This window comes from Phacochoerus africanus, chromosome 13 (assembly GCF_016906955.1).
Source record: "Phacochoerus africanus isolate WHEZ1 chromosome 13, ROS_Pafr_v1, whole genome shotgun sequence".
Classification (NCBI taxonomy): domain Eukaryota; kingdom Metazoa; phylum Chordata; class Mammalia; order Artiodactyla; family Suidae; genus Phacochoerus; species Phacochoerus africanus.
This window is the reverse complement of record NC_062556.1, coordinates 7,658,245-7,724,669: the sequence shown is the minus strand read 5'-3', so window position 1 is coordinate 7,724,669 and position 66,425 is coordinate 7,658,245. Positions and strand designations below refer to the sequence as shown.

The window sequence follows — 66,425 nt, the reverse complement described above, 5'->3', positions numbered from 1 at the left end:
AGCCACAGCCACAGCCACGCCAGATCTGAGCCACGTCTGTGACCTACACCACAGCTCACAGCAACACCAGATCTTTAACTTGGGTGAGGCCAGGAATGGAACCCAAATCCTCATAGATGTTAGTCGCTCATATCCTGCTGAGCTATAACAACTCCTCAGAGGCTTTGCTTTTTTTTTTTTTTTTTTTTTAAAGGCTGCCCCTGGAGCATGTGATGGTTCCCAGGCTAGGGGTCCAATTGGAGCTATAGATAGCTACTGGCCTACACCACAGCCACAGCAGCAAGCCGTGTCTTCGACCTACACCAGAGCTCACAGCAACACCAGATCCTTAACCCACTGAGCAAGGCCAGAGATCAAACCTGCAACCTCATGGTTCCTAGTCGGGTTTATTTCCACTGCGCCAGGACGGGAACTCCGAGGCTTTACATTTTAATGTAATCTGTCTCTTACAGTTTTTATGATTTTTCCTATAGTGCACACAAATGTATATTCAGTGAGTATACAGTTACACATTGAGAGGTGAAGATAGGGTTCTGTGTATAATCAGGAAGTTCATAAAAACCAAAGATTTTTAAAACAATGGGAAAAAATTTTTTTCTCCCCCCCCAAACAGCACCTGATCATAATGAGGGAAGTATCAGTCTGGTCTAAATCAATTTGTTTTTATTCAAGGTTAAAATTTTTCTGAAAAGGAGAAGCAGTATTGCAAAAAAAAGGCTCACCAGGCTATAGTTTGCAGACCTCAGGACTGCATTTTTGGATGTGGGAAGAACACACTGTCACGTTGACTATTTTATAACACATGTTAATATACCTTGTAATCATCTAGATGTTTCAGGACATGGACCAGTTTGGATTAACGCTCCGTTTAACAAAGTACTTAACTTTATATTTAATTTTCCCTTAGAGTGTCACTTTATGAAAGTATTTTGAAAAACGTCCAGTCATTTTGGTAATCGAACTTTGAAAATTGAACCTTGAGTGCAGTTTATCATGAAGGTTGGTAAAGTGTGAGCAACAATTACTTAACCTTCTTGGTTAGTATCCCTGAAGAAGCTCGCTTGATTTCTACTGTCCTTGATTCCTCATCAGAAACAAGTGTGCAGTGTCCCTGTACAAAGTAGCCTACGGAGAGTTACTTTCTGAAAGTCCAAAAAATAAGCTTCACATTCAACTAATGTGATCAATGACCACTCATTTTTAACAGCAGAGGCTTTCAAGGTTGGTTTTTTTTTTCTTTTTTTTTTTTTTTTTTGCTTTTTAGGGCCAAACTTGTGGCATATGGAGGTTCCCAGGCTAGGGGTTGAATCGGAGCTATAGCTGCCAGTCTATACCACAGCCACAGCAACACCAGATCCAAGCCGAGTCTGCGAGCTACACCACAGCTCACGGCAACGCCAGATCCTTAACCCACTGAGCAAGGCCAAGGATCGAACCCGCAACCTCATGGTTCCTAGTGGGATTCATTTCCATGGTGCCACAACAGGAGCTCCTGTTTTGTGTTTGGTTGCAGCAAGTGGCACATGGAAACTACTGGGTCAGAGATAGAATCCAAGCTGCAGCTGTATCAACACCAGATATCTAACCTGCTGTGACACAGAGGGAACTCCCTCAGGGTTTTCTGTTTGTTTTTCCTATTACCATTTGTTGATTTATATCCAGACTTCTGTCTTGCCTGAGGTATTCGTTGTGGAGGAATGTCTCACTATACGTCATCATGGCACAGAACAATTATGTCATCCTTTTATGGGGAGGTTGAGTTTTAAATAATATTTGGAGAGAGATTCACTTCCTCAAAGTATTGAGTAGGCTTGGTGCAGGTAAGCCCTTGTGGGCAGGATGTTGAGCAAGGAACCCTGTGCTGCTGCGGCTGTGGCTCATGTGCCATGGTGTCGCCATAGTGGTTTAACTTTGCTACCCCTGCAACCTTCCTAAAAGACAACCGGTCAAAATTTGTTATTTTTGAGTTGGTATTTGCATGTAGTTTTTAAACAATGCAAGCTTGTGTAACATATTTGAAAACTCCAGGATAAATTAGATTTTTCAGTCACTAGTGGTTTTACTTCCCCAGAATTGTAGTATAGCATGGACCGACCCCTTAGCAGTTATTCTGCTAAGGGCCGGTGGCAGAACAGTGTAGTGGAAAGAGCACATTTGGGGGTAGGAAAAGATTTGGTTTGTATCCAAAGGTCCAAACTGTGTCGCCCTCAGCACTGTGGCTTTTAGGCAGATCATCTAATTTTTCCTCATCCAACTTTGACGTGTTCCTGATGGGGATTCCTTTAAGGCCAGGCTTTTCAACCTTAGCTCTGCTGACACTATGGGTTGGGTAATTTTTTTTTTTTTAATTTAAAACACTAACAGCTTGTTTTTATGTAAAATGTTGATATTTTGTTCATGGAATTTTTTTTTACCTTTTTTTTAAAAACTGAAGAATAATTCATTTACAATATATTACTTTCAGGTATCCAACATAGTGATTCAAAATTTTTATAGATTATACTCTATGTAAAGTTTTGTTTTGGGTTTTTTTTTTTTTTTTTTGGCTGTGCCAGAGGTCTATGAAAGTTCCTAGGCCAGGGATTGAACCCGTGCCACAGCAGCAACCCAAGCTGTCGGCTGCTGGATCCTTAACTGCACCACAAGAGAACTACCACTTCGTGTGAAGTTACAACATCTTGGCTGTAGTCCCTGTGCTGTATCGTGTATAGTCGTGGCTCATTTATTTTATACATAGTCGTATGTGTGAGCTGGGTAATTGCTGTGGGGGCCACCCTGTGCACTGAAGAATACACACTGAAGGCCCTTGTTTTGACAACCAAAAGTGACCTTGCCCCTTGAGGACCTCTGCCTGCACTAGGGAAAGTGACTTTGAACTTCAAATCATACCCAAAGAGAAGTAAACTGGCACTGAATGCCTTCTAGTGAGCTGGCGCTCTGTCCTCTGTGCTCTTAAGGTTCTCGATAATCCTCTCGCTGTTTAATAGGTGGGACGATGAGGCAAAAGACCATGTAACTACGTTAAAAGTTGAATCAGAACTTCTTTGGATCTGACTCCAGAGCCCATGTTCTCTTTGCTACCACAGAGAGACCAAAGCGTGCACTTATCCAGGCTTGGAAGCTGATTCACACCCTTATAGTTTCATCCTCGCTGAAGACTTTTAATGGGAGGACGCCGAACCTCTTCTCTGAAATGAGCCACAAAGTCAACCATGTTAGAATCGGCTGTGCTTTCACCAGGCTGTATCCAGTGTTCTAACCCCATGCTTATATGAAACACCAAGCTTTTCGCCAGACACAGATTCTTAATCCAATGTTTTCAAACCCGGTCAAGACTAGTAATTTTTTCTTTTTTTTTTTTTTAAAAAAAAAGTACAACAAAATACCAGTGCATCAGAAGGAGGCAAGGTATTATTTCTTGATGGTTTTGTTAGTTGCAGTTGTTCATCTGCCTGCCAAACAAAAAACAAGCTTGCTTTTCCTTTGAACATTGGATTAGAAAGTGGTTCACAACACTGGCTGCATTTCAGAATGTCTCAGGGGCTTAAAAATAAAAAACCCACCCTCAGAAATTCTGATTTAATTGGTCTGGATGGGACCTGAGCATCAGGATATTAGAAGCTTCCCAGATGAGTCTCATGTGCAAACTGAAGAACCACTGGACTACTGACTATGTGTGAGGGGTCTTTTGTGATAACTTTGCTATCTCAGCCCTAAGTTTCATTTTCTGAGTACCACTGCTGTGTTCTCTAGCTAAACTGAGACATGCTTACCTATTCACATTGTTCTGTACTTAGCCTTTCTCACCGGCTATAGATGTTCACCCCAGCAACCTCTGCATAAAGACATACTCCATCCCAGAGGTTTCCTATAAATGTGCTTTTGTCTTCTATTATTAAAAATAAAGTACAGAGACTTGGGAAATGACCCCTATATACTGAGTACTGGCTCCAGCTGAGTTGTGGGCAGTACCGGGTAGTAAACTGCTTGCCTGGCTTTTCAGTTAAACACACATGGTTTGACACTCTGGCTCCACTTTTTACAGTCGGCCTGGCCATGGCATTGACCTTCCTTGGCCAATTTCCTCTTTAAGATGGGATTCTCCCCCCACGAAGTGGTTGTGAGGATTAAAGGTTCCCGTGAAGTGTTGGGTGATCTTGGCACAGAGCAGACGCCCAGGGGTGGTTACCCTTACGATGACTGGAGGGCCCTGTCTTCTGTCTCCTCCACTGTCAGGGCATCCTGTTTACTCCTTACCTCCCACCACCGTACACACACACAAACACACCGGTTTTTAAAAAAATTTCTTCCCGGAGTTCCCATCGTGGCACAGTGGTTAACGAATCCGACTAGGAACCATGAGGTTGCGGGTTCGGTCCCTGCCCTTGCTCAGTGGGTTAACGATCCGGCATTGCCGTGAGCTGTGGTGTAGGTTGCAGACACGGCTCGGATCCCGCGTTGCTGTGGCTCTGGCGTAGGCTGGTGGCTACAGCTCCGATTCAACCCCTAGCCTGGGAACCTCCATATGCCGCAGGAGCGGCCCAAGAAATAGCAAAAAGACAAAAATAAATAAATTTCTTCCCTTTCATGTTTTCTGTGAAAAGTGTCGCTTCTTAAAGAGACACAGGCAGTCAGAGCATGTCTTTCTTCCTTCTCAGTGAACCCACCAGCCACTGTGGGTTTAGTGGAAGCTCAGTGTCTGTTGATCGCCCAGGCTTCCTCTCTGGTAACCACTTCCAGGCTGGGGAATCTTCTGAAAGCCAGATGGGGCCAGAAATGTCTCTGGAGAATCTCAACTTGACAGTCCATAAACAGAGGACACTATTTTCCCAGTTCCAAAGATGTGGTGATTGTCAGGATTTATGAATTGTTCCGGTTACTAACATAAAAAACCTCTCTGCAAGAGTCGCTTTAATGGTATCTTTTCCCTTCAAACAACAGCAATCCTAGAGTAGCCTTCTTTTTTTAATGCCCCACCTTTTAATTTAACAAAGTTGAAAGCATAGTGCAATCAACACAAGGCCAGTCACTGCAACACTCCCCCTACATCTTCAGCATGAAGCTGCTCGGCACAGAGACCTCCTCTTCCCAGCGGCAAGTCCATTATCACATCCATGAGCCCTCTCGTGGGCATGATAGTATTATCAGGTGCAATGTCCCCCAAATGTCCTTTACAGCTATTTTTTTTTGTCTTTTTTTGCTATTTCTTGGGCCGCTCCTGAGGCATATGGAGGTTCCCAGGCTAGGGGTCGAATCGGAGCTGCAGCCACCGGCCTACACCAGAGCCACAGCAACGTGGGATCCGAGCCGCGTCTGCAACCTACACCACAGCTCACGGCAACGCCGGATCGTTAACCCACTGAGCAAGGGCAGGGATCGAACCCGAAACCTCATGGTTCCTAGTCGGATTCGTTAACCACTGCGCTACGACGGGAACTCCTTTACAGCTATTTTTCAGATTCAAGACACAATCGGGGGTTATACGCTTCATTCAGTTTTCATAATCTGCCCAACAATTTTTAAATAATGTATATTTTTTGTTTGAGAATTTTGGACATTTGACAGCAATAAAGAAGCATTTTGCCTAAAGGTAGCTTTATTAGAGGAATTAGAAGATGGCTCCTTATCAGCTGAATAATTCTTGTTAGACAGTACTTGTATCTACTTTTTTTTTTTTTTTTTAAAAAGCAGCGTTAGATTTAGCTCATCAACTAAAAAGTTTGTATAAGTTTTGTAGAATGTACATGCTAGGAGTTCCCGTCGTGGCGCAGTGGTTAACGAATCCGACTAGGAACCATGAGGTTGCGGGTTCCATCCCTGGCCTCACTCAGTGGGTTAACGATCCGGCGTTGCCATGAGCTGTGGTGTAGGTTGCACACGCGGCTCGGATCCCGCGTTGCTGTGGCTCTGGTGTAGGCTGGTGGCTGCAACTCCGATTCGACCCCTAGCCTGGGAACCTCCATATGCCGCGGGAGCGGCCCAAGAAATAGCAACGACAACAACAACAACAACAACAAAAAAGACAAAAGACAAAAAAAAAAAAGAATGTACGTGCTAAATGACATCTTTATAAACGCTACTGGGGGGATCTAGTGAGAGTGTCAGCAACTTTCTTCCATTAGTATGCAATACATGTCCAGGAGTAAAGAGTCCCAGCAGCCACAAAAATGAAATCTAGACTAGCGGAGCTCTGCGACTGCTATGTTTTGAGGAACATAGGTGGGTAGGTGTCCTACGCATAACTGGTCTGCACTTTCCACAGAGCTGAAGTGTTTCAGTTTCACTCACCAGGAGCACCTGTCCATCTGGAATTCCAGCAGCCTGGGGTCCTCAGGAGGGAGCACTGCCTTCATCTCTCTGTTGATGGCATTTGGCTGAAGAGCACTGAATGACCCATCTGTGGGTGACTCGGGGTGACTGGGCTTGCAGAGCACAGAGCCCGGTGCCCCTCCCCACCGTCCTTGCTGAAGTCTGATCTCCCTGCTGCAAACTTGCTCCCTGGGCAGGGTGGGAAGACCCCAGCAGACACACACATTCCTGTGTCAAAGAGCTGGGGGAGGGGGGTACTTGTGACAGGTGGGACCATGATATGCCCAGTAGTGAGCTCTGTAAGAGCACGGCCACTTCCATTCAAGCCATGGGTACAGTGGAGTGGGGGCGCTTCTCAGAACAGGGGGTTCTGACTCCCAGAACTGTGTGTGTGAGTGTGTGCTCGAGCACACCCCCACGCCCCCACCCACCTGGCCACTACTGGCCCTGTCTGTCTTCCCCCTCCCCGGGCCTCCCTCTCCCCAAGAATCCCCGCCAAACTGCCCGACAACATCCACCAGCACCCCCCCACCCCAGGAGCCCCCTTTTGTCCCTCCTGGTGTATTTAAAGCATTTATTGTGATCTCTTCATGGTTCTTTCTTCCACTAGACTGGGTACTCCTTGAAGACAGGAGCCACTCCCGCGGCATATGGAGGTTCCCAGGCTAGGGGTCTAATCAGAGCTGTAGCCATCGGCCTACGCCAGAGCCACAGCAACGCGGGATTCGAGCCGCATCTGCAACCTACACTACAGCTCACAGCAACGCCAGATCGTTAACCCACGGAGCAAGGCCAGGGATCGAACCCGAAACCTCACAGTTCCTAGTCAGATTTGTTAACCTCTGCGCCACGATGGGAACGCCCAGGAACAGTTTCTGAATCCTTTCGTGTCCCCAGAGCTTAGCACAGAGCCTGAAACGTAGATGAAATGTTAGCTAAATGAATGAATGAAATAATGCATGGATAGGTGCTGGCCAGATCCCACATTCATGAGAAAGAAAGCCATGCCCCCATCCTAGAAATAGAGTGTATATTCATTTTTTCAAGGCTGCTATAACTAATAACCTCAACCTGGGTGGCTTAAAACAATAGAAATGGACTCTCTTACAGAGCTGGAGGCCAGAAGTCTGAAGTCAGGTGGTTGGCAGTCCCCCGGAGCTCTAGGGGAGAGTCCTCCCTGGCCTCTTCCAGCTCTGGTGGCTCCAGGCAATCCTGTCTTGTGGCTATGTCTCCCTCTGTTTTCCTCTCACCTTTTCCCTTATGTGTCCCTGTCATCTCCTCTTGCCTCTCCCAAGGACCCTTGCGACAGCACTTAGGACCCACCTGAAAAACCCACGGTTATCTCATCTCATGATCCTGAACTTAATCACACCTGCAAAGGGCCACTTCCCAATAAGGTCACAGGCACAGCTTCCGGGGACTAGGACTTGCTATCTGTGGGTGGCTGTTATTCAGCCCATACAGCGCTCCACAGTGAATGAAAAACCATTGCCTGCTTCTTCCTTGCAATGTCTTCCTGTTTCTGTTTCACCAGAGAGAAATCTCCCAGATAAAATGTGCTTGCTTTGTTGTCATCTAGGAAAATTAAACCAGTAATTAAAATTGTAGAGCCTTTGAAAAAACCTCTGCTGGTGATAAAGAGGCACACAGATGACATCATTGCTGGTGAGAGGCAGAAGGCCTGGGGAGGCTGGCTGGTGCGCTTCAGGGTGGGGGGTCGGGGAGGCGGGGGGTCGGGGAGGTGGGGGATGTAAACCACCCAGATTATTTCAGACAAGCACATAAACTACAAAATACCCTCCTGGGGACCTTGAAACCGAGCGGAGGGGAGGGAAAGGCAGGCCCAGGCGGCACCTGAGCTCAGCAGAGGCAGGGGGTGGTGTGAGGGACAGAGGGAAGGGATGGCCTCAGGGAGGGCCCTGGCATGAGGCAGGATTGAGGAAGCTCAGAGTGGCCTCCAGGGTCTAGAGGAATCCCAGGGGGACCTGACTCAGCTGTCGGGAGCTCTAGCCAGCAGCCCGAGCACCTGGAATGGAGAAAAGACCACAGGCCCTCCTGAATGCGCCCTGATTTTCTATCAGAGAGAGCATCCTGAAAAAAACAAATGATTTGGGTTCTGAGGCTTAGCCAAGCAGAGCTCCTTTGGGTTGTCCAGACGGGAGGGGAAAAGACAGTCCATCCTCTAATTTCACTGACTGGAGACTTCATTCCTGATGGCAGGTCCCAGGCCACCAAACCCTGGGGGTCAGAGCCAGGTAGGAGGAGGGAAGACCCCACTCAGGAGCTGAGTCAGAAAAAAGTCACATGTTCCGGTCCTGTAAGACTTTGCCCCATTTTCTTCCAATAAGGCCAGACCAACTGGTAGTTGCACCTGGAGGTATCTGGAACCCTGCTCGGCTTGATTTATAAGATGGGTTTTGTTCTGAACACTGCTGACTTCCTATAATGGCATTATTTCCTCAAAGGATTAGTTAATAGAGGGAACACTGCCCTCAGCAAAACAGCTTTAAGGTGGAGCTCTCAATTTAAAACAGTACCAAGCAGGCAGGCTGCAGTACCGAAGATTAAATGTTATGGTCTAAAAATCACGGATTGAAAATGAATACTTCATTAAAACAGAGAGAAATCCACTGTTTAAAGGTGTAGGGTGGGAAAAGAGGCCTGGAGAAGTTAGGCTGATAGCTCAAAATTCAGAAACAGAGGTAGAGAGACCTGTTTGGGGAGCAAAGTGCTCCCCACTCCCTTTTTAACAGCTGAGGAAATTAAGGCCCAGGAAATAAAGTAGTAATATGCTCTGGCCCATCAGCAAGTTGGTGGCAGAGCTGGGATGGGGACCTCTCTGTGCTTCTGGAGCCTGGATTCCATGGGAAGCAGAAGTCTCAGGATTCAAATCCAGGTCAGGAAGGAAGGACAAGTGGGGCAGGAAGGAGGCAGAGAGGAAAGGCGGGCGGGCAAGCAGAGTCTGAGAGTCTGCGGCAGAATCAACTGCAGACCTTAGGGACATGCCGAGGATTGTCTGAGCACCTGGTATCTGCTCTTTTCCTGGCAACAGGGATGGCAAAGCCGTTAAATATCCAGGGCTAGGGATCAGATCGGAGCCTCAGGTGTGACCTACAATGCAGCTGTGGCAATGCCAGAGCCTTTAACCCACTGTGCCAGGCCAGGGATCGAACCTGCATCTAGCACTGCAGAGACACTGCTGATCTCACTGTGGCACAGTGGAAACTCTGGAACAGCCATTTTCAAAAGAACCATCCCAAGACTTCACTTGGTTGGGCAGAGATAAGAACTGACCCAAGATCTGTTAGCAAGTCCCTTTGCCAAGGATTTGGGACTTGGGACCCAAGAGGACTCGAAGTCCATCTCTCTATGGAGCTAAAGCTGTGGATTAAACCTGGACACTGTCGTGGCCGTGATTCCTGCAACGTGGAAGGGACTGGTCTGCAGGGAGAGAACAGGCTGCATGATAGCAGCAAGAGCTGGAAGGAAAGTCCTGATGGGATTTTTAAGTTCCTGGTCATAGTTTTCCCCAAGGTTCTGGGAGCCAATACATTTCCTTTTTTAAGAAAACCTAAGCTTGTTTAGATTCCTCATGGGTAGTCCTTGTTCCTGTGGGACGATCATGTACCTTAACTGAAAAAGCCGAGCAGTACCTCCCATGGAGCTGCTGGCAATTCAGACACGTGTGGACTGTCAGTCAAGGTGGGGGCGGGGGGGGAGCTCCTAAAAAGTGCCCCGGGTGGGGTGCGGTCCAGCAGCCTTGGCCACAATGGTCTGTCGAAGGGGACTGAGGCCACCTGGGCCTTGAGCTGTGGGGTTAGAGGAGTCTGAGAAGTGAAAAGGAGGTCAGGACGGGCTCACCCGAAAGTCTGGGGGGTCCAGGCCAAGAGTACAAATGGAGGCCCAGTTTTTAAAAGTTAAACATCAAGGTAACAACTGTTAACAACACAGTATTTAACACACGGGGCGTGTTCTCTCCTTCCACCTTGGCCGGTCTGCAAGTAGACTTCTTGGAGTCCTCATAGTCCCGTGGCAAGTGTGGCACTGCGGGGAGAGCTGGCCGCTTGCTCCCAGCCCCTGGCCTCCCTCATTCTCTCTTTTCCTAAGCATCTTATGTGCACTGCCTGCACCCCCAGCCAGCATGGCCAATACATCTGCACCCCGGCAAACACATTCCCTTAGCCATCTCAAGGGGCTGGGGCCTGCGGTCCCTCCGTGGACGGACAGATCCGGGGAAGCTGCATGGGCTCTGAATATGGACTGGGGGCCACCCAGACATGGGGTCTCCAGGCCGCAGGACCTGCAGCGTAGTCTAGAAGCAGGAGCATCCTTTGTGTGGATGCTTCTTCTTGGTTCTGCAGAACCCTGGCCCAGTGGTGGGGCATGGCCAGGACAGAACCCTCTGGGCCCTCTGAGAAGGATACTGGTCATGGGCTGACCAAAGAGGGGGTAAATGGTCCTGGAAGGTGCTGGACTTGGAGGGTCAGGAGGCCTCCTGGCTTTGCAATTGTGGGCTCTCCTCTCTGTAGGGTCTTCTTTGTAAAATGATGGCTCTGAGGGCAAAACCCAGTGTTTGGGGCCAAACTAAGATTTGAATTTTAATTCTGCATGACTTTGGGCAAAACATCTAATTTCTGAGGACCAGTTTTCTGTCTATAAAGCAGGGATGTCCCCTCTCTAGGCTGCTTTGAGGATTAAATGATGTCCACGAAGAGGCGAGCATCGTAAGTGCTTTGTTATTCTTTTCCTGCCACTGTGGGACCTCTGGGGTGCTTACGGCTTTGGAAGGAGAGTGCTGGGACCATGAGTGGAAAGGAGAGGGCCACTGGCCTTCTCATCTTCTCCCCACTTCTCGAGTCGAGGCTGTTGGTAGTGGGGAGTGGGGGCTCTGGACTCCCTTGCCCACGGGCAAGTCACTTCGCTTCCTGGAGCCTCGGGGTCCTTGTTGGCAAAGCGGGGATAATAACAGCTTCCACCCCGGGGTGGCTATTAGGAAAAAGGCAGATACCCATCTAGGGCCTTAACCACGGCCGGCCTGGCATGAAGCAACCTTTCAAAACTGTCTGCTGGTGTTTACAACACCTCCCCTTTCTCCCCCCGATGCCCTCAGCCCGGCCGTGCTCTCTGAAATAATGGCCTCGGAGGAAGAAAAACCTCAGATCCGATTTGTTTGCTTAAACCCAGGTTCTAATTGCTTTGGGAAGAAGCCTGTGTTGGCTGAAATCATTCTTGTTTTGTTCTTCTTTGTCCCTATCGGGCAAAGCTTAATCTCAGTCAGACTTGACTAACCAGGGAGGAAGGATTTGCCAAGAAAAGACCCCAGCAGCCTGGTTTCTTCAGAACTCAGACAAGGAAACTGCTGTGTGATCAGTCCTCCTTCTGGGCAGCTTCACTTCCTTCTTTCTCCTGTGCAAGAAAGTCTACATTAAACAAATCTTCACCGAGGATGGACAAATCCAGCTTCTCCCCGAGAGCTGACACGCGGGCGACCTCGTGGCACTGCAGGGTCTGGTAAATGCTGGGCGCCCCCAGGGAAGGCTGGCTCTGCTCTAGCGGCAGCCTGGAGGAAAAGAAGCAGGTGAGAGCGGATGCCTCGGGCACCGGGTGGCTCTCTGCTGCCTCCTGTTCAAACGTCAGCCCCAGACAGAGCGCCCCTTGTCACACATGATCCCCATCAGCAAACATGCGCACGTGTCGATCCTTTCTGCGTGACCCTCGAGCGCGACTTGTTCCTGCTGTTCGTTTCCTTGGAAAGCCATCGACTGCCACGCCCAAGGCCTTCCTTTCCTGGCCCAGCCCTGGCCGCTGTCACCTCCCCTCAGTTTGTGCTCATGCCAGGGAACTACTCATCATTCCCAGACTCTGCCCTCTCTACTGGGGCCTTGCCTCATGCTCCTTCTTTATTTCTTTCACTCTTATATACATATATACACATATATATACATATATATATACATATATATACACATATATATATATACATATATATATACACATATATATATATATTTTATTTTATTTATTTTTTGTCTTTTTAGGGCCACACCCACGGCATTTGGAGGTTTCCAGGCTGGGGGTCGAATCAGAGCTGTGGCTCCCGGCCTATACCACAGCCACAGCAACACGGGATTCTTAACCCACTGAGCGAGGCTTGGGATCAAACCCACAACCTCATGGATGCTAGTGAGATTCATTTCTGCTGCGCTGCAATGGGAACTCCTCTTTTTGATTCTTTTTTTTTTTTTGTCTTTTTGCTATTTCTTGGGCCGCTCCCGGGGCATATGGAGGTTCCCAGGCTAGGGGTCCAATCGGAGCTGAAGCCACCGGTCTATGCCAGAGCCACACCAACGCGGGATCCGAGCCGCGTCTGTGACCTACACCACAGCTCACGGCAATGCCGGATCGTTAACCCACTGAGCAAGGGCAGGGACGGAACCCGCCACCTCATGGTTCCTAGTCGGATTCGTTAACCACTGCGCCACGACGGGAACTCCCTCTTTTTGATTCTTAATTCAGGTAAAATACACACCACGTTTACCCTCTTGCCACTTAAGCGAACAGCTCTGTGGCAGCAGGTCCATGCACACTGTCCTGCAACCATCAGCCAGCACCATCCACCCCTGGAACTCTCGTCATCTTGCAAAACTGAAACTCTGTACTTGATAAAAAAGAATTCCCCCTTCTTCTCTGCCCCAGCCTCTGGCAGCCACCATTCTACCTTCGGTCTGCAGTGTTAGACTACTCTGAGGCGCCTCATATAAGTGGAATCACACAGTGTTTGTCCGTCCATAATCGGTTTATTGCATGGAGCACAATGACCTCAAGTTTCACTTATGCTGTAGCAGCTCTTCCTTAAAGCTCCTTTGAAATGGCTACTTTCTATCTATCTCTCAGGTCTGCTATGAATTCCTTCCTCCAGGAAGCCCCCTCTGACGCTGGTGCAAGTGCTCCCACAGTGTTTAAGGGACCAGCCCAGAGACCCCTTTGCCCTCATGGACCATAGCTCCCTCGGGGCACAGACTCCCCTGCCCCCAGTGTAGCCAGCATCCGTCACAGCCCTGTGCCCGGCAGAGCGGAGCTCAACACTGAGCAGAGTGAAGGTGGAGCAAACTGCCCCGACATATTCGCTGGCGATTTCCAGCACAAACCTTGAGACCCAATTTTCGTGTTCTTGATCCATCAAGGCTACGACAAAGAATCTTCACCAGTTTCTGCTGGAGCATCTCGTTTGTCTCTAAAGCACGCTCTCTATCCATCACTGGTCCTCTGGCTTCTCCCACAGCCCTGCTCAGTCAGCACCCGCAGTCTCTTGGCAAACCCACCGGTGTCTATGGCACCTGTGCTCCACTCATCCCCTCGCCTTCCTGGCACTGAGTCTCTGGAGATGGTTTCCCAGTCTGCCTCTCTGGCCTCTCTTCACCTGTCCATTCTGGGAAGCTCCCGCTCCGGGCTACCTCGCTACCCCTTTCCATTTAAGGAACCCTGGCCCTCGTGTGTCTCAGCAAGTACCACTGGTGCCATGGCTTGGGCCTGCGAGGGAGGGTTCCTGATTCCACAATAACCTGCCCATTGCCAGTAACCTCTACTTATTGCCTTTTTACGCTCACATAAAAGCCCTTCTCCAGTGCAAATCAACACTGCAACAAGGCACCACCTCATACCAGGCAGCATGGCCATCACCCAAACGTCTACAAATAACAAATCCTGGAGAGGGTGTGGAGAAAAGGAAACCCTCCTACACTGTTGGTGAGAACTAAGTAAGCTGGTGCAGCCACTTTGGAAAACAGTATAGAGGTTCCCCAGAAAACTAAAAATAGAATTGCCATATGATTCAGCAATCCCACTCCTGAGCATATATCCAGACAAAACTCTAAATCAAAATGATGGGGAGTTCTCTGATAGCCTAACGGGTTAAGGCTCTTGCGTTTTCACCACTCTGGCTCTGACTGCTGGTGTGTGGTGCAGTTTGATCCCTGGTCTGGGAACTTCCATATGCTGCAGGCATAGCAAAAAAGAAAAAAAGAAAAAAGGAAAAACGAGAGACTCTGAAATAAATTTTGCAAATCTAATTTAAAAAAAAGATGCATGCACCCCTATGTTCATAGCAGCGCTATTCACAAGAGCCCAGACAGGGAAACAACCTAAATGTCCATCAACAGATGAATGGATAAAGAAACTGTGGTACATATACACAATGGAATACTACTCAACCATAAACAGAATGAAAGAATGCCATTTGTAGCAACATGGATGCAACTAGAGATGATCATACGAAATAAAGTCAGATAGACAAATATCATATGATATCTTAATTATATGTAGAACCTAAAATATGACACAAATGAACCTATTTATGAAACATAAACAAGACTCACCGACATAGAGAATAGACTTGTGGTTGCCAAAGGGGAGTGGGTTAGGGGAAGCACGTCATCTCCCTCCTTCCCACGTTCTCCCTCCCCGTCCTCGGTGCTACAGCCTCCTCGTCCAGGGAAAGCACTGATCTGATTTCTAGGGCATCCTTGTTGCTCAATGGGTCACATGTGGTATACTCTCTTAGCTGAATTGACTGACTGACTGTAAACATCCTGCCAAATGCCTGCAGAATGCTCTCGATGTTCACGTCTGGTCGATGGCCCTTCTCTTCCCAATGGCTGAGGGGTTGAGTTACATACTTAACATGAATCAGCTGTGTTTGTTCCTAAACCCTGTGTACGAAAGTCGTACATTTTGTTTTGATTATGAATTTACTTAAACAGAATGAAAATAGATGAAATTAGCATGAAAGGGCTTTGTGAAAACTAAGATGAATACTTGGAAAAGACTAGATGAAGGGTCATGACAAGCTGAGGATAGGTGAGACAACTGTTAAAGCTTGGGGGAAATTATAAAAGCCAGAAGTCTAGTGTCTTATTGCTTTGCAAACACCTTTAAGTTCTTGCTCTACTTAAAAAAAAGCAGAAAGCGAAAATTATAAATAATGCATTTATGGCAGACTGTGCTGGACTTGCCTCTTACCCAAAGAAAAGTCTTGGCCCTACATCAAAAGGTTGGGAATGAATGTACATTTTATGCTTGCAAATTGAAATAAAATGTTTACAAGATGTACATGTCATTTTTTAGTGGTTCCTTGCCTTAAAATATATTTCTGAAAATTAACCCAACACCTGCTGATGTTGGTCCAGTTGGATGAAAAGGTTTCTGCTGTTCAACCTCCTGTTTGGGACCCTCTAAGGAGCCCCACTCTAGCCTCTTTCACTGTTCACACCTCCCACTTTCCATTCCACTCGGCCCCTCACCAACGAGTGGTTGAGAATGAGATCCAGCTCTGAGTTCGGAGCTGACTTCCTGTGCTGCCTCTCCTTGGAGTGGACAGAAGCAGGTGTGTCTAAGCATCTGCCATGGCTGCTTCCTGCTCTGTGTGGGCTGTTTGTTTACACTGTTGGGAAGTCTTTTCCCACCTTACATCCCACAGCAGTTTCAGTGCTTTAGATGGAACTGCGTTCCCCCAAATTCATGTGCTTAAACCCTAACCCCCAGGTGATGGTATCTGGAGGAGCCTCTGGAAGGTAATTAGGGTTGATGAGGTCATGAGAGTGGGACCCCTCTGATAGGATTAGTGACCTTATTGGAAGAGAAGGGGCTAGAGACTACCCTATCTTCACCCCATGAGGACATGCAGGGAAAGTGCCAGCCTGCAAGCCAGGAAGAAGGCCCTCCCACACCTGGAACTGAATTGGCCAGGACCTTAATTGTGGACTCCCAAGTCTCCAGAACTGTGAGAAATAAATGTCTGTGGCTTAAGCCATCTAATCTATGGCATTTTGATACCACAGCCTGGGCAGACTAACTCTCTGAGGCAACCCAAACCACAGGAGGTCCCGGCAAGATACACAGAGGATAGCACCAACTCTGCTGCTGCCCACGAGGAAGATGCTGCTGCTGACGGACCCTGAGACCCCAGACGTCTGTGGACAGAGGAGCCCTCTCCTTCCCTGTCTCAGACACCACACACCATGACGTGCTCCACCCTGTCAGGCTGCAGATCCCCCTGGGAGATCTCCAGGTGCACAAACAGGGAGTATAAATGACTTGCCCAAGGTAACACTGTTTTCAAAGACAGATCTGTGACCATAACCAAAGCCCATGTCATGTTCTAGTAAGCCGAGTATTTTCCCAACCAGACTCTAGACTCACGGCCCTCTGCCATTTTCCGGTATGAAATGCATGACGATTGGTGTTTCTATGTGTGGTACCCGCTGACTTTGATGGCATCTGAAGCATTTTGCCATCTGACCTCCTGGAACAGAGACTGCCAGTTGTCTCCCCCAAGTCCTTTCTTGCCTTCCTCCTTAGTTAAAGAACTCGCAGCCTTTCTTGCAGGGAGGTGTGGCCATGTGACTCAGTTCTGGCGACCAAGACCTCCTGGAAAGTCGAAAGGGAGCTGATCTGGCTGGAAAGGGCACCCCTTCTGTCCTGGCCCCCTGTTCTTGCTTGGCCGTGTCTCTTCACGCCCAGCAGCCATCTGTACCATAAGGTGACCGTGACAGTGAAGGCCAGAGCTGAGACAGTGGGGCAGAGTGTGTAGAAGGGGCCTGGGCTCGTGACCACGGAGCCGCTGCACCGCGAAACTGGGGAGGTCAGGGTGGCATCATGGAGCCCCATGACCTAGATAAAAGCCCCCTGATGAGAGGAGCAGCAGGGGACATTGGAGGGGCTGTTTCTACAGCTGTCTTGGCTACTGGGACTCAAGAAGGCTGGTGTGGAGCCTGGGGAACAAAACTCCTCACAGAATTGCAGAGAGTGGCTTTACTCACTCACCCTCCTTCTCTGTAGCACCCAGGGCCCAGTGCGGGGAGACTGGCAGGAACACAGAGCCCTGCGTACCCCAGGCTCTCCCAGCTTTGGGAACCCCAAGCCCCGCCCCCCATGCCACTCCCTCAAGAGGTCACAATGGCAGCACAGGGCTCCTGTGGGAGGAACAGTGAGGTAGCCCTGCCTCAAACAGCCTGGTGGCACCAGCCACAGAGTTCAAGGCAAAGAACCTGCGAGGTGGCCCCTGACCACCCACAATGGCCAGATAAAACTGGGGCTCCTCAGTGTCCTGAGCCACGCAGACAGGACAGTAAACTGCTGAGATTTGAGCTGTGACCACGTCATACTCACAGGCTGTGGGGCTTAGGGACAAGTGACTCATGCTAATGACACGGTGGCCTGGGACAACTCAGCCAGGAAAGGCTGCCTTTTATTTCAGGAGGGCCCTCGCCTCCACCTGGGTGTTTTAGGCTGACCTGTCACTGCAAAACGCGTCCCATTGATGTGTGTCTTCTTTCATGTCGACTTTGAGGACGGAGTCTTCACGAGAGCGAGGGTGAGAGGTCTCTCCAGGCTGGAAGAAGGAGCGGAATCAGAATGGGAATCCAGAATCACCCTGATGACAGGGCACAAGGGTGACTCGTCAGGTACGTGGCTCTTCTGTGTTAGAGCAAGACCCAGGCTGGCTGAATCCATTAGATAACAAGGGCATTTCCCCCCGAGCCTTCACTCCACTCTCGAACCACCAACCCATCTGCGATGTTCTCCAGGTGAATCGTTTCTGCATTCAGTCAACTTATTTCAGCTGTGATTGTCTGACAGGCTGGCATCCTGGAAGAGTCACTCCTGACATCCGGAATCTAATCCACACATTCAGTGTAGCAAAGCAGACGTGCAGAGAAACATAACATTTTTAGGGCTGGAATGAAACTGAAAGACAAGCTAACCTCAGCCCTCATTTTATAGATCAGTGGAAGCTATTTCTGGAGGTCACCTAGTTAGTGCAGGCAAACTTCAGAGCAGACCTCAGGTAACCCTAACTCAACAGTGCTGCCAACTCTTCATTCTGTAATTTCAGTTGGGATTCCCATCAAGGGGCCCAGATATGCTATGTAAGGGCTCCTCAGGTTCTGTGTGTGTGTGTGTGTTTTTCTTGGAAAGAATTAACAGACTGTTTCTTGAGGTATCTGCAGGCAAGCTGGACAGAACAGCAAACATGGAGGCACCTAATGGTTTGCCTGCATACGATCAAGATCACTCAGGAAGTCTGCTGCTTCGGTGGGGAGTGAATACCATGTGAGTTTTGCGTTTTGATTGTGTTGAACCAAGAAGCCCTCCTCCCTTCCCCTCCCCCCAGTCCTCCTTCCTGCAGTCTGACTTCCCCCAGGTTGGCATGGGGTGTGGAGCACAGCATGCACCAGGCTTTTGTGCCCAGGAGCACATTTCCCCCACTTGCTCCTTCCTCCCTCTCTTCCCACCTTCCCTGTGCTGCTTTTGTTTTCCAAATTGTGGGCCTATCAAAATTAATGAACTCATATCAAATGCACACAGAAATGACTGTATTTCTAAATAGGCTGACAGTGCCAGGCAGACGCCTCCTGAGCCTCCTGGGAGCCACCAAAATACCGTGTTGTAACCTTGGGGATTCCTGTGAGCCCAAGGTCAGGGAAATGTGGGAGGCCCCTGCCAAGACAGAAGGTTTTCTCCATCGGCTTGCTGGGTCCCTCTGTTCCCCATTTCAAGCATGTCTGGGGCTCTACATGGACTTCAGTACCGAGGATATGCTGCATGATCAGTTTTCCAAGAGGCTGCCAAGGCAAAATCTAAGACACGTTATTTTGCTGGCAGAGCAGGTGTCCTGCTTTGAGTTGTAACATAACCAGTGAGCAATAGCTCATGAAATGACCTTCTTTTCAATTTATTAGAGAGCAAGCATTTCTTGGGAATCCATATATTTCACTGAGCTCTAAATCAAGACTGCATCTACCAAGGCCCTTTCAACATCTGTTGCTCCGACATTGACTTTCATAGACTCGGGCACTAAACTGATCCTTCCTTCCTTTCACTCATCAGGAAGCCCAGTGTTAAAATGTATTTCCTAAAGGTGAACATGTGCTGCAGGCTGGATTTTCAGCGTTTGTCTCTCTGATCTGACAGTGAGTCAAGCATGGTGCTGAGTCTCTTGTGTTCCAAGGCCACAAATAACAGCCTTTTAGCTGGTGAAAAGGAAGACAAAGTCAAGTGATGCTGAGATCAGCTCTAACTATCCCCAGATGGACCAATAAGCCCCTGCCCCAGGTCAGTAGCATGGCCTTGGGACACACTTTTATTCCTGCATTGACCTGGTCCTCTGGGTCATGCCTTGACCCTTCCGGGCTGTGCTTTGTAATCCATGCTGATCTGCCTGGAAGCTATGAAGTAAAGCCCAGATGAACGGGATGTGCCAGGACCCACCTCAGCACCGGCCTTGCCCTCCACCGCCTTCTCTTGCTCCTCCTCTCCTGTGAGTGTGGCGGGAACACTTCTTTCTAGTGCTGGGTGAGCAGGCATGCTCTGGGGGTCGGTCAGAACTTCACAGGGCACTCCAGACCGGCTCCAGGAGGCAGGAGTGAAAATATCCCAGGGGCTACTCTGCCCAAAGGTCCCTGGAAGAACAGAGATAAAGGGATAAATAATAAGCAGAAGGTGGGCGGGAACTCGCCTTCTCATCAGAGCCAAGCTGGCCTGGGTCTCCCTCATCCTTGCTAGCTCCACTTACTCAGATGCAGGTCTGCTCCTCTAGTTTCCAAGACGAAATTCCAGGGCAACTGGCCCTGGAGACTCACGCCCCGGCCATCTCCTACAAAATGTATCACCTTGGTACGCAAGAGACCAAGTATGGACTGAGAACTTGCAGGCTAAATCCAAAATAGTTCTGGCACCTGCCTCAAGAAACATCAGCTGGGGAGGCAAGAGAACCTACCGAAACAGGTACAGAGCCTCTCTGAGCAGTAAATCAGGTGAATGTCATCCCCACAGCCCGTCAGGCCAGGCCTTTCCCATCCCACAGCTCCCTCAGCCCTGAAGCATTCCTACCAAAACACAGTAACATTGTTCTTTCCAAACCCACTGCCTCCAGCCAAGCTGAGTTCTCTCAACTTAAATGTCTTTGACTGATAGTTTTTGTGAAAGTGACTTTAAGGTAGACACTAAATTCTCAGGTTGAAGCCCTAAACCCTAGTGCAACTCTATTTGAAGTAATTAAGGGTAAGTGAGGTCATTAGGGCAGGACCTTGATCCAACAGGATCAATATTCTTATAAGAAGAGACACCAGAGTTTGCATTCTCTCTCTCCCCTTGCCCATCACTCTCTGGGCCATCTAAGGACTCAACAAAAGACGTCCAAAAAGGAGTCCATCTGCAAGCCAGGAAAAGCCCCATCACTAGCAACTGATCATGCTGGCACCTAATCCCAGACTCTAGCCTCCAGAACCGCACACATGTGAGAAATAAAGTTCTATGGCTTTAGCTGCCCAGTCCTTGGTAGCTATTTCATTATGCCAGCCCGAGCTAACTAACACACTTGACCTCAGAGAATTCACGACCTGATGGAATTTCCATCTGAGGCCCTGGACCAGGACTGCGCTGGTGGCTAGGTGGACACTCCATACCTATGTACTCCCCGTCCGTGCTCCACAGGCATACGGTGTGGTCCAGGGAGGATGACAGCAGAAGCTTTTCTTCTTCTATCAGCTCCAAACTAACGAGATACAAGGGGAGGAGAGACCCCCCCCCCAAGGCTGCTCCAGCATGAAAGGGACACTGCTTAACGTATCAGTACTCCGTTAATTAAAGCTGGACTATCGAACCCAGGTTAATCTCGTAAGTCATTCCTGGTGCCATTCTCTCCCTGCCTCCTACCATGCTGGATCCCCTCCAAGTTGCCAACTCCAGCCCCAAGACATCAGACAAGATATATCGGAAACAATCTTATGGACGATGGGTCTGCAGGGAAGACCAAGAGGCTGAGAAGATCCTTCTGGTCAGGGCTTGGGTTTCACCCCAGCACTGACTCCTTTCTTCTTTTTTTTAAGGCCGCATCTGCGGTATGTGCAAGTTCCCAGGCTGGGGTCCAATCCGAGCTGCAGCTGCCGACCTACACCACAGCCACAGCAGCACCAGATCCGAACTGCATCTGCCAGCTATACCGCAACTTGCAGCAATGCTGGAACCTTAACCCACTGAAAGAAGCCATGGATCAAACCTGCATCCTCAAGAGACAATGTTGGGTCCTTAACCCACTGAGCCACAATGGGAACTCCTGACTCTTTTTAACTCTAGTGAAAAAATCTTAAACTTACTAAGCTTCTAAACTTACACTAAAATACCAAATCTATTCACGGAAAACAATCATCCATTTATAAGAAAGGTAAAGACCTCAATTTCTTCCTTTACTCTCTGCAGGTAACATATATATTCTGTTTACATCCACAGCAGCAGTATAACACTGCTCTCCTCTTTTGACTAATTCGGGGGGATTCTGAGAGAATCCATTTGATCAAAGCTGTGAAAAGTATATGAACTCTTTGACGCGTTCTTAAACTCTGAAATGGACGGTACTCACGATGTCACCGTGCTGACATGGGCCCGCCAGAACATCGCATCTAAATCAGAGGAAAGAGCACAGCTGAGTATGGTAGGAGAGGTACCACCACGAGGCTAGACGCTGTGTAACAGTCCCTAAGGATGGGCTCTGATCTGGATGAGCACCCAGCAGGGAGAGAGGTACTGGTGTGGCAAACCGCTCTTCTTGCCACATTAATCTGATACATGTTTATCAAGCACCTACTATGTGCAGGAGCCCACGCCAGCTCCAGACATAAAATGGGACATAAAATGGGGGGTCCTTACCCCATGGTTTCCTTTGGCACTTAGGGTTCAGTAAGCATGCAGCAGTAGGCAAGTAATCAAAAATGATTTTTTCTTTTTGGCTGCGCCTGTGGCACGTGCAAATTCTCCAGCCAGAGATCAAACTCACACCACAGCAGCGACCCAAGCTGCTGCAGTGACGTCAGATCCTTAACCCCCTGTGCCACAAGGGAACTCCCCAAAATGATTTTTAAAATAGCCTGGTGAAAGTCATGTTCCCAGTACTTGGAGTAAAGACCAATGCAAGGCAGATCACTCTTATTTCTAAATTCCAATTTCTCAGACTTTAGCATTTAAACTTCTCCTGTGGTGCAATAGGAAAAAGTGGGTAAAGGGAGGCATGTGAATATTTACCTTTAAATTGTCCTTACAGAAATGTATTTAATAAAATGTAACATAGCCATTTATGCAATATATTAAATATGCTAAGTAGACCTAAATATGCTTATATGGAAAGCTGGCTGAGATACAAAGATAAAAAAAGTCTTGAGGAGTTCCCGTCGTGGCGCAGTGGTTAACGAATCCGACTAGGAACCATGAGGTTGCGGGTTCGGTCCCTGCCCTTGCTCAGTGGGTTAACGATCCGGCGTTGCCGTGAGCTGTGGTGTAGGTTGCAGACGCGGCTCGGATCCCGCGTTGCTGTGGCTCTGGTGTAGGCCGGTGGCTACAGCTCCGATTCGACCCCTAGCCTAGGAACCTCCATATGCCGCAGGAGCGGCCCAAGAAATAGCAAAAAGACAAAAAAAAAAGTCTTGAAAATGATTTATTGTGGGTATGTGTGTATGTGCCTCTATATATTCATATACAGGTTAGGGTTAGGGTTAGGGTTCTGTGTATATATATACACACACAGAAACTTTCTGGAAGGAAATTCAAATTCATTACAGTGTTGCCGGGATGCAGAAATGGCAGGCTAGGCTGGTAGAGGAGGTCAGAGACACAACTACTGCTTTTCATTTTATACTCTTTCATGCTGTTTGACTTTTTTCTAAGCATGAGTGCTTCTATAATTGTATGAAAGGGTTTTAAAATTTTAAACATATTTTTGTTATTACCAAGGCATTATATATCCAGAAAAATTATAAAAGACAGATTTTTTTTGTTATTATTTTTTTCTTTTTTTGCCATTTCTTGGGCCGCTCCTGTGGCATATGGAGGTTTCCAGGCTAGTGGTCGAATCGGAGCTGTAGCCACTGGCCTATGCCAGAGCCACAGCAACATGGGATCCAAGCCGCGTCTGCAACCTACACCACAGCTCACAGCAACACGGGATCCTTAACCCACTGAGCAAGGCCAGAGAACGAACCTGCAACCTCATGGTTTCTAGTTGGATTCGTTAACTATTGAGCCACAGAGGGAACTCCATAAAAGACAGATTTCTAAAAACAAAAACAAAAAAATATCTATAACCTCATGCACAAAGAGACAGAATTTGTTACAACATTGACATATATTTTTCCAGACTTTCAGTTTTCCTTGTACATCTTCTTGTTTTTGTTTTTTTGCGGCATATGGAAGTTCCCAGGCTAGGAGTTGAATCAGAGCTGTGGCCGCTGGCCTACGCCACAGCCGCAGCAACTTGGGATGCAAGCCATGTCTGTGACCCACACCACAGCTTGAGGCAGTGCCAGATCCTTAACCCAGTGAGGGAGGCTAGGGATCGAACCCACATCCTCATGGATACGAGCTGGATTCGTTTCCGCTATACCACAACAGGAACTCCACATCTTCCTTTTAATAAAGGTAGAATCATACTGTGATGTTGTGATCTGATTCTTTTCATTTAACAATTTTATCATGAATATTTTCCCTGTGAATACATTTTCATATACAGCATCCTTATTTAATCACCAAATGGTATTCCAATGTATTATATACCATCACATCAATTCCCCTTAGGTTGGACATCGAGGTTTACCTATTACTTTCCTCTTTCTCTTTTGTAAATAATATGCTAATTCACAACCTTATAACTAAGTCTTTGTGCACATTACTTCTTTTGGCCAAATCCTCAGAAGTAGAATTGCTGGTTCAAAGCTTTAATGCACATTGTCAACTTGCCCTTCATCCAAGAGTGTGTGAGTGCCGTCTTCCTATATCCTTGCCAACACTGACTACTTTCATAAAAATATTTTTTTCTAGATCTGTTTCAGAGACCCCTTCCTCACTGGTACAATTTTATTTTATCAACCAGAATACTAAACTAAAACCGAAGCAGTGCTCATCTGTCTAACACGGAGAGCTCATTGCCTACTCTTGGGCGGCTGCAGCTCCGGTCCCCACATGCCGTACTCCTTGATGTCATAGACACGCACAAAGCCGTCCCGGTCAGCCACGTAGGCATGGGCATCTCCTGCTGTCACCACCATGCTGCTGACCTGGGCTCTGTCTTTGGACTGAAAGACACATGCACAGGGATCATTACACACACACACACACACACACACACAGAACCTATCACTGGTAAAGCTTACCTGTCAGACGATGGCAAGTGAAATACTATCTCCCATTCACAGTAAGAACGAGTCACCTTGCCTGTATTAATCTTCTGACAAGGTAGAAATGTAGATGATAAAGCTAAGGGCTTGGAGCCTGGCTGAGCTGCTTATCACAGAATCAGGCTAGGGTCAAACCCCAGCCCACCCAAACCTGAAGCATGGAACTTATTTCCAATTCACTGTGCAACTTACAGGAGTGAAGTTTGCAATAGGACAGGTCCTGCCAAACAGCCTCCAGAAGGTGATGGAGCCTAGGAAGAGAGAAGTAGGAGGAAGGGTGCCTGGGTGCTTGCACTTTGCAGTTCGTGAGCTCCCCGGGCCGAGTCCTGGAGCCTCTGCAGAGAGGCACTGTGGCCTCTGGGCTCCAGGGCTGCTGCTTTTCCGTTGGCCTAATCCGACCAGCTAGAACGATCGATTGGTACATGTTGGTGAAGAGGTTCTCTCGGTGGGTTTAGGATTAAATGGCTCCATAGCCTCTCTCTCCTCCACTATTCCAGGCAGCCTTCCTGACGGAGGAGGCGTCCTCTGGCTCTGGAGGGGAAGTCTGTGCCCTGGAGATCATTAACGTCTGTGTGTGTGCATGCGAGTGTGTGCGAACTCTTATTTTAAACACACCATGGAATTGCCTGATCAGAATTCTCTGGCTTCTCTTTCGCCTGTCAGTCACAATTGTTTGTTTTACACGTAGGTGTTCATACCAAGCCTGTGTAAGCCCCCCCCCCAATGCACACCTCTTCCTCTTGGGAGCTCCCTGAATGACCAGACTGTGGAGTCCCCCTCTTCTCTCAGGGAGGGGGCCCTGTGCTCCCACCAGGCAAAGCAGAAGTGAGGGATGCCCAGGGTGGAGGGCGAAAGAGACCCCCAGTGCTGACCCAACAGGAGCTTTGGAGCTGGGCAGAGTCGGGCTGTGGGCGGAGCTGGTCTCCCGGCCCAGTGAGGAGAAGACAGCCAGATGCCCTGGGCTCTGTGCACACGCCTCCAGCCTCCTCTTACAACCAGAATGACACAGGTGGCTGCTTTTAACTCATGATTTAAAATAAAACCCTACAGCTTCAGAACAGGACATTGGCCCACTCATTACATTTTGGGGGCGATGCCCAAGGCATGTACAAGTTCCCAGGCCAGGGATCAAACCCGGGCCACAGCAGTGACCCAAGCTGCTGCAGTGACAATACCAGATCCTTAACCCACTAGGCCACCAGGGAGCTCCTCCATTCGTTACATTTCACTGAAGCCTGGCGGTCCTGTCACCTGTGTACATGGCTAAGCTAGTTAGTGGCAGAGGTGGCCTCAGAAGCCCATCCTACGGCTCTCGGCCCAGCTTCCACAGCTGATCCCCATGACACCATTCTCTGCTCTTCTCTCAGCTCTTCCGTCAGCCTGCCTGGGGGTGTTTGCGGCATCTTCCCCTCATGGGCCGGGTTGGTATTTATTTAACTCCATTAAATGGCATCCTGTGAGCCCCACATCTTTCCAGGAGCAGTCAGCGCCCCCTGCCACCTGCAGAGGCCTCTAGGAAGCTGCTGGGCAGGGAGACCACGGGGAGGAGTGGGAATGGTCTTCGCTCCCCCAGCTGGCCGCCTGAGGCCCAGAGGGCCGGCGGAGTGGGGTCAGCCTGGGCTCCAAGCAGAGACCATGAAGAGCCCGAGGAAAACAGCAGTGGGAGCACTGGAGGGCTGGGGTGTGGGTCACCTGAATGCCCGGGGACCCTTCCTCTCCGAACCTGTCCTAGGCTGAACATCACAGCCCCTGTGGCTCCGTCCTCACCTTGGGGCCCGTTGGTGATCAAGGAAGCGGCCGCTGATTCCAAGTTGGCTGCCCGAGTCTTCAGGAAGGTGAGGCAGGAAACACTTCTGTCTGGGCCTGGGGACAGGAGAGTGTTGGGTTGTCCTCCCCCCTGCAGCTCCCAGCTCCTCCCTTATCCTTCCCAGCAGCCACCTGGGTGTCGGGTGTTGTAGAGCTGCCCTGGGCCTGGCCGAAGCAGGCACAGTGTGCGCCGGAGTGCACACAGCCTCAGCGGTTCAGAACCAGCCCGGCCTGACTGGTGGGTAAAGTCAGACGCGAAGGCTAATGGGCCCTGTGGCCCGGGGCCCCTTGGCTCTGCCCCAGGACCCTAGGACTTCTGGAGAGAGACAGGGATGGGGAACTTGGGGTGGGCTGGGGGGAGGGGCAGAGAGGGCTGGCAGGGCGGTCACAGCTTTGCCTGGAACTCCGTGGGCAGTTCCCAAGAGGACCCCACTGCCTAGAAATCCTGGGCTAGAATAATACTAAACAACCTTTCTGTCGCTTTTCACATTCGTCAAGATGTAAAACTCTGTGACATCATATGGGGCTGGATTATCAGTCCCAGAGTCAGAGGAAATGGAGATTTAGAATAGTGCAAAGCTTTGTTCGAGGCCATGAGCAGTTCATTCTTTCCTTCCCTGTTTTTTTTTTTTTTTTTTCTTATCATGTCTGTTACATCTTCAGTAGGACTAGGCATCGTGCTGAGTGCTCTGGAAATCTGGGGAAACAGAGAATCCAACCAAACCAAAAGAACTACCCTTGACAAACAAACAAGATGCTGTGGGGAAGGGAGAGGGCAGAGAAGGCTTCTCAGGAAAAGGAGCTTTGGATCTGGAATCTTAAAAGATGAAAGAGGCACTGGGCAGAGTGGGGGCCTGGGGAGGTCCAAAAGAAGACATCAAATTGGTCTTCACAACACAGCTAAGTGTTGAATTACCCCTAAACCCATTGCCCCACTTCCCCATCTTCCACTCCTCCTACTAGATTTTATTTTTTTGTCTTTTTGTCTTTTCTAGGGCCACACCCATGGCATATGGAGGTTCCCAGGCTAGGGGTCGAATAGGAGCTGTAGCTGCCAGCCCACGCCACAGCCACAGCAATGTGGGACCCGAGCCATGTCTGCAACCTATACCACAGTTAGCGAGGCCAGGGATCGAACCTGCAACCTCATGGTTCCTAGTCGGATTCGTTAACCACTGAGCCACGATGGGAACTCCTCCTGCTAGATTTTAAATACCATCAACACCGGGGCCACATGCGTCTTTTTTACCACTTATTTCTAATTCTCTCAGAGTGCTTAGTACACAAAACCCAAACTTTTGCTGTTGAATAAAAATCCCATAGACTTACTTAGATGCAAACCTCAAGAGCCACAAAGAATGTAGCTCCTTGGATGTTGGGAGTGGGGTGAGGAGCTCCTTTATCTTACCTTCCCTGAGCGTGTGGGCTCTGGGGGTACCTGGCCCAGACTGGAGGTGAAAGGAAAGGTCTCATGTAATAACAGGGTCGGTGAGAAAGTTAAATATAAGATGTGCTGGAGTTCCCGTCGTGGCGCAGTGGTTAACGAATCTGACTAGGAACCAAGAGGTTGCGGGTTCGGTCCCTGCCCTTGCTCAGTGGGTTAACGATCCGGCGTTGCTGTGAGCTGTGGTGTAGGTTGCAGACGCGGCTCGGATCCCGCGTTGCTGTGGCTCTGGTGTAGACCGGTGGCTACAGCTCCGATTCAACCCCTAGCCTGGGAACCTCCATATGCCGCGGGAGCGGCCCAAGAAATAGCAACAACAACAACAACAACAAAAAGACAAGAGAAAAAAATATATATAAGAGGTGCTGCTCCCGTGTCTCAGCACCTTGGGGACATCCACCACTCGGGCCATTAATCATTCACCAACATTCACTCTGGCCTGACTCCAAACTCGGCGTTGTGCTGTGCACTGAGAAAACCAGGGGACGTGGCAGACTCAGGCCCTGGCCTCGGGTGGACAGTGATCACACTGGGATTATCTGCTTAGTGGACACCTGCTGTGCCAGGCATGGTGCTAGGCCTTTCTCGACACCGCCATATTCAATGATCATAACCCTAGTTGGACATGATGCTCTGGACCTTCCCGGCCGTGAGACAGGTTTAAAAAGAATCGCATGGCCTGAGGTCACAAACTAACTCACGGAGGGACTGAAATTCAAACCCAGGTATATTTGCGTCCAAAGCCCATGCCCTTGACACTGGGCTTTGGTTGCCCTTAGGGGCTGAGGGTTCTCAGAAGTGGATGGAGGGCCACCTACAGGGTGTCCTCCTCAATGCCTGGGATCCAGAGTCAGTGACTGAACTAAGTGTCACCTTACTCTCAGGTTCTCTGGCTCTTAGAATATCGACATGGGGAGGGGAAGGAAGAATGATGAAAGGGGGGAGGGGCAGCAAAGATAAACCCCTTCGCAATGGCCACTTCATCCGGGGAGGGGCTGTGGAGTACCGGGAAATGGGCACGTCCCTGCTTCCCACTTACCATGCATGGTCTGGGGGAGCATTTCACTTCCCTTGTCCTGTTTCCTTCATCTGAGATAGGGAGACACCACCTTTAATTTCAGAGTTTCAGTGAAAATTAAGTTAGAGACTCTGTGGGAATCGTGACTTTGCTGTGAAGGCTGAATGAAGACACTACACCTAACGTACTCAGAGCCTAGAGATGCTCACTGCATGGTAACCATTATAATGGTGGTTACTTAACTCTAGCCTGTTTCCTCCTCTATGAAAACAGGTCCGATAGCACCTATTCTCCAGGTCAGTGTGAGCACTAACACCATGTACAAAAATTAACTCAAAATGGATGAAAGACCTAAATGTAAGACCTAAAGAAATTTAACTCTCAGAAGAAAACATAGGACAGAAGGTTCATGACGTTGGATTTGGTAATGATTTCTTGGATAAGGCACCAAAAAGCATAGGTAACAAAAGAGAAGACAGACAAACTAGACTTAATGAACATTAATTTTGGGGGTCATCAAAAGGCATCCTACAGAATGGGAGAAAATATTTGCAAATCATCTATTTGATAATGGATTAATATCCAGAATATATAGAAGACTTCTAAAATGTAACAACAAAACAACCAAATTCAAAGATGGGCAAAGGATTTGAACAGACATCTTTCCAAAGAAAATACACCATAAGCATGTGAAAAGATGCTCAATATCACTAATCATTAGAGAAATGCAAATCAAAATCACAATGAAATACCACTTCACACCCATTAGGATGACTAACACTGAAAAATCAGAAAATAACAAGCGTTAGGATGTAAAGAAATGGGAACCCTGGGCGCTGTTTGTTGGTGGGAACAGAGAATAGCAGAACCACTATGGAAAATAGTATTTTGGTTCCTCAAAAAATTAGAAATACAATTACCATATGATCTTTTGGTATATACGCCAAAGAATTGAACACAGGGTATTGAAGAGATCTTTGTACATGTTCAAAGCAACATCATTCTCAACAGTTAAAAGGTAGAAGAAATCCACATATCCATCAGTAGATAAATGGATAAGCAAACTGCGGAATACAAACATGATAGAATATTACCCAGCCTTAAAAAGGAAGGAAATTCCTTAATATGCAAAACACGGATGAACTTTGAAGTTATGCTAAGTGAAATAAGCCAGTCACAACAGACAAATCTGTATAACTCCATTCCTGTGAGTAACTGAAATCTAGAGACAGACAATAATGGTGGTTGCCAGGGGCTGGGGGGAGGTACTATTTAAAAGGTATAGAGTTTCTTTTCAAGAAAAGTTAGGAGGTTGGATGGAGATGATGGCTGCACAACAGTGTGAAAGTATTTAACACCACTGAACATTTGAAAATAATTAAGATGGTAAATATTATGCTACGTGTATTTTACCACAATAAAAAAGCAGCAGCAGCAAAATAGGAAAATCCTCCCAGTTAGTACGCAAATTTCCTGGATCTTTGCCTGATTGAAATCTCTTGGTCTCTCGCGCTCTCACTCTCAAATTCTTTTTCTTTGATCTGGGGGAAGACAATAATTCCCAACATGTAGAAGGATGGATAAAGCTAAAATGTTGAAAAGTTGTCAGAAAGAATAGGTTTTCAACTTCATTAGCTTTGCCTGCATAAATACCTTTCTCTCTCATCTCTCCTCTACTGAGGATGACTTCAGAAGAATTATCGGATGGCTTTCCAAATAAAATGGCAGCCTCTAAACCAATCCCATGTGAGAAAGACTGCCCCGTTCTGTTCTGACCTTCTAGAAGAGCCAGTACTGCCCTTTCCCGGAAGGGTGAGGGAACTTTCACATTTTCCCACCTAATTTGTGCAATTTTTGCAGTGTTGAAATGTGAGTAATTGGGAGCTAGAGCTGGCTTTGCATTTTTGGAGCAGAAGAGGAGTTTTTCAAAACCAGCAGTCACATAATTTTAGGCAATAAATGCTGCTGCAAACATGGTTTTAAATGAGAACCGCTGGCTGAAAGGTCAACATTGCATTCTTGGCCAGTGACTTAATTTTCATTTTAATGCAACGAAAATAAACCTTTAGAAGGAAATGCCACCATTTTCTCCCCCAATGGTTTTTTAAAATTCTTAGGCCTTCTCAAAAAGGGTTTCACAGATGAGTCTTTTTATATGTAGTAAAGAGGACAGGAATAGACTGGATAATAAATCTACAGGTAAGAATTCTTTTTCATCTCATGACGTGCAGAGCTTTCGGTTTCTAACCACCGCCCTCTGGGGCGTCTCTCAAGCGAGGCGAGGCTGACTGCATCGCTTCAGCATTATTTTACCTGTTGGGCATACACATCTTGTCTCTGGATTTAGACTGTGAGCCTCCTGAGGGCAGCGCTGGCGCGAGACTCTTCTACTCACCTCTGATAGGGCTATGCCCATGGGAGCGGCTCAAAAACATTCTCTGGTCCAGTGAATTTTTTCCTCGGCTATTAGGTCATCAACCGCCTAAAGCAGGGACCGTAATCGGGAGCTTGTGGTTCTTTAAAGGCTGGCTGATTGAGGTTCAGGAGAATGCAGGAATTCTCCAGTTTTAGGCAAAAATGCCCAACACCCTGGGTCTACCCTGTTGCGCCCCCGGGGGCGTGGGGCAGTGGGTCCTTGAGCTTCTGGCAGATGAGTGTCTACAGATGGCTACTTGGGAACGATGAGCCTGGACTCTGGATGTGGGGGGAGGGATGGTAAGAAGCCTGTTTGGCTGTGAGTCCCCACCAGTTTTCCAGTCCAGCAGCACCAGCAATAAAACTGATAGATAAGTGAATCCCGTGGTATGTGTTTTCCATACGATTCAGGACTGGCAGGCAGAGGGATGAGAACAGCAGTTCCCACCCTGAGCACTGGGCCAGCACAGAGCAGGAGCCTGTCAATATTCTTCCAATGAATGAGTGAAGGAATGAGCCCGTGATCACTTCAGCAGAGAGAGAGGGCCTTGAAGAAATGGAACCAGGGCAGAAAGATTGAGGAGAGGGGTGTGCGAGTGGGGAGAAGTCTTGTAATGTACATGAGTAGTAAGAACAAACCCCAGTGGGAGATGCAGGGGGATCTGGAGCCCAAAGCCACTAGAGGGAGCTGATGGTGAAGGTGGCATAAAGCCCGAGGGCACACAGGAGAGAGACCATCAGGAGACGATGTCTGAGCCGGTCTGGGAGCAGGCCAGCTTGGTGGATGACAGAGGCACATGGATGGTGGTCCCGAAGGCAGAGAAGTAAAATCCGTGTAAAAGCCCTTGGGGATGGCAGGGAAGAGAGTCCTCCATGTGGGCAGTGGGTGAGGAAAGGGTTCCGAGAGGTGGCGGGCTGGCCTGGGAGATGAGCTTTGATGGCTGGGTGCCTGGGGATACGCCCTCCGAGCTTTGGGCATCTCCAGCTGACAAGCTAAGCCTGAAACCAGGGCAATCCCTTATAACCGGGGAGTGCTCCAGGGCTGAGGTTCTAGACAACCTGCCAGGAGCCCGGCTGCGGGGCCTGTATAGAGCGGCCGCTCACCCCCCAACTACCTTCTCTATCTTCTGCGCCATCAGAAGGGCTGGGGGTATTCAGTTTGCAGCACACGTGGCCTGAGATGACATTCCAAATGATAATCTCCCCACCATAGCTGGAGGTGGCAAGGAGAAAAGAGGGGCACTGAGCCACACACAGGATGTCCTCCTTGTGTCCGTGGTCCTAGGAAAGAGAGGGGCAGACTAAGAAATCCAGTCCCTAGGCACCCACAGCTAACTTCCCTTCCTCTGATGCCTGAGACAGAAGATGCCCAAGGGTCCCTCCTGTGATTGCCCACATCAAGGACTCACCTGGAACCTGTGGCCCAGCCCAGGGATCAGAGGCATCCCTCCAGGTAGGAATCCACTTGCAGGTCGGCCAGAGGCACTGCATCTCCTTGGGTCAGTTCTAACACCTTTCCCTGGATGTGCCACTCACTCCTAATAGCTTCCTCACCTCCCCATGGCACTGGCATGGGGACTGCTAACAAGGAGCCCTCTTTGGGGCTGAGATGTTTATGGAACAGGACAATGGAAACCAAGCACTGGTCAAGAGGGCCTGGCCTCCCAAGAGCCCAGGTTTAAATTCTGAACCGTGGAGTCTCTGGACTCAATTCCCATCTGCACCCCACTGTGGCTTACAAGTGCTTTAGGAACTGGAATTACCTACTCTTCTGAAAGGAGGATTTGCGATATGGATCCTTATGGATTACAGAGGAATACAGATCCTCAAGAGAGAAGAAATGAAATGAAAATGTTCTTGCTTTTGAGACCAGGGCTGCAGGGTTCCAAGGGTCCCTGGCCATTATTCCTTGAACTTTCTCACTGGGGTGCAGTTTCCTCGTAAGGAGAACTGGCTTCTCTTGGGGCTGTAAAGACATTCTTTCTCTGCTACCTGCACACACTGCCCACAGAGTGTCCCTTGAGGTCGTACCCGTGATCATCTAAGCTGCTCCTTCTACTTGAAAGCAGCTGGGAAGACGGTGGGTGAGACAGTTGGAAAAGAGAAGGTCAATGGCTCTCTCCTCCCCACGATCCCAGCCCCAAATCCCTCTCCTTCCCAACTGAGAGAACACCTGTGTCTGGGCTGCTCCTCCTGTGGTCCCCACTGCCTGTGGAATGACGCTTATATGCCCTGGCATGGCTTTCAAGCTCTGATTGATCTTCCCAACTTCATTTGCCGCTCTTTCTGACGCTCTGGCCCTCAGACTATTCATAGTCTTTGCAAGCAACATGCTTCTTTCTCATGCTTCCGGGCTTGGCTCACACTCTCCCCTTTCCTCTCATCTAGACTGCCGTTCCCTGCCTTGGCCTCCCAGAAAAAGCCGAGTAATCTTTTAATATCCTGTATGACGTCGGAGCAAAGCTAGTTCCCACCTCTGGGTTTCTCCAGCATTTTAAACATTGTTATATCATCTGTCACATCGTATGATGATAATTTCCTTAGTTTAGCTCTTTGCCAGTCTGTGAGACTTTGGACCAGGAATCACATCTTATTCATGTTTGAAGCTTCTGTGCCTACCTACTAAGGATGGCACTATGATAGTGCTTGATAAGGATGCGTTGACAGAATTATCATTCAGTGAATAAATTATATTTTTTTCTTCTTAGGGCCGCACCTGCATCATGTGGAAATTCCTGGGCTAGGAGTTGAATTGGACCTGCAGCTACCAGCCTACACCACAGCTCAATGGCAACACCAGATCCTTAACCCACTAAGCAAGGCCAGGGATTGAACCCACATCATCATGGATGCTAGTTGGGTTCTTCACCTGCTAAGCCACAATGGGAACTCCCTGAAGAATGCGCACCACTTCAATTGTCTTCTTCCCTCACAAAGGCCATGAATTCCCTGGAGGCCTTTTCTGCCTAACTTTGTTCTTTCTCTCAACAATCGCTCATCTGCAAACTCCATGAAGGCAGGGACTGTGTGGTCACCACGTTGCTCATCACTGCCTGTTCCCTGAAGAGCACACGCTGGGCACACATTTGACACATGCTAGTTGAATGAAAGCATATTAATTGGGCAGGTACTATTACCCAGGCACCGAGCCCTGTCCTGGGAATATAATGGAGAAAAAAGAAAAGGTCTGCCTTCATCTAGTTTGTATTCTAGTGACTTGTGGCTCTTGGAATATTGATGAGGCATGAGATAGGGCTGGGTGGAGGTAAAATGGTTATGCACAGGGACCTTTCTTAACACCTTTTTTTTTTTTTTTTTTGGCTGCACCTGTGGCATTTGGAAGTTCCCAGGCCAGGGATCCTATCTGGGCTGCATCTGCGACCTATGCCATAGCTGTGGCGATGCCAGATCCTTAACTCGCTGTGCCAGGCCAGGGGTTGAACCAGCAATACCACAGAGACAAGTCAGATCATTAACCAACTGCGATATGATACAGTGGGAACTCCTTAACACTTGTCTTAATAGCTTGTCATCCAGACAATTTTGAGGCAGGTCATTCAACCCTAGGAAGCTGTAGAAAATTGGGGGCAGTTTGAGTGACTCATAAGTCCTCTGGTTATGGACCCCTAACAAGCCACAGGGCAGCAGGAAGGTCATCTCTTAGGTTCCCTGGTCACCCAAGGATGGCACCGTGAATGCACATGGCTCTGCATGCTAAGTAGAAGTGGAACATGGATGTGTCTCTGAGGAGAGGCACACCCGTCACACCCCGGCTGCTGTTTGTGCTCTACAGGGCCAGGCAGAAGTCAAGGAGAGCCGCAGGGATTTGCTCCCAGGCTTCCTGCCCCAACTTGAACATGGGCCATCACTCTTCCTGGAGCTCAGGGCTCCTGGCTCTAGCTGGACCCCAGTCAGGAATCCCACCACAGCAGAGGATTTGGAGGCTTTTGATGCTGTGACCACCCTAGGCAGGCCCAGGGGACTCAGGATGAGCCCCAGAAGTGAAGGACATCCCCTTCAAGTGCCACTGTTTGGGTTAAGAGCTGGACAGTGGACCACAGCTCACCAGGTCATCCTGCCAGTGTGGCTGCGGCTTCCGGAAGTGACGAAAGTCACACGGTGTGTCCTGCATCCAAAGCAAAAGAAGAGATGTGGTACCAGCAGTAAAATGAGCTGCCAACACACTCACAACTTCAGAGAAAGGCACTGGCACATTTTACAACCCTACCCCTCACCCCACCAGTGATGTCGATTTTTGAAATGTCAAAGCAAATTCCCCTAGTGCCAGTGGGAATAAAAAGCAATCCACTCCTGACGTTTGGGTGATTGCATTTCAGCAAATCATATGTCAACTGACAAGCTCTCCTCAGATGGTCTGCATAGCTTTGCTTCCATAATAAGACCTATAGCTGTTGCGTGCACTAAAGCAAAAGCCATCAGCCCAGGAACCTGTAATATCAAAGGACAAATTCAACGCCAAGACCTATCAGGTAGTCATCTCTCAAATCATCTAAGCATGCAAGGCTTAGGGTGTGGAATACAGCACACTTTCAAAAGAATAAAGAACTTACAATGTAAAAGACTTTGGAAATCCAGGACCATCCAGCATAGCCAGCAGGGGAAATAAAATGCCACAGGTGGATTTAAAACTTAGTTTGAGTCAGCATTTTCATTCCCTGTCTCTGGATCCCTTTTCCAATCTCTAAGCCATAAAACAAGATTTTTTCCCATAGAGATGCTTAGGGATGGCATAAACACCCATCCCTTCTTCCATTTAGAGAGAGACTAGGACATAAGGACAAGGTGGGAGGAAGAAGAAAGAAATGGAAGGGTTGGACAGCTGACGGTCTAGTTAACCTGCGATTGAGGTGAGAACACTCTAGACGTGGCTAGAAGGAGGAGGGAACACAGGCAGCCTGTGCAGAGTACGGAGACCAGGCGAGGTGTGGGGGAACTGATGACGTCAAGGCAGAGTCTGGTCCAGCTCTCCAAAGATGCCCTCTCCACCCGACAGCTTCCCTACCTGGAGCTCTGTGACACGGTGATTTATAATAAGAATATATGGTCTTTGTCCGAATTCTGGCTCAGAGTTCCTAGGACCGTGCCATTTCCTAAGAGATGAGACTGGGACGCTCCTCACCCTGCCCCATTTCTTGCCCTCGCATCTCTGCCATCTGGCTGTTCCCCATTACATCCTTTCACAACACTGATAGTCCAGTAAGTAAAATATTTCTCTAAGTTCTGTGAGCTGCTCTAGGCAAATTAACATAACCCAAGGAGTGGGGGTCAGTGGAGCTTCTGATCTACAGCCACTTGGACAACGTGGACTTGCAGTAGTGTCTGAAGTGGGGGTCGGGAGTCTTGTATCATGTAGGACTGAACCTGAACCTGTGGAACCTGATGCTTTCTCCAGGGAGACAGTGTCAGAATTCAGTCCAGTCGTAAGATACCAGCTGGGGTCGGAGAACTGCTTGTTGGTTGGGAAAACCCCCAAACATCAGAACTGGATGCAGAGTCTTGACTTTTCTTCCCATAAAAAAGTAACTAGAGAGAAGGTACCAAAACGGAAAAAATAAAGAGAATTTTTAAAGGGAGGGAGGAAAGAAAGGTGGGGAGAGAGAAGGAGGAGGAGGAAACTCTTGTCTATCTCACCACTGGGCTTATACCAGACAGAGGTAAAAAGAATTTCTTTATGTTTGTTTTTAGAGTGAAAAAAGAATCAACAGGGGATTAGAGTGGAGAGAAGGATATCAATCTAAAGCAGGGTTTTGATATATCACAATTTTGTACATTTCACTTACAAAGTACACGTTTATTCTTCTATCCCATCCAACAGCAATGATGAACCTAGAACAATAACAGATGATTACATTTTGATATGTAAGTTTCCACCTGTTTAATTTTTGCACAGAATCAGTACTGTGGCTTAATTTTGCTGTGTTTATGTAATAAATGAAGAGAGCAGGAAAATAAGCCCTGTTTTTTATGGAGAGCAAGATAAAATGTGATTTGATAAATCAGGGTCCGTTTTTAAACTGGGTCTTAAAGGATTAGGAAACAGAAACAGGATACCCTGTTGTTTCCATGGTCTGGTCCACGAGCAGCTGCCTCCTGAGGATTATGAGCCTGAAAGCATGGCTGGACCACGGAGGCAGGGCACAAACAAACAGATCAAAGATTGTTTTTAACGCTTTCGTGTTCAGGAGGGAATTGACTGGATTTTTATTCTCTGACATATGGCTGCTGAATTTACTTACTCTCGTTTGTGATTTATTCCTTGATAAAGTGTTTGGTGGAGAGATACACTACTTCCTATCTCTACCTCTAAACAGTTATCAGAATAGGGAGGAATTGCCTCCCATATTCTGAAAGGGCCTAGTTGCCTAAAGTACCATCAGGGAGCAACTACAGTTCTGGGGACTTCTTTGACATACTTCCTACTGAAAATTCCTGTTACTATCCCGGTGCCCTCCTCTAGGACAAATTTTGTATCAAAAAGATGCCCCACTAAATACCCAAGATGCTCCTCTTACATTCAAGCAGCATATAACTCACTCACTTATTTTGATTCACCTCCAAGTAGGTACAATCACAGATTTCACTTTGCTTTTCATCTAGAAAGATAATATTAGCAACTTATAGTAAACATTTTTCTTTATTAGTTTTTGAATCAGCTTATTAGTTTTGAATCACATATTGACTTAACCTAACTGATGAATGGGGAAAATTCAGTGCTTACTCTGTGGTGTTCACACCACAGGTAGGTAACTTCAAGCCATCGAAGCATAGCTGATTTCCTGCTACCCTCCCAGTCCTAAAAGGCCGATTCGGCCCTCGCTCAGCTGTGGGAAGAGACTCACCTTCCCCTGACGACTCTACACAGTGCCTAGCACTTAGTGCCTGAGTGAACAGGCAAAGGAACACATGAGGTCAAAGGCAGAAATAGGAATTACACACTCAGTACTCTGGATAATTTTTTCTTATTTACTTGGACTTCATTTATATTCTCTCTCTCTCTCTCTCTCTCTCTCTCTCTCTCTCTCTCTCTCTTTTTTTTTTTGGCCACTCCCATGACCTCCCGCACCACACATTTTGGCCTGCACCACAGCTGCAGCAATGCCAGATCCTGAATCCACTGTGCCACACGGAAACTTCCTCATTTACACTCTCTACTAGTTGAAGAACATTTGTCTCTGTCTTCCTCATGGTTACACAGGCCAGAACTGTGGAAATTTTACCAAGAACAGATACAGCATGTGAACAATTGGAATAAGCAGCCTTGAAAAAAAAATCGCAATGACACATGAAAAAGGTGAGTTTTAGTTCACCTAGGCTTTGTGAAATTTGAATTATGTGGTATTTAAAAAGGTTAGCAAATGATGCAACTGACAAGGGCTTAATCTCTAGAATATATAAACAACTTATACAACCCAACAGCAAAAAAGCCAATCAATCAATGGAAAAATGGGCAAAATACCTGAATAGACATTTCTCCAAAGAAGATATACAGATGGCCAACAAACACATGAAAAAATGCTCAACATCGCTGATTATAAGAGAAATGCAAATCAAAACTACCATGAGATATCACCTCACACCAGTCAGAATGGCCATCAGTAATAAATCCACCAATAACAAGTGCTGGAGGGGGTGTGGAGAAAAGGGAACCCTCCTGCACTGTTGGTGGGAATGTAAACTGGTACAGCCACTATGGAGAACAGTTTGGAGATACCTTAGAAATCTATACATAGAACTTCCATATGACCCCGCAATCCCACTCTTGGGCATCTATCCGGACAAAACTCTACTTAAAAGAGACACGTGCACCCGCATGTTCATTGCAGCACTAGTCACAATAGCCAGGACATGGAAACAACCCAAATGTCCATCGACAGAGGATTGGATTCGGAAGAGGTGGTATATATACACAATGGAATACTACTCAGCCATCAAAAAGAATGACATAATGCCATTTGCAGCAACATGGATGGAGCTAGAGAATCTCATACTGAGTGAAATGAGCCAGAAAGACAAAGACAAATACCATATGATATCACTTATAACTGGAATCTAATATCCAGCACAAATGAACATCTCCTCAGAAAAGAAAATCATGGACTTGGAGAAGAGACTTGTGGCTGCCTGATGGGAGGGGGAGGGAGTGGGAGGGATCGGGAGGGATTGGGAGCTTGGGCTTATCAGACACAACTTAGAATAGATGTACAAGGAGATCCTGCTGAATAGCATTGAGAACTTTGTCTAGATACTCATGTTGCAGCAGGGGGAAAGGGTGGGGGAAAGGGTGTGGTTGTAGTGTATACATGTGGGGATGGGCTGGCCCCCTTGCTGTACAGTGGGAAAATAAAAAAAAATATTAAAAAAAAAAAAAGGTTAGAAAAGTTAAACTTTTTAAAGAAATCAGGTATATACCAGGCAGTGAGGGAACAAATGCATGGGGTATAGATGGGAGTGCTAACATTTATGTAAAGCATGTCCCCCCTGCATAGAAGTTTGGAGTCACTGGCAATGAAATGCCAGAAAAAAAAGAGGATGTAGTATTGTTCCATGCATCCTATCTTCTATCTCATTGGATTTCTTCTATATAGATTACCAATGCCTAATCTTGCAACATTATTTTACAGGGACCCTTGGTAAGAGGTGACTTGCCATGCTTCAGGGTGTGCAGACAATGTCCGTTGTTGTAGCTCCATATTTTCAGACTGCCATCTCTGCCCCCAGTAACCAGCCTAGGAAACAGAGACCCCTGTCAGGACGGTGTGGCAGGGGTCACCCTGCCTAACAGTAGAAGATTCTGGAGAAGGCACATACCTTCTTCCACTGGAGTCGAAGGTCATACAAGTGATTCCAGCATTGCCGTGAGCCCCAATAAATTCAGACAGCAGCCTTCCCGTTTCACAGTCCCATACTTTCACCACCTGCATCAGGAAGTTGAAAAAAGCAGCCTGGAGATACTGGCTATCAAGTGAAAGAGAATCGCATTTGGCGGTCTAGTGTCGCAGATCTGAAAGTTTCCATACTTGCGACACAAGCAGGCTTATCTGAGTGTATCTGTTAGCTACAGCTGCCATAACAAAAGCCCACAGACTGGGGAGCTTAAACAACAGACATTTCTTTTCCACACTGGAGGCTGGAAATCCAAGATCAAGTTGCCAGCAGGCTTGGTTTCTTCTGAGACGTCTCTCCCTGGGGGGCGGATGGCCGCCTTTTCGCCGTGTCCTTAAGTGGTCTTTCCTCCATGCCCATGCACCCCAGCGTCTCTCTACGAGCCCACGTTGCCTCCTGTTCTAAGGGTACCCTCAGGCTGGATTAGGGCTCACCCTAATGGTCTCATTTTAACCTGGTCACCTCTTTAAAGACTCACTCTCCAAATACAGCCACATTCTGAGGTATTGGGGCTTAGGACTTCAACACATGAATTTGGGGGGAACACAATTCATTCCATAACACTCACTGAGAAGATTAAAAAATATAGGAATATTGGTTAAAAATCTCCTGATCATCCAGACTCAGAAAAGATAGGTGTGGACTGAATTTTGAGCAGCAAAATTTATTCACTTTAGGAGTTGCCACTGTGGCTCAGTGGTAACGAATCCGACTAATATCCATGAGGACACAGGTTCAACCCCTGGCTTCCCTCAGTGGGTTAAGTATCTGGCAGGGTTCCCAGGGGTGTGTTCAGCTCAGGTGCTTTCATCTGTTCTCCACATACACCCCCCCTTTTATGGTCACACCCACGGCATATAGAAGGGATCAAACCCAAGCTGCAGCTTTGACCCACACCACAGCTGCTGCAATGCCAGATCCTTAACCCACTGTACCCGGCCAGGGATTGAACCCAAGCCACCAAAGAGACAACACCAGATCCCTAACCTGCTGTGTCACAGCAGGAACTTCTGTCATCTGCTCTTCTTAATACTGCAATAAACAATGTTACTAGGTTTTATTTTAGTGGTTTCAACTTTTGCAAATATCCCAACGTTCCAGAAAGTGCAGCTATCAGTGATACGGTTGAGGTCCAGACCTGGATTAGATACCTGCTGGCATGCATGAGGGAGCAGACAGGACATGGGCTGGGCAGCCAGCCCAGGATCCACACCCAAGAGAAGTATTCTCCCTCTGGACCTGTCTTCCTGCTAATGTGATTAAACACAGTTTGAAAAAATTCCCCCATGAAAGCCACCTGCTACTGCTGGTAACAGAAGTGAAGAGACTGAAGTGAGCAACGAAAATATCTTTGAAAATGACTTTAAGGTTCTATTCACAGAATCAAGAAAAGTCTAAAGGTGCTGTGTATACATTCCAGGTTATAACTACTTAACTTGCATTTTGTAGCGGGAATTTCATGCCATAACATCCTTTAAGAATTTCACTGCCCCGTGTTTTTCTTCCTTTTGGAGATTCCATCCAATTAAACATGCAACCGTGCCCCAAATTAGATTTTTGCAAGTAAATTTTAAAATATTTGAAAGACTATAGTTTTCAGCTCAGGTGATAAAAATTACTTGTTATTCGCATAAACTTTGATATTACATATGTGTATTAAGCTGCAGCTCATATGTAGTAGGTTGTAAACATTCACTTGAAAATTTATTAATTTTCATTGTGCAGTTTACGAATATTTTTCAGAAGCCTCAAAAGCTGCTCATCCCTGGCACTCTGCTTATACAGCTGAATGGACACATGTGGTATAGAGGGCTTCATGAATTCAGGTTTCATCAAGGCCTTGGCTATGTTCTCTCCTCCACAAATATCAGGTGCAATGTTGTCCAGATGCTGTGGACTGTCACAGTGGGCATGATGAGGTTACAAAGATTTCACACAGCAACAAATTTGCAAGGTGAGCAAATACTCAAATCAATAATTTAATTCAATAAGTACTGGAGTTTATTACCAGCATGTGCCTAATACAGTAATAGCTGTGAAAGTATTTCTATCTCAATTCAACATCTACTTACAACCCACCAGCGGGGAGATATGCCTATCAAAATAATGCTCTTGGGGGAGGCAGACTGTGTTGCCATAGAATTAGGAGCCCAAGTGCTAACAGAGCCATTCATGCTGCCTGGATGGGGGAGGGGATCTAGGATTGTTTCCCTGTGCCTTAAAGAATAAGGATTTTGACAGATGGAGAAGGAAAGGAGAGGGAAACGTAGATGCTCGGAGCCCTGGCCTCAAGTGCCTGTTGGAACTGTTTAGAGGAGAGGCTCGTGTACGTGAAACAGAGCAGGGCTGGTGAGAACACAGCCCAGCACCCATAGGGGGCACTGATGTTGGATGGTCAGGAAGAGGGAGGTGCCTGCATGAGTCAAGGCCATGAAGGCAAGTTTTTCCTGGTGGAGACAGGGCTTGAGTTGGACCTTGAGGGATTGTTCAGGTGTATGTTGTAAAAGAGAAGGGACATTCTGAGGTGGAGATGGGAAAAGGGTGCACAGAGCCAGGGGCAGGAATGTGCAGAATGCTGAGAAGGTCGGTTTCTTTGGAGTCATGGATGACCCTGATAAATCTGGAGAATAAATGCTTCTTGACAAGTGCGACCCCAAACTATGAGGAACTCATCTTCGAGATGAATTGTGACTTCTTAAAAATATTTAGACCAAAAGACCCGATAATGTATTTCTTTCGGTACTTAATAAAACCATGGTGATCACTAATCTCCAAAGCAGAAAGTAGGGGAGCAGCTGAAATGAATATGAACACAAAGGGTTCAGGTCCAGGCTGTGATGCCCTTGATCCCAAAGACACGGCTCTGGCAGGAAGAAAGAAAGAGGTCGTGGTCACATGGCCCAGGACTTGGAATGCTGGAGCCTCCGCCAGTGATGCAGGAGGTGACGGAACAAATATTAGGAGATGGCAGAACCCTTCAGCATCATGTGTGTACCTGGGTGTGCCTTTCCATTACCTCGAGGACAGGAGGACAGGAGTTAGGGGAGGTGCCTTTTCCCTGCTCTAGCTCCTTATTCAAGAATCAGTAATTACTGTGGGCCAGACACTGGCCACTCCTCCACTGCTGGGCCAGCATGGCCCTCAAGAGGCCTGCTGAAAGGGGAGGTGGAGTGGCCGCCATCCCAAGTTAGAACTGCAGTGTATTATGTGGGTGGTATTAATCTTCCTACACCATACAAGAGAATCACTGTGAAACGGTGCCACTCCTCAGGCCCGGACGGTCTTTCTGAAGAGCTCACAGGACCAGCCCTGGAGACTCTGTGGGCTCTTCCATCAAGCATTTACAGAGGCGCGTCCAAACACACCAGGTGCCTGGTCGAGTAGAACTGAACTGCCTGTTCTCTGCTGCTGGGGAAGGCTGGCCCCAGAACGCTCTGCTCCACACCAAGAGGAGGAGGCTGGGGCCACCCTTGTAATCCCATCACTAAAGAGACCAAGAGTCGCTACTTACTGATGCTTCTGAACAGCTGACCACCTGCCTGAAGGTGGGGCTGTACTGACAGCACACCACGGGCTCCCTGTGGGAAACCGCCAGGGCAGGCTCTTGGGGAGACCTTGTTCATGAAAAAGAGAGAGAGAATGAAAATCCGAACAGAGTGTAGGACTCCCATACTCGCGACGAGACATCCATTGCTTTTATTAAAGGATGGTTAAGAGAACAGTCACGTTCAAGCAATGCTTCTGTGACCCTGGGTAAGTTACTTGGCTGCTCAAAACTCTAATTTCCTCATGTGTTAAATGGGGATAATGGTATCCACTTCATATTACTCTACTTTTAAAAATTTTATTGGCGTATAGTTGACTTACAATGTTGTGTTAGGTTCTGTTTTACAGCCAAGTGACTCAGTTACACCTATGTCCATTCTTTTCTAGATTCTTTTCTTATATGGATTATTATATATTAATTATAACATATTAATATTATTATATATTATTCTTTTCTTATATGGAGTATTGACTAGAGTTCCTTGTGCTATACAGTGGGTTTTTGTTAACTATGTTCTATAGTATGTATATGTTAATCCCAAACTCCTAATTTATCCCTCTTCCCAATGGTATCTATTTTAAAGCACTGTTTCGAGGATTAGATAAAAAGAAACATACACACAGCTGTCCCTTGTATCCGTGGCGGGTTGGTTTGAGGACCCCAAGAGGACCAAAATCCAAAGGGGCTCAAGTCCCTTATACAAAACGGCATAGTATTTGCCACAGTACATGCACATCCTCCCACAGACTGGACATTATCTCTAGATTACTTATAATACGCAATATAATGTCAATGCTATGTAAATAGTTGCCAGTGTGGCAAATTCAACTTTGGCTTTTTCAGAATCTCCTGGAATTAAATTTTTTCTCCCAGAGTTCCTGTTGTGGCTCAGCAGGTTACAAACCCAACTAGTATCCACGAGGATGCGGTTTCGACCCCTGGCTTGCTCGGTGGTTTAAAGATGCGGTGTTGCCGTGAGCTGTGGTGTAGGTCACAGACATGGCTTGGATCTGGCATTGCTGTGGCTGTGGTGTAAGCCGGCAGCTGTAGCTCCGATTGGACCCCAAGTCTGGGAACTTCTATATGCCGCAGGGATGGCCCTAAAGAGAAAAAAAAATTTTTTCCATTCACGGTTGATTGAAAGCCATGACACAGAACCATGGACAGGGAAGGCTGATGTGATGTCCTTAGCACAGAGCCTCACATAACTGGCATGCAATGAACAGTAGCCACTGGTGAAAATGATACCACACTTCTCCTTGTTGGGGCAGGAGGAGTGAGATTTTGTGAGACTGCAGAGGGGACCGTCTTCTCTATTAATTGATATCTTCCCCCAAACAAACGCAAACTGTACTGTCCCATTCTGGATTCTCAAGGCTGAATGGCAGCACTTCTCCCTCATAGCGGGGACAAGGCCGGGCCAGGTCCTGGGAGGCCCTGCAGCGTGCTTCCCATGGGCACCCAGGTGCAAAGGGCTCACCCAGGCCCTTGAACCTTGCCGCCAGAGCCACCTGTCAGCACACAGAATGGACAGTCCTCGGAGTTAAGCCTTCCAACCCCTTCACACTTAACTTCCTCGTCTCTGAAATGGAGTCCTCCGTGGAAATGCTGCGAGGAGGAAGTGAGGGAAAGGATGGAAGGTGGCCAGAGGAGCCCGGCACAGGCGAGGCTGAGGACGTGAGTGTTCCCAGCCTTCCTTCTCTCTGCTGCACCTGAGACACTCGGCCCCCAGCCTGGGCCACTGAGAGATTCAGGGGCTCAGACCTAGGCCAGAAGATGCTTGGTTGGGCGAATCCTCCTCAGGGAGGAAGAGGGCTTGACCTAAGGATGATCAGAACTTTGCCGCGATGGTCCTGGAGGGTGGGTGTAAGGGCAGAGTCCGTCCTGTGTGAGGGGAGGGTGTGGGGTCCTGAAGGGAAAGTGCTGGGCTTGCGGTCAGACCCGGCCTCCTTCACGAGCTCCCTTTCCGGCACCTTCCCTGGCCCAGAGGAGCAAACCAGTGGAAGGCGGAGGAGGGTAGGCAACCGGATCAAGACCACGTGCTCCCAAAGGCCAGGGCGGGGACGGGCAGGCGGCATCTGCCACCCAAGTGTTCGCACTAGACATTGAGGCTGCTTTTGCCATAAGGTGGAATTTCACTCACTTTGTTCCAAAAAAAAAAATCAATCAAACAGGCTGTTTGTTCTACACAGTGACATCATGTAGAACAAACAGCAGTTTGATTGACTGAGGTTCCTGTTTTTCAGCTGGTTGCTTTGGCATCTTGAGTGAAGAGCCTGCCTTCCAGGCCTGGCTATGATGACGGCCTGGCAGTGTCCCCGCGTGTCCCTGAGCGGCTGCTCTTCTCTGGGGACAGGGTCTCAGATGTGGGGTACCACTGTGGCAATGGGACCGCAAGTAGGTAGAAAGAGATTCCAGACTTTGGGATAATAGAAGGAGGAGGTGTCGGAGTAGCTAGCAGGAAATGTTAGAGAGCCTGCCAAATGTATACTGTGAGCTAGGGCTGTGGGGCCCCCAGTGGGGGCTCACACAGCGCCCTTAGCTGTGGATCACTGCGTAGAAGGTCAGAAGCAGCTGCTCTGGGCTCTGCAGTACCTTCTAGAGCGCTGACTGCTCGCGGCCCAGAGGGTGACTTCCTGCCTCTGCCTCAGGGGTAGGAGGGCGATGGCGTCTGCGGCCGCACACAGGGCTCTGGGGTCCGGGAGGTAGAGGCAGGCCCTGGGCTCGCCCCGAATGCCGCTGGCTTTGGAAGAGGTGGTAAACAGACAGCTGTCGGTCTCCAGATCCCAGATCTGAGGAGCAAACGAGGAAGAGGATAGGAGCTCTTGAGCAGCCTGCTTTGCTGGGTTTCCAGAGCCATCACCTGCTGGGAGCCTGGTTAGGTCTGAGTGACGTTTAAACACTGCCTCCTTCCTATCTCACCCAAAGGAAAAGTGGTAAAAGGGGTTTCTTCTCCTCTGTGGTTTGTAGAGGATGCAGGCAGTGGGGACAGAGTTCCTGGGCCCTCTGCCACGCTGAAGCTGCCCGGGCAACGGGGATGTCTGCGGTCACGCGGCCCCAGAGCTGTGCGTTACTCCCTCAGGAGGAGACAGTTTCTCTTCCCATGGAGCCAGCTTCCACGGCCGGAGCTCACACCATGGGTCTGACTTGTGGCTCAGAGCTACTGCTGCCCCCAGACATGCTCCCATTTCTTACTACAGGTCCTCAAAGCTGCTGCTGGACAGATCTTTGGAGGATGTGGGCAGCAAACCTCAGGGTTGCTACTGATTGTGAGAATAACCTCCCCTCCCCCACTCCCCGCCTGTGTTGGAATCCCAGCTCTACTGCCTGATGGCTGCGTGGCCCTGGGGAAATTATTATATTTGCCTCAGTTTCTTCATCTGTAAAATGGGGAGAATAACAATAGTACTTACCTTCTAGAGTTGTTTTAAGGAATTTAAAAATTTAATAAAAAACAGCATGCTTAGGGAGCTCAGCGGATTACGAACCACACTAGTATCCATGAGGACGCAAATTCAATCCCTGGCCTCTCTCAGTGGGTTAAGGATCTGGCTTTGCCATGAACTGTGGTGTAGGTTGCAGAGGCGTTGCTGTGGCTCTGGTGTAGGCCAGCGGCTACAGCTCTTATCAGACACCTAGCCTGGGCCATGCTGCAGGTATGGCCCAAAAATGCAAAAAAAAAGAGAGAGAGAGAGAGAGAGTGCTTAGGTAGTGGCTGGGAAGTGTATAATGGTATAATATAGTCAATGGTTGGCACACGAGTCATGCCATGGTCCTTGTGGGATGTTAAGGTGCTCCCAACTGATGAGAGCTGCAAGGCACAGCTGTACCCCCTGGAAAGGAGGGGAAGCACCAAGTGCGAAAATGGGAAGATCACAGTCACCACAAAGGAAACCCTGCTTAGTGAGCTAATGCGTGCCTGGTGTTGTGTTAAAGGCTTTAAACATATTGTTTGTTTTCCTCTTTGCTATGGGCCATTTGGAAGGAGAGAGCCTTTCTGCACTACGTGTTGATGAGACCAGTATGAACCAAGGAGAAGAAGGGCAAAGTGCAGGCACTGAGCATGGGAACAAGAGTGCCATCTGCGAGCTCAGCTGCCCATGAAGCCATCTGTCCTAGGATCCGGTTTCAACAGCCAATAAATTCTCCCTTTTTATTATAAATTTCAGGTATCTAGTATTATAATTTGACATCTGTGTACACTACAGAGGGATCGTCACCACGAGCCTAAGTGCCATTCATCACCATATAGCTGACCCCTTAGCCCATTTCACTCACTTCTCCATCCTCTTCCCCTGGTAATCACTAATCTGTTCTATCTATGAGTTTGCTTTTTATTTTGTTTTGTTTCTTTTTTTTTTTTAAGATTCCACATATGAGTGAAGTAATACAGTATATCTTTCTCCATCTGATTTATTTCACTGAGCATCTCACTCTCCATGTTATCACAAATGGAAGATTTCATTCATTTTTTGTGGCAGAGTAGTATTCCAGTGTGTATGTGTGACATCTTTATTCATTCAAACATTAGTGGACACTTAGGTTGTTTCCATATCTTGGCTATTGAAAATAATGTTGGAATTAACAGAGAAACGCACATCTTTTTGCGTTAGTGTTTTCATGTTTTCTGGATATATACCCAGAAGTGAAATAGCTGCATCATATGGTAGTTCTCTTCTTCATTTTTGGAGGAATCTCTATACTGTTTTTATAGTGATGCACTAATTTACAGTCTCACCAACAATGTACAGTTTTTCCGCACCTTCTCCAGCATTTGTTATTTCTTGACTTTTTGATAATAGCCATTTCAACAAGTGTGAGGTGATAGCTCATTGTGGTTGGGATTTGTATTTTCCTAATAATGTTGTTGAAGGTCTTTTCTGAGATTTTGTCTTATCCTTTCAGTCGGAAAGTATCTGTCTTCTCATTTTGCCCAATTCTCTGTTTGTTACTATGTATTAGGTTTATCAGTTATATCTCCCAGTCTGGAAGGAATGACCTTATTTAGGAGATGTTCTGTGGGGTTTGGAAGTGCAGTCCTGCTGGCCACCAGAGCCAGGTGCTCAAGGGGTGTCCCCTATGTGGGCTGTGTGCGCCCTCCTGTTTTGGTGAGGCTGGAGCTGTCTTGGGGTGTCAGCGGGCGGGGCTCTCGTCCAGCTTATTGTGAGATCCTACCATCGTGTGGGGTTGGGTGCGGCTGTCAGTGAGGCATGCCCCCTGGCACTAACAGGTTAGATGAAGAATTCCAAAAGGGTGCCCACCAGCACCAGCATTGGCAAGGAAGACTGAGATTGCATAAATGGCTTCTGCCAGTGCTCAGTTCCCAGAGAGCATCCCACTGGTTCCTGCTTTTCCAGCAGACACTTGAAGATTAGTAAACAGGTACCCTTCACCTATGAAACACACACTTTTCAACATGGGGTTTTTGTGCTGGTTTTGGGGTTGGCAGAGTCCATGCATATGCCTTTTAAGAGCAGGGTTTCTGTTTCTGCAGTTTCCTAGGCATATTCCCCATGATCTGGGGCTTATTTCTTCTATGCAGGATCTAGTGGACAGGCCTCACACCTCAGGGAAAAGATCCATCTCTGGGATCCTTCCCAATCATGGATCACCACAGCCAGGGGAAGGTTCTTCCTTGGGGAGCCCATATCCCTGCCTCTCCCACATGTCTCAAATCTGTCCTTTCACCTTTTGTTGTGGAGGCTCTGTTCATCCAGTTTTCAGACTTCTTTCTAAGGGAATCATTCCATTTGCAGCTGCAGACTTGTATCTGTGGGAGGAGGTGAGCTCATGGCCTTCCTCTGCTACCACCTTGAAACCTCTTGCTTGTGTGTGGAGGCTGAGTTCCTGTCTTTCTGACGGCTGTTGGCCAGATGCCTCTTCCACCTCCTTTGGCAGCTTCATTCCTCATCCTGGTGCCCCCTCCGTCTTTAAACCAGCAAGAGTACACTGAGTCCTTCAAACTCCCTTTTCAGCTTAAACTACCTGAGTTAGATTTTTGCCTCTTTGGTTCAAAAGAATCTTACCTGGTAAAACTATTCTGTGGTGAGCACAGTTCGTAAATTATCTTTTATGAACAACAAACTTATACAATGGCTCTTTCCTCCATTTTGCCAAAGAGTAAACCAATGTCCAAAAGAACTGTGTAACTCAGTTCAGAAGGGTTGAGTACTTCACCCAAGCTCATCCAATGTGTGGCAGTCTCAGAGTTCAAACTCAAGTCTGTCTGTCTCTCTGGCATTCTGCCTCACCTCCTCCAAATCTGAGCTTCCCCGTCCATGGTGAAAAGTTACTGGGAAGCAGCAACTGGACTAAGGCATTTCCCAGTTTCCCTTTCACCCAGCGTCATGAACTCAGCAGCATCACGTGAAAGAAAGCGATGTGTCATCTATGGCTGGGATTTTTAAAGCGGCAGATGTGCCTTTTCAATTCTCATAGCCACTGCACCTGGATAAGAGGAATCTGAGAACCTAAGCAAGGTGGGATCCCTTATGGAGACAGCCCTGTTCTTGAAGGGGGAAAAACGCCCTCACCAGGAGCACTGACACTGGATTGTTACAATGGACAGAAAGAAACTTTTGTTGTTTCTCGACCTATGTAAAGTACTGGGTTTACTGGTTACAGTGGCAAGCCTTAACTAATACACCATGGTATCTTCCTTCCAAGAAATAACTTTCTTTCCATCCTAATTCCTGTTGACACAAAACAGCTCTTTCTGTGGTATGCAATATTAAATTCACAGAAAATAACAAGTGAAATGGAAATCTCAATCTGTCACTTTACTCTTTTTCAGAGAAAGCCAGAAACCAGCAGAGTCCTGAAATGTTTTGTATGTCCCCATGATTTAGAGACATGAAATATTTGGGCTAAAAAATCAATCAAAGAATGGAGACTATCTGATCAGGCATGCTAGAAATTTAGCTGTTTGGTTCCTAGTTGATTAGTTTTTATTTTATAGGAATAATATACTCTGAAATAAATCACACACCCTATTTCCAAGATAGGATTTCAATATATTTTAAACATACTTTGGGAAGTGATTCAATATGCCTGAATCATCACAGGCAAGATGCTAATCTTGCAATCATGCGTTTAGATTGGAAGAAAATGGAGAGGCACTAGGAAAAGAAAATAGAAGATGTGCCCTCACATACAGAATTATGATTATCTGATGGTTTTGGGAAAACTGAATTAAAGATATGAAATCTTCAACTTTGTGGCCTTGGAGGATGCCTTTGGATGAATGTGAGTTTCAAAATAAATCAAAAACTAAAGTCCGTAAATTTTACCATTTTAATCAAATTTTCTTGGACAACTGAACTGAGTTTGGATTCTGGTTGTATCCCTGGCTGTGATCTCAACACCTACTTTTATATAAAATATTCTCCTCATTGTCATGAGATGGACTCTAAGCTCACCTCACTGGAGCCACACTGGACCCCACAAACAGTGGAATCCCAGAGCGTCACAGGGTCCCTGTGCTCAGTCTTGGAGGCTTTTCTCTGCTTAGTCCACTTTTGCTCCTTCTATGATTTCGGCCACTCCATGGCTTAAAATTCCATCTAAATGCTAATGATTCCCCAATTTATGCCTCCAGCCCTGACATCTTCCCTCAACTCAGGGACTCTTCTCCAATACTTCCACATCCAGGCTTGGGAGCCTACGCTCCTCTTCCCCACCATCTTCCTCATCGCAGTGTTTGGCTCTGGCCCCAAACCATGGTGTCATTCCTGATTCCTCTCTCTCTCCCTCCTCTTCTTAAAAAAAAAATAGTTTTGTTGACATTTAATCCACACACTACAAAATCTGCAATTTTTTGCCCACGCCCTCGGTGTGTGGAAGTTCCCTGGGCAGGGATCTAAACCTTGCCACAGCAGTGACAATGCCAGATCTGCTGAGCCACCAGAAAACTCCAAAACTTGCATTTTATTTATTTTTAAAATATTTATTTATTTATTTATTTTAAGGCTGCTCCTGCAGTCATATGGAAGTTCCCAGGTTAGGGGTTGAATCAGAGCTACAGCTGCCAGCCTATGCCACAGCCACAGCAATGGGAGATCTGAGCTGCATCTGTGACCTACACTGCAGCTCACAGCAATGTTGGATACTTAACCCACTGAGCGAGGCCAGGGATGGAACCCATGTTCTCATGGATACTAGTTGGGATTCTTAACCTGCTGAGACACAAAGGAACTCCAAATTTGCATTTTAAAGTGCACAATCCAGTGGTTTTTTGGCATATTCATAGAGTTGTGCAATCATCACCACTATCTAATTTAGAAAACAGGAGTTCTCTGCCTGACGTGGCTCAGCGGTTAGCTAGCCTTGCTCAGTGGTGTAGGTCACAGACACAGCTTGGATCTTGCATTGCTGTGGCTGTGGTGTAGGCCTGAGGCTACAGCTCTGATTGGACTCCTAGCCTGGGAACCTTCATGTGCCTCGGGTGCGGCCCTAAAAGACAAAAAGACCAAAAAAAAGAAAAAGAAAAAGAAAATGTTCATTACTCCAAAGAGAAACCCCATATCCATTAGCAGTCACTCCCTATTTTCACCTCATGCCACATGAGTTTGGCATATACTATACTCATTTCTGTCTCTGTGGATTTGTCTATTCTGGACATTTCATATAAATGCAATCATGTAATACATGGCTTTTTGTGACTGGCTTTCACTTAAAGCTTCTCCAGGTTTTCCATGCTGTAGCATGTGGCAGAGCTTCATTTCTTTTTTTTGCTGAATAATATTTCATTGTATAGATATACCAGATTTCATTTATCTATTCCTCAGTTCATGGATATTTGGTTTATTTCTACTTTTTGGCGGCCACAAATACTGCTGCTATGAATAGTTATATATGAGTGTTCGTGTGAACAAATGTTTTCAAGTCTATTGGGTGTAAAGCACGGAGTGGAATTTCTAGGTCATGTTAACTCTATGGTTAGCATTTGAGGAACTGCAAAAATGTTTTCCAAAGTGGCTGCATCATTTCAAATTCCCACCGGCAATGCATGAGTTCTCCAACTTCTCCACATCCTTGACAACACCTGATATTGTCTATCTTTTGATTTTAGCCACTCTTATTGTGGTTCTGGTTTGCTTTTATTTTTTATTTTTTGTCTTTTTAGGGCTGCACCCTTGGCATATGGAGGTTCCCAGGCGAGGGGTCTAATTGGAGCTGTAGCTGCCAGCCTACACCACAGCTCACAGCAACGCCGGATCCTTAACCCACTGAGCGAGGCCAGGGATCGAACCTGCAACCTCATGGTTCCTAGTTGGATTCATTTCTGATGTGCCATGACGAGAACTCCCTGGTTTGCCTTTTCATAGTGAGTAATGACGTTGAGCATCTTGTCATGTGTTTACCAGGCATTTGAATCTTTGAAGAAATTTCTGTTCAAGTCCTTTCTTCATTTAAAAGTTAATTTGTGTTTTAGCAATACCTGAGCATTAAGAGTTCTATTTTAGATGCAAGTCTCTCGTCAGATATATGGATCGCAATTTTTTCTCCTATTCTGTAGGTTGTCTAATCACTTTCTTAATAGTGCCCTTTGAAGCACAAGTTTTTATTTTTGAGGAAGTCCAACTCATTTATTTTTCCCTTTTGTCTCTTGTGTTTTTGATGTCATATCTAAGAAAGCATTGCTTAGTCTAAGGTCATAAAGATTTACTCCTGTGTTTTCTCCAAAGAGTTTTGTAGGTGTAGCTCTTTTTACATTTAGGTCTATGATCCATTTTCAGTTAATTTTTTTAAGTGGTGTGAGGTAAGAGATTCAGGGCCAAAATCAAGTTATGGATAGGTCTGGTTTCTTCTTCTTCTTCTTTATTTTATTTTATTTTATTTTTGTCTCTTTAGGGCTGCACCCATGGCATATGAAGGTTCCCAGGCTAGGGATCCAATCAGAGCTGTAGCTGCCGGCCTACATCACAGCCACAGCAACGCCAGATCCAAGCCGCATCTGCGACCTACACCGTAGCTCATGGCAACGCTGGATCCTTAACCCACTGAGCGAGGCCAGGGATGGAACCTGTGTCCTCATGGATGCTAGTTGGGTTCGTTAACCTCTGAGCTGTGACGGGAACTCCAGGTCTGGTTTCCTCTGAGGCCTCTCTCTGGGCTGGCAGAGGCCCACCTTCTTGCTATGTCCTTCAACGGTGGCCTCTCCATCTAAGTGTCCTGATTTCCTCTTCTTATAAGGACACCAGTCATAGTGGACTAGGGACCACCAATATGACTTCATTTAACCATCATTACTTCTTTATAGGCCTTATCTCCAAATATAGTCACATTCTAAGGTGCTGGGGGTTAAGACTGCAGCATATGAATTTTAAGGGGACACCATTCAGCCCTTAGCATTTATAAATCATTTATTATCTGAACAGTCAGTGAGCTGGTTTATGCATCTGTATGAAACTGTGAATCTGATCTCCTTTCTGAGGAACATTCCTTAGACTCACGCAGTTCTAAATTCCTACCCTCTGGCCCTGTGACAGTCCAGAAAAGAAGGTAGATGAATCATGGAAACTTGAAAAAGCATATGAGATGATGGATGAAATAAATCAGTGAGGGTTTTTTTTTAATAAAAAAAATAATGTATTACAAAGATCACAGAGTGACTGAGTGTCAAAGGTAGACAGGACCCTCGGTATAAAAAGAGGTGTGAAGGCAAACAAAATGAAGGAAGGTGCTGATGTCGCTGCCTCTGCCAGGGCCAGAAAAGTTCAGATTCTAAGCTTTTCATACAACATTTCAGAAAGGGTCCACTCAGTCTATGTGCAGTGCAAGATAAGATGATGAGCTCTAGAGGCAAGGGACTGCTGCCTCCCTATGTCCCCATTCTGTCCCCATCACCCCTTTCCATCCTCCAAACCCACACTTCAGAGGGAAACGCTGGAAAGAATGCAGGCAGGCGCCTCCATGCTATAATGTTGACTCATCCCAACAAAACATCAGGTATAGAAAGTTCTCTAAGAGGCTGCCCTTCCACTGCCTACATATCCTCCCTTCCCAAAGCAAACCCACAGAAGTAAATACCATTTGAGTTTCTGCTAATCCAGAGGTCCCAAAGGCTGCAGAGAGAGAGAGATGAAAACATGAAAGGAATACCTTTCCTGTCTGAAACCGTACTGGATAATACATCAAAACATAAGAGGGCAAAGACCTTAATAGTGTTGTCGGTGGACATGGAAAACATTCTGTTATCCTCAGCAGACACATGGATGTAGATCACTGGAGCCGTGTGGCTTTTCAGTATACCTGTTGGTTTTCTAGAACGGAAAAAGAACAGATGAACACCAAGCGGTTCTATCTGCAGTTTCTAAATAAAAATGCAAGACTAAACTTGGTCCGGATCTGGCAGTTCTATTCAGCCTGAGGAGGGTTATGTCTCCCTCTGAAACGACACAAGTATATATCTTGTGTGATAAAAGGACTGAAGCAAATAATACCCAGTTATAGCAACACAGCTCTGTGTGAGATGAAGCCCTGGGCTTTGTTTCTCCCCCGGCTGACAATATCACTATAAAAGGAATAAACGTGGAAGAGAGCGGAGTGGGGTTGGAATAGATTCCACGCAGGTTGCTGCTTTATGCAGAATTCAAATCTGGGGCAAATGTCTTTTTAACATGAGTTTATTTTGAGGAGCTCTGAGGGATCACAGTGCCCTAAGGGGCTCAGGGCTGGGTGTGCAGTGGGGTGGAGGAAAGTCAGGACTGGGGTCAAGGAGGAGAGAAGAATGTTTTTATAGCCAAGTTACTGCAAAGTAAGCCAATTGTTCTCAGTTTCCAGACACATGGGAAGTGGGTAGAAAAATCACATTTCTTTCTTCTTCCTCTCCTTCCTTCCTCCCTTTCTTCCTCCCTTCCTTTCTCCTCTCTCTCTCTTTCTTTCATTAGGCATCCCACATGGTGCTAAGTGCTCTGCATGGCATAAAGTGATCTTTATTTGTGATCTTTATTCCTACTCCAGGAAGGGGTATTCTTGATATCACCATTGTAGATGAGGGAATGGAGGCTGCAGCCCTTGCTCAGGATGCCCGAGCCAGAAAGGGACAGAGACGAGATCAGAGACCGTGTGCACCGCCCTGCAGCTAAGGCGGGCAGGGGTCACCTTGCAGGTCCTCACTGACGCCTGTACAGAGACTCAGCCAGGATCCTTGGCTTTCCCGTGATGACTGGTTCTTGTTCTCAGATCCCACTAACAACTCTTCATTTCCCCTTCTTCTTTCTTCAACACATATCGACAGAAATGACAGAAGCTTTAAAAAGCCCAGTTGCATTTGAACCTTGATTCTGCTGCTATTTCCAAAAAGTAATTACGTACCTCCTCTGAGCTGCAGGTTCTTCCTTGGTGCAGCCGTTGATGTGAGGATTAGAGAGAATGTATATGGTGCCTAGTGCCTGGTATGAAGTAGGTGCTCACTAAAATGGTGGGTACTGTTATGACCAGGAGAGCGATGCTGAGCCCTTGCTCTGCAGGGACCCCGGTGAAAGATGTGGGCCCAGTTCTGAGCAGTGTGATGATTACACATTGAGGAGGTGAAGGCAACAGTTTGTTCTTCTGCTTGAACAGTGTGCTACCCTGCTGGTCCAATTCCAGGCTCTTCAGAGCAATCCCTGTTTTCTTGCGTCAATTCTGCTATACCTCAGGGGGTAGAGTCCTCAACTCAGATGGGGCTAAACACCTCCAGTGGAGGAGTGAGTGTAAGCTTCGGGCCACCTGAGTGAGGTACCCAGAAAGATGCGGCTCTCACATTAGAGTCCCTAATCGCCCTCTACAACTGATCCTCGTTCCCCGTAGGGAAGATAGCGACCTGATCAAAGAAAAATCCTTCTGAGAGTGAATGACAGCTCCATTCAGCCCCTCTGTCCTTGCATGAGATTTGCATTTTAAGTGATCGCTTATTAACTCCAAAATAATGACTTTAACAGCCCCAAGCAGAAGTCTCCCAGGCTGTGTGTCTAGGAGATCAATTCCGAACAGGCGTTCTTAAATTATCCTACAGGGGAACTAGCGAGCCCAGGTCCTGCTCTCCTGTACTTACTAGAGCACTGTTGGCTGCAGAGAGGAATAAGACTTACCCAGGAAGATAAGGATTCCAGACTCTAATTACTCGATCCTTTCCACCTGTCAACAGCACGTTCTTTCTCTTACAGAACGAAAATGCCTGGACTCCTTTAGGGACGCGAAACACGGTCCAATCACATTCTGCCCGCCTTTGGGGCAAACCAAGGAATGCGTGGCCTTGTCTTGCCTTGCCATCTCTTCTTACATCCCTCATCTCTTTCATCTTTTGCTTGACATTTGTAGTTCCCACAGTGTATCCTAAAAATATTCACAGGAAAACAAAACACAATTTCTTAACATGAACAGTCAATTTTCTGACAAGTCACTAATTTTTAAAGGTCTCAGGCTTGCTTTCAGTGATAACCAGTGTTTTCTTCTTCTTTTACCCCCAGGTGTTAAACCATAGATAGTCTGAAAAATGAAAAATGATATTGTAAGAAAAGCAAGCTTTCCTCCTGCCTCCTTCTCCAGAATGAGACAAGAAGGGCCATCAGGGGAAGAGAGGAAACATGAAGAGACATTTTTTTTTTTTTAATGTCCATACCTGCAGCATATGGAAGCTCCCCGGCTACAGGCAGAATGGGCGCTGCAGCTGGGGTCTACACCACAGCCACAGCAATGCTGGATCTGAGCTGTGTCTGCCAGCCACACAGCTGCTTGTGGCAATGCCAGATCCTTAACCCACTGAATGAAGCCAGGGATCCAACCTGAATCCTCATGGAGACAACGCTGGGGCCTCAACCTGCTGAGCCACAATAGGAACTTCATGAAGGGACCGTCTTATACTAGGAAACAAAATTCTATGAAATCTCTACCAAGTTCCAGACATTGGGCCACAAACAATCTTATCTGAGCCTCACAGAAACTAGTGGGGCAAGGACCTTTGCCTTCATCTTATGGGTAAGTAAACAAACACCCAGAGAGATGAAAACTTGTCATTAAAAAATTGGTGGAGCCAAGTAGCTGTTGTCTGACTCCTAAATTGGGGCCTATTGGTTTCATCAACCAACCAGCCAACTTCAACCTACAATTTTTTTTCCCCCCAAGCCCATGGCATGTGGAAATTCCAGGCCAGGGATGGAACCTGGATACAGCAGAGACAACACTAGATCCTTAACCTGCTGAGCCACTGGGGAATTCCTATCCTACAATTATTTTGACAGATATTTTCAGTCAAATGGCTTTTGGGCTTATGAATCTTCTGAAGAATCTTATTAAAATAGTAGCGTCAGACAGAAACATCACACAGAAATGGTCAAGTGCCTTCCTGTAGGTCTTGAGACAGGCTGGGGCCTGGAACCTTTTACCATAGTGCTTGCACCCAGATAAATTGTCTCCTAGAGGAACAAAATGCAAAGAAACTATAAAGAGACTAAAAATAACTACATGCATGTGCAGTTAGGACAATTATGAACAATAAGATACAAAAAGGCCCCAAATCAACTGCCATTTCTGAGGTGCTGAGAGCAAGAGCAGAGTAGCATGTACCATCTCTGCCTAGGGTGCCACCAAGGGAGTGGGCAGGCCACCACTCCTCCTGCCTGATCCACCGATCGGCCCCACCCTCACCCTGTGTGAGGAGCCAGCTTACCATCCCCCTCCAGGAAGTGAGCATGGGCACTGTTTCTTGTTTTCACCCCTTCCTGCTGCAGCACGAGTCCCAGTAAAGCCTTGCCTGCATTCTTTGTCCAGACTCTTATCAATTTCTATTGATTAAAGAGTCCAAGGACCTGAGTTGGTAACAGTCTCACCAGAAGACGATCAAGGAGGAAACCCAAGACACACTCACCAGTGCATCACCCACCCACCTATATGCTTCCTCCCTCCAACCTCAGACTAAAGGATCTGGGAGGAAAAAGGTGGAAGAATATGTCTTTAGCCTCTGCCTTCCGCTACTGCTAAATAAGAATCCTCTTTCATCGTTTGGGACTTCAGCAATGGCTGAAGGATAACTGGTTTGGTCTGGGTCTTGTGCCTGTTTTCGCAACTTAGAAGCTCAGCTCTTTTCAGGGAGAATGTGCTCAGAAAGTTCAGTCAAAGGCTTCACCTCCATGGGTGGTGCTCCTGTGCCCAGTAGACCCTCCTGAGAGAGGACTGAGGCAGCCCTGCCAATTTTCCCAGAGGAGTGGGAAATCTCTATTTTTCACTGGAAACTGCCAGAACTTTACATGTTGGTACCCAGTTTCGAAACATGTTTTACATCTGCCTGTGGCTGTGTGAGCTGCTGCTGCCTCTCAAGGCCTTTGGTTTAGGGGCATGTCATGCAGGGGAGGACAGGCAGGTGTCCAGGTTGGGGGAAGGGACCCACATCTTGCCACTTCTGAGTTCCTCCTCTTCAGAGTCACGTGGCTGGTTTGCATCCCATGAATTCCAATGGAGAAGCAGTCATTTCTGAACGACTGTGGTTTCTACATTATTTGGGTTTGTGACCTGAGTCCAGAGCCAAACCTGGCTGGTTAATGGACAGTGAGAGGAGGTGACAACCCTGCTCTCCGTGGCTCCTACCGGCAGTGGCCAAGGGCTGGGTTGGGTAAGCTCTCTGGCCCCGTCCTTCCTTTCTTCTTCGGCATATAGCAGGAAAGTAAACAGCCTTGAACTTGCAGCTCTTTCATCCGCCAGGCAGAGGGGAGGGGAGGGCAAGTGCCGAGTGCAGATAATTACTTCAGATGGCAGCATGAGCCTGGGTATCCGGGTGAGCACTTGAAATGTCAAAGCCATGCAGCAAACCCTCCACAAACACCAATTTGACACTTTCACCCCTCTTGTTACAAGCAGAGATCTGAAACATCTAAGCAGGTGTGTCACTTTATTTTTATTTTTTTAAGCGAAGGGAGAACAGCCAGTTCATTTGCATGATCTCTAGCAGTTCTTTTCCAACGCAGCCAGACAGAGATACATGTTTAAGTGGTTGTCATGGAAACCAGAGAGCATTGCTCTCCCTCAAGGTCTGAAAGAAGGATGATGAAAAGTTTAAGCAATCACCATGGAAACGTAGAGGAGATACAAGGCGGGTTCAGATCCCAGCACACTAACAGATCAGTCTTCAGGTGCTGAGGTCCTGGTGGAAGGTGAATTCTGACTATTCACTGTGGCTTCCAGAATCAGGGCTGACCCAGAGGCCACATCCACAGTCATGGGCTCAGAGCATCCCAGGGGCTCAGCAGTGAGGTGAGTATGTCCCCCCAAAGCTCAGTCCTTCACTCTTCCTATTTCGAGGTTGACCTTGGGGCCTCTCTTGCTTATCCCTCCCTATGTTTTATTGCCTTCACTCCATCAGTTTCCTCAGCATGGCAGAAGCCCACAGATTTGCTGTCACAAAGTGGAACCCTGCTCAGGTCTGCAGGAGAAAAGACGTTCGAAGCCCAGCCTGGTCTTTCTCTGGTCTTGACCAAGATGTGTTCCCTTTCATGTCTGTGAATAACCAAAAGAAGCAAGAGGTTCCTGCCTCCCATCACTGTAAGTAAAGAGATGCACCTGAAAGCATTTCCTATGTTGCAGAGCCTCTGTCCATGGTTGGCCTCTTCTCTTCACGGTCTCTTCCTCTTGCTGGGGGTGACCCTATGTGGGAATAGCTGGCTGACCTGAAGCTGAGTTCTGAGGCCCAGGAGTCTGTAAAGGGGGGTCCCTAAGGGGCTGTGGAAGGGCTCCTACCAGAAATGGAGACTAGAACTACTTGGAAGGGGGCTGTAGAATGGGGTGAACCATCTACCCGCTCCTGACAGGATTACAGTCTCTCAGAGACCATTCAGAGGTGGGGGTGCTAGAGAGTGGAGGAGTGCGAGTGTGTGTGTGTGGGGGGGGACACATACATATCCGAATGAGCAATGACGTGGGTGGAGGACATGGTGGGGGAGTGCTGAGGGGGCGGATGGGGAGAGAGAAGGAAAAGGGCAGAGGAGGAAACACTTGGAGAGCTTGTCACTTCAGGATCCCTGCTCTCTGGTGCGTCAGGATTTAGAGCACTGCTTTGGGAGAGAGACGGATTTGTTAGGAATTCTGACTTCACAAATAAATCCATTCAATAAATATTTAGTGAGTACCTATTTACGTGCCATGCACTATTCTAAGTGTTAGGGACAAAACAGTGAAGGAAACAGACAAAACCCTTGCCTTTGAGGGGCTTGTCTTCTGATGAGGATGACAAAAAACAAACACAATAGATAAATTATATAGTATATTAAAAGATGATTAGATGCATAGATTTAAACAAGGGCAGAGTGGGAGAGTTCCTGTCGTGGTGCAGCGGAAACGAACCTGACTAGTACCCATGAGGATGTGGGTTTGATCCCTGGCCTTGCTCAGTGGGTTAAGGATCTGGTGTTGCTGAGAGCTGGGGTGTAGGTCACAGACCTGGCTCAGATCCTGTGTTACTGTGGCTGTGGTGTAGGCCAGCAGCTGCAGCTCCAATATGACCCCGAGCCTGGGAACCTCCATATGCTGCAGGTGTGCCCCTAATCAAACAAAACAAGACAAAACAAAATAAGGGCAGATCAATGTGTGATCTGCCAGAGCCAGGAGCTGGGCTGTTGCCATACAGAACACAGCAGACAAGGAGGCCTCACTGAGAAGTGACATTTGAGCAAAGACTTCAAGAGGCTGAGGGAGTGAGCAATGCAGACATTTTTAGGGAGAACTTTCCAGGCACAAGGAAGCAGCAGTGAAAACATTCTAAATATATTCAAGGAGACAGTGTGACTGAGTGAGGGAAGGAGGGAACGAGGAGACCAAGCCAGAGATGCAAGGGTTGGGGTGACACACAGGTCCCCCAAGGACTCCGACTTTTACTGAGATGGGGGCCCACTGGCGGATTTGGACAGATCTGACTTCTCGTTTTACAGGGTATCTCTGGCTGCTTCATGGAGAAGAGACGACAGGGCAGGATGGAAGCAGGGAGAGGAGCGAGGCTGTTTCAGTAACCCAGGGAAGAGAGGGTGGTGATTCTCACTAGAGGGTAGCAGTGGGGCTGGGGAGCAGCAGCCAGAGTCTGGGTGTGTTATGAAGGTAGGGCCAGCAAGTTAGATGGGTTGTGAGAGAGGAGTCAAGGGTGACCATGAGACTTTGGCCGGAGCAACTGGAAGAATGGACTTCAAGCCAAATGAGATGGGGAAGACGGTGGGAGGAAGAAGATCTGGATTCCGGTTTGGGTTTAATTTCGATGCTCATGAGCTACCCAAGTGGAGGTGCCCTTGGGAGACAGATCCAAGGCAGCTGGAAATACCAGAGAGAAGTTCAGGGAAGGGGCTGGGCCAGAGATGTACTTTTGGGAATTGACAACAGTGGTAGTGGAGCGCTCATCGTGGGGGTGCAGATGTGGAAGAGAAGAGGACCAAAGACTGAATGCTGGGGGCTCCGTCACTGCGTCATAGACACGAGTCATGGCGATGCAGACGACCAGTAAGGGTGAACGAGAAGGGGCTACAGGCAGGAAGGACGGGAAACCATGAGAGGTGGAGTCCTCACGCCAAGTGAGAGGAGTGCAGGGAGGAAGCCAAGGGACCTGCGGCTCGTGTTAAGAGGGCAAGTGGGACGAGGACCGGTCACTGACTTCAGCAGCAGGAGGGGCACCGGTGGCCCTTACAAGAATGACTTTAATGGCATGGAGGGACACAGCTGGGTTGGAGTGGGTCTTAGACCAACTTGGAGGACAGGCGTAAGAAAGGGCAAGTCTTTCCAGGAGTTCTGCTCTAAGGGCTCCTCACCATTCTCCTTCCAGAGAGAAACAGAGAAACTTCAACGATGTTGCGAGGGGCCGGGGTGGAGGAATTCTATAGTCGAGCTATCTAGGTTTCTAGAGACACTAACAGGGGTTCAGAGCTGTAGCGGCCCCTGCTTCCCATGATGTGAGGTGAAGGAAGGGAGGGACAGGGGCTTAGAGCAAAAGGAAGATCTGTGACTTTGGGCTCATGTCCAACTTCCTCACTGAACTGGAGAGGGGGCTGAGGCCTGAGGTCACAGCTCTATGAGCAGCAGAGCCAGGGCTAGAGCCTGGAGATCCTTCTTCTGGGTTCGCTGATTTTTGTTCTGCCATAACAAACACTGAGTTTTGAGGGGCTTCTGGAGGCTGGCTTTCAGTTTCTTAAGATTCATATCCATCACGGTTCTAGAAAATGACCACTTCTTCTTCTTCTTTTTTTTTTTTTTTGTCTTTTTGTTGTTGTTGTTGTTGCTATTTCTTGGGCCGCTCCCGTGGCATATGGAGGTTCCCAGGCTAGGGGTCGAATCGGAGCTGTAGCCACCAGCCTACGCCAGAGCCACAGCAACGCGGGATCCGAGCCGCGTGTGCAACCTACACCACAGCTCACGGCAACGCCGGATCGTCAATCCACTGAGCAAGGGCAGGGACCGAACCCGCAACCTCATGGTTCCTAGTCGGATTCGTTAACCACTGCGCCACGACGGGAACTCCGAAAACGACCACTTCTTAGTTCCAAGAAAGTCTAATGAAAATTCCCAAGCGACTTCTTACCCAGAGCACATCTCTTTCCAACACTTCAGTGATTTCAATGTCAGTGAATCAGAAATTTACCAAGGAAGCTTTCCTTGAAAGACAATGTGGTTTGAAGGCTGCGAATCAGAGGTGGACAGGGCCGCTGTAAGATTCCTGTCAAGAAAGAAGCAAGCAGATGTCTCACAGGCAGCTCAGACCTTGGGCATGACTCATTACTGATTTTCCGTGATGTTCTGTGGTGACTAGAATGAGATTCTGAAGGAAAGGAGGAAAAAAACCCCTGAGGTTTCAGCTTCTCCAGAGCTCAGAAATGCTCGGGCCCAGCTCGGTGGTAAGGCTTCATAAAAGAAATGGCTGTTGTCATTACGTGGGTGGATGACTTCTGAGTTGCCGAAGATGGTGTTACAGATTTTATTCACTTACGAATGCACTGCTTGGTGAAAGCAGGCCCTTAAAATCCAGGAGTGGGGCCAGGGATGGCTCTGAGAGGGGGAGGCAGAAAAGGTGAAGATCATTCCAGCAAATGAAATACCTGAGAAGGTCTCATGTAAGAAGAGACCCAAGTCGTAACTCCCCCTCGGTGACGAACATCCAATCCCTGCCTCCCCAGCCTCTCTCTCCCCCGCTTCCACTGGGCAGGGGGCAGACCTGCGTGTCTGGGTCTGGGCTCCTCACTGGTCCTTTCTCAGGCGGCTGCTGCTACTGCTGGGCGTGCAGGGACCCCACCCCAAAGACAGAGGCAGCCTCTACCGGCTACAGCTTTCTCGCTGCTCTAGGGTGAATGATGACGTTTCAGAGACTTATTCCGCTCCAGGGTCAGAATCTCCTTTTGAAACGAAGCTGTCCCCAAACAAACCCCAAGGCCTGAGGGACAGGGCCTTACCAACCCAGGTCTAGGGAATAGGGCACTGAGGTCAGAAAAACTGGAGTCAGGTCCCAATTCCACTTCTTCCAGCTAAGTGACCTGATGGGCAAATCTCTTTGAACTTGCATGTGCTCACCTGTAGGATAAGAGTGGGTACACTTGATACCGTGAAGAGCAAATCATTAATATAATACGTGAGAATGGTTCTCAACCTTGGCTGCAAGTTAAAGTCACTAGGAAGTGTCTAAAAAATACAGAGGAGTTTCCGTCGTGGCTCAGCGGAAACGAATCTGACTAGCATCCATGAGGGTGTAGGTTCCATCCCTAACCTCCATCAGTGGCTCAAGGATCCGGTGTTGCTGTGACCTGTGGTGTAGGTCACAGATGTGACTCAGGTCCTGCATTGCTGTGGCTGTGGTGTAGGCTGGCAGCTCTAGCTCCAATTCAACCCCTAGTCTGGGAACTTCCATATGCTACGAGTGCGGCCCTAAAAGACAAAAACAAAAACAAAAACAAAAAAACACAAATGCTTGGGTCACAGCCCTTGAACAGTGCTTTTAATCTTGGCCATGTATTAGAATCATTAGGGGAGCTTTTAAAAGTCCCAACGCCCAGGCTTTATCCCAAGCCAATTAAGCCAGAATCTCTGAAGGCAAGACCCAGGTAGTAATAAGACTTTATAAAGTCCCCCAGATAATTCCTAAGGGCAGCCAAGACAGAACCACTGATGAATATGGAAGTTCTTTATAAATTAGTAAGTACCAAGCACATGTAAGGAGGCATCACCAGCATCAGCTTGAAAATTAAACATGATAATATTGACGTTGAATAATTGGATGGGACTTTCCAACACGCTCTCAAGAACTTCACAAATCAGGGTGAAGTTTAATAAAGTAAGTGTGAAGAATTAAGATCTTCAAAGGGTAAGTTATTACAAAATAATTATAAAGACACACTAACACAGAAAAGATATAAAAATTAGCAAAAAACATACTACTGTCATTAAAGGAGCCCCCTTGGACTTGACATGTACACAAGGCACCCGCAGATCTTTTCAAAGGCAGCCTGATTCAGTAATCGAAGGGATGGCTGTCACTTTGCATTTCTTTCCTTTTTTTTTTTTCATTTTTATGGCAGCACCTGCAGCACATGGAAGTTTCCAGGGCTAGGGGCTAAATTGGAGCTGCAGGTGCAGACCTACGCCACACGCACAGCAACACAGGATCCAAGCCACATCTATAACCTACACCACTGTTTGTGGTGTAGCCCAATCCTTAATCCACTGAGTGAGGTCAGGGATCAAACCTGTATAGTCGTGCACACTACACTGGGTCTGTAACCCGCTGAGCCACAATAGGAACTCCAACACTTTGCATTTCTAACAGGCTCCCAAGTGACGTCATTGTTGTAGTCTGGCGATTACAAGCACAGGTTTTGGAGGCAGAACTGAGTTCAAGTTCTTGGCCTTCCAGGTCCAAGTTGCATGGCTCAGGCAGTAGCCATTCTTTAACTTTTGTAGTTAGTAACCCTCTCTCTCTGTTCCCACTCTGGAAAGCACCCCCTCCCACACACTAATCAGGTGGTTTGAATGGGCACTGCCAGGTTCTTTTTGTCCCTGCCCTCCCTCGGTCACTTGGATAATGATTTTCCCAAAGATGGGCCAAACTGGCCAATGAGAACCTTCCCAGGGGTGGTTGAATGAGGGACCAGGAGCATCAGCTGGGCTCTGTTGGTGGCTAAGCTGTGTGAGGCTGGGCTTGCTGTCACCTGGGGGGACCGATGTGCAGAGGGAATCAGGTGGGAGAAAAACAGAAGTGGAGCAGCATTTGAGTCCCTGCTCCTAGCAGCTCCCAGCTCAGAGCTGCTTTCCTGCCCTTCTCAGGCTATATGAAACATCCAACGAATTCAACTTTTCACTTGTGCACTTTCAACACACACACACACACACATCCTGAACAATACCCCAGGATGGTTTAATTATTCTGCACCTTAGTTTACTCACCTGTGAGATGGAGCTAATAGTAGAATCTAATCTAAGGTTATTATGATGATGAAATAAAATGATACAAGGGAATTCCCATTGTGGCTCAGTGGGTTAAGAACCTGGTATAGTGTTCGTGAGGATGCAGGTTCAATCTCTGGCCTTGTGCAGTGGGTTAAGGATCCAGTGTTGTCACAAGATGTGGCTCGGATCCCGTGTTGCTGTGGCTGTGGCACAGGCCTGCACCTGCAGCTCTGATTGGACCAGTAGCCCAGAGCTTCCATGTGCCACAGGTCTGGCTGTTAAAAAAAAAAAAAAATTAAAAACCCCCCACAATACACGGCAGGAACTTAGCATAGTGCCTGGCACTAAGTGTTCTAGGTGGAATCCTCCAGGGTCAGTTAG

At 47.6% G+C, this 66,425-nt stretch overlaps 1 protein-coding gene across 1 annotated transcript; it reads right to left on the bottom strand.

Moving 5' to 3' along the window:
- Positions 1–16,665: 16,665 nt before the first annotated feature.
- On the bottom strand, positions 16,666–56,974 carry LOC125113622 (WD repeat-containing protein 49-like). The gene is made up of 19 exons (XM_047756441.1): positions 56,741–56,974; positions 54,823–54,928; positions 46,305–46,456; positions 43,629–43,731; positions 40,043–40,149; positions 39,881–39,960; positions 37,773–37,827; positions 37,015–37,060; positions 35,280–35,339; positions 32,329–32,494; positions 26,298–26,393; positions 24,723–24,781; positions 24,287–24,428; positions 21,728–21,767; positions 20,775–20,863; positions 19,579–19,769; positions 17,608–17,698; positions 17,131–17,279; positions 16,666–16,977 (listed from the first exon to the last, which is right to left on the bottom strand). Exons 1-19 carry the CDS (start codon positions 56,947–56,949, stop codon positions 16,666–16,668), a joined length of 2,253 nt encoding a protein of 750 aa, XP_047612397.1. The 5' UTR covers positions 56,950–56,974.
- Positions 56,975–66,425: the final 9,451 nt, after the last annotated feature.

What these genes read in the sequence shown, in the direction of transcription:
- LOC125113622 (XM_047756441.1), bottom strand. Translation starts at nt 56,949, where the DNA reads ATGAAAGAGATGAGGGATGTAAGAAGAGATGGCAAGGCAAGACAAGGC. An exon ending in GAAGAATAAACGTGTACTTT is followed by an intron (nt 35,340 to 37,014) that starts GTAAGTGAAATG and finishes CTTTGGATGCAG; the next exon opens with GACACACCGTGTGACTTTCG. An exon ending in CACACTGGCAGGATGACCTG is followed by an intron (nt 32,495 to 35,279) that starts GTGAGCTGTGGT and finishes TCTCTTTCCTAG; the next exon opens with GACCACGGACACAAGGAGGA.